The 52,889-nt window shown below is 41.3% G+C and overlaps 5 protein-coding genes across 11 annotated transcripts; 2 read left to right on the forward strand and 3 right to left on the reverse strand.

Annotated features, from left to right (window-relative positions):
• Positions 1-1,316: 1,316 nt before the first annotated feature.
• Positions 1,317-11,436, reverse strand: LOC125989379 (N-terminal EF-hand calcium-binding protein 1). Its single transcript, XM_049755700.2, has 12 exons — positions 11,183-11,436; positions 9,102-9,126; positions 5,440-5,548; positions 5,078-5,103; positions 4,875-4,972; positions 4,500-4,758; positions 4,329-4,408; positions 3,488-3,541; positions 3,109-3,221; positions 2,945-3,022; positions 2,764-2,855; positions 1,317-2,379 (listed from the first exon to the last, which is right to left on the reverse strand). The coding sequence occupies exons 1-12, from the start codon at positions 11,303-11,305 to the stop codon at positions 2,351-2,353; spliced, it is 1,086 nt and encodes a 361-aa protein (XP_049611657.1). The 5' UTR covers positions 11,306-11,436; the 3' UTR covers positions 1,317-2,350.
• A 1,143-nt stretch (positions 11,437-12,579) lies between these two features.
• On the forward strand, positions 12,580-18,820 carry alas2 (aminolevulinate, delta-, synthase 2). Its single transcript, XM_049755695.1, has 10 exons — positions 12,580-12,716; positions 13,919-14,270; positions 14,362-14,457; positions 14,748-14,970; positions 15,096-15,280; positions 15,600-15,779; positions 16,130-16,294; positions 17,182-17,450; positions 17,964-18,126; positions 18,332-18,820. Exons 2-10 carry the CDS (start codon positions 13,940-13,942, stop codon positions 18,493-18,495), a joined length of 1,776 nt encoding a protein of 591 aa, XP_049611652.1. The 5' UTR covers positions 12,580-12,716; positions 13,919-13,939; the 3' UTR covers positions 18,496-18,820.
• Positions 18,821-19,063: 243 nt separating this feature from the next.
• ttc34 (tetratricopeptide repeat domain 34) lies at positions 19,064-29,346 on the reverse strand. Of its 2 annotated transcripts, none has more exons than XM_049755692.2 (8): positions 27,836-29,346; positions 25,072-26,775; positions 24,429-24,654; positions 23,886-24,078; positions 23,657-23,823; positions 21,195-21,468; positions 20,880-21,094; positions 19,064-20,118 (listed from the first exon to the last, which is right to left on the reverse strand). In XM_049755692.2, the coding sequence occupies exons 2-8, from the start codon at positions 26,727-26,729 to the stop codon at positions 19,573-19,575; spliced, it is 3,279 nt and encodes a 1,092-aa protein (XP_049611649.1). In that variant the 5' UTR covers positions 26,730-26,775; positions 27,836-29,346; the 3' UTR covers positions 19,064-19,572. The 2 variants fall into 2 exon arrangements, with proteins under 2 accessions (XP_049611649.1, XP_049611651.1); XM_049755694.1 differs by lacking the exon at positions 27,836-29,346 and adding an exon at positions 27,506-27,829.
• A 1,341-nt stretch (positions 29,347-30,687) lies between these two features.
• On the forward strand, positions 30,688-37,636 carry znf362b (zinc finger protein 362b). Of its 2 annotated transcripts, none has more exons than XM_049753162.2 (9): positions 30,688-30,843; positions 32,661-32,724; positions 32,915-33,134; positions 33,325-33,429; positions 33,663-33,981; positions 34,370-34,594; positions 34,681-34,759; positions 34,854-35,012; positions 35,093-37,636. In XM_049753162.2, the coding sequence occupies exons 2-9, from the start codon at positions 32,662-32,664 to the stop codon at positions 35,207-35,209; spliced, it is 1,287 nt and encodes a 428-aa protein (XP_049609119.1). In that variant the 5' UTR covers positions 30,688-30,843; position 32,661; the 3' UTR covers positions 35,210-37,636. The 2 variants fall into 2 exon arrangements, with proteins under 2 accessions (XP_049609119.1, XP_049609118.1); XM_049753161.2 differs by having other exon boundaries at positions 30,689-30,843; positions 32,888-33,134.
• A 212-nt stretch (positions 37,637-37,848) lies between these two features.
• Positions 37,849-50,387, reverse strand: ccdc30 (coiled-coil domain containing 30). Of its 5 annotated transcripts, XM_049753156.2 has the most exons (27): positions 50,249-50,387; positions 49,461-49,636; positions 48,291-48,473; positions 47,819-47,939; positions 47,318-47,508; positions 46,910-46,984; positions 46,365-46,521; positions 46,127-46,198; positions 45,805-45,920; positions 45,616-45,737; positions 45,352-45,544; positions 45,058-45,156; positions 44,444-44,572; positions 44,210-44,347; positions 43,713-43,891; positions 43,343-43,598; positions 42,862-43,032; positions 42,125-42,334; positions 41,661-41,818; positions 41,441-41,585; positions 40,566-40,687; positions 40,273-40,414; positions 40,016-40,152; positions 39,756-39,873; positions 39,570-39,619; positions 39,253-39,480; positions 37,849-39,081 (listed from the first exon to the last, which is right to left on the reverse strand). In XM_049753156.2, exons 2-26 carry the CDS (start codon positions 49,473-49,475, stop codon positions 39,285-39,287), a joined length of 3,495 nt encoding a protein of 1,164 aa, XP_049609113.1. In that variant the 5' UTR covers positions 49,476-49,636; positions 50,249-50,387; the 3' UTR covers positions 37,849-39,081; positions 39,253-39,284. The 5 variants fall into 5 exon arrangements, with proteins under 5 accessions (XP_049609113.1, XP_049609114.1, XP_049609112.1 ...); XM_049753157.2 differs by having other exon boundaries at positions 37,849-39,480; positions 47,339-47,508; XM_049753155.2 differs by having other exon boundaries at positions 37,849-39,480.
• Positions 50,388-52,889: the final 2,502 nt, after the last annotated feature.

Consider the following 52,889-nt stretch of genomic DNA (forward strand, 5'->3'; position numbering starts at 1 on the left):
CTCGTTAAGTGCACATGCGTGAAAAGATTTAGGTCATTTTCACGTTCTCCAGGAGCTAAAACTTTTCACGCAGCGAGCGATAGATGGAGGAGCGACTTTACGACTCCGTGACATATTTTCCCGTTCACGAACGAGATGAGTCAGTGACGCAACTTCCTGTTCATGACCGGGAGAGAGACTGTTTTCAAAGGATCAGTGTGTAGGTGTTGTATTATAAAATGTGTGAATTACCCGACCCAATTATTATTATTATATATAATTTTAAAAAATTGGGGGGGGTGTATTGTTTGATGTATATGTTGTTCCCACGGAATGTTGTAATATAGAATAAAATGTGTGCGTTGCCGTTGTCGACATTACCGTGTTTACCTGATTGTTTTTTGTCTGGTGTATTGCTTAGTTGTGTGTTATTGAAGTTAAAAAAAAAAAGAGAAAAAAAAAAAGATCAGTGTGGGGGAGGGGGGGACGATTCGTTGAACGATTCGTTTGAACGGATCTTTTGAGTGAACTGATTCTAAAGATTCTGTTCACTTAAAAGAACTGAAATGCACATCACTAGAGCCACCAAAAAACACTGATCTCTGTGACCTGGACTTGGAACGACTCGCAGCTGGCATATGAGCTCGATGGATGAGGTGGAGGACGACTCCAGAACCTAATTCAGACTACTCTCCTCCCACTTTTACTACTGTACTTGTTAATGTCTTGCAAATTGGTCTATATTAGGCTATAGATCCAAATGTTTCCTTTATTTTGTTCATTTCATCTTAAAGTAAAATACCTATCTACGCTTGAGCATATCAACCTCTAAATGTACATCGTGAGAATTGTTTTATGTTTGTTTATTTTCTTCACCCAAATTATTCATAACCTGTGAAATTAGCATTCCTTTTTTCCATTTGTCTTTTAAAAGCAATGTGTCACATTTGACATTATTATTATTATTATTATTACTATTATTATTATTATTATTATTATTATTATTATGAATAACAGTATGCGTGTGGCTTATAAATTTGACCCTTTTAATGCAGTATTTCTATACTGCTGCATTGTCCCAAAAAAAGTAAAATAATTTTTTAAGAAAATGAGAATGAAATTAATGTCTCATTTTCAGATGTCAACAATGTCAAACTCGCTCATTGCAGTTTCCATCATGCCTCGCATTGAGAATGACATCAAGTTGGATTTCAATGACATAAAGTCTGTTTTTTTATTGTTACTTTTTAAATAGCATTTCTTCAAAAACCAGAGTGCATTACTACCACAGAATGCAATTATCTGATTAAAAAAAAATATTAACGTGACCAGTGGAACACTTTGTGCATGTCATTAATTTTATTGCATGCCTGAAAACAAATATAACATATAACACATACCAAATTCACATTATTGCTAAAGGGAAAAAAAGTTGGTGAACAGTCCATGCATTACTTACTCTTCTGTGACGTTTCATGCATGGACCGTGAGAATGTTTGTTTGTCACATTTCATAAGGAGTAACCATGACGCTATACATGAACTTAGTGTATCTTCAACTACGCTACTTACATCTGACCATTGTACATAATGGACTTCTATTCTCTTGCATCATCACACAAAAAACGTCTCGTGTGTGTCTTCTGCCTGCATGGTGTATGCATGTAAAATAGTGTCATTTGACATTCATGTGATTTGGTTTGACTGTTGATATTCTACTTAAAGTGAAATTCTTGTTGAAAATACTTTTACAGTCTAGAATAAATGTACTGTACGTATATTTTTAAACAAATACATGTAGGTCCAGGTTTACTAAAGTGCAAGAGTGGCAGAGTAGTTTAGTTGGACCGTTTTAGTATTACATACTGTATATATCACATTACACAGTTTTCTTATTGAGTCTAGATGAGGGGTTTCTTTATCCCCACCAGCAGAAAGCTGAGAGCTAGTTAAGGAGACATCAGCGCACAACATCACAAGGAGGACAAAAAGAAATTAATTAACGTGTTATTTAATCTTTCTGTTGATATTTGTATTGAGGGGGTGATGAATGAGCTGTTTTTGTTGCATCGACATTTTATCTACTTAAAATATAAGGAGAGATCGGTAGGTATAAGGATCATGCATTTTTTTTTTACTCCTCCCAATTTTCTGTGCCTCGATTAAATCAGGTCTAAGAAAAGTGCCACATCAACATCAGCACTGATGCTGATTGCATCATCAAATATTGCATTAAATTCTATTCAAGTCCTTTTATTCACCTTGAAGCGTATCTCTTCTGGCCATCATGCCTTAATCAGAATTTACAGAAAAGAGCAACAGCAAACAACAATAATAACCCTTTTTTTCATTCGTGCCGAAGCGTTGCGCCGTCAGTTGTTGTTCATAATCCACCAGGAAGCTGAAAACAAAACCATTTTCAATATTTGTCACAATTTAAAATAATCCTCACGTGATCTAATAACATGCATGTCTTTGTCATGCATTCGTCAAAATATACGTATGATCCATGATAATTATCCATGCTGCGTCAGTAGGTGAATGAGGAAGTCAGTAGAAAGCACTTTGAAGGTGGAAAAGCATGATACAAGTGAAAGATCAGGTACCATCCAATTTAACTTAATTGATCCAAAAAATATTTTGTATCTACTACAAAAATCTGCTTTTCTATCAAGTATGCCATTGACATACAGTGACAGGCTGGGCAATTAAATGCTGTTTCACTATGGCAGCGGGTACAGTAAGTAAATGTTATTTATAAGTGTTTGTCATCATTTTAGATTACCTGGAAGGAGGATGGTAGAGACGATCTCTTGCTCCTCCAGTGAGTCAATAATGCAGCGCTGGAACGTTTTACTTATGGGCGACTGCAGGAAGCTATTAGGGAAGACACAAAAGAGACGCATTACCGCCGCACTTTGAAAAGACTCCTTCCTTTTTATTTTATGTGTGGTTTTGCTCTTCACCTCATCCAGGAGAGACGATCCTGCCAAAATTCATACATGATAAAGCATGATCTGTCAGGCAGGTTCTGGACTGAAATGCTTGAGAGAGAAAAAAGAAGGGAGAACGACAAGTGAAAAAGGCTGCGGTGTTAAAGCGAGGTTGGAAAATACACCATGAGACTGACTGTAAGTTGTTTTGCTGTCCGCTGCTGGACTCTGTGTAGATCTTCAGAGCATTCTGGAATCGTTCCACATCACACTCCTTCACTGACATTTGTTTTTGGACCAGGAGGATGTTCTTGATGGGCAGCAAGCAAAACAATCAGATTACCAAATTGACATTTTAAATATCGATTTTTATCGATATTATCGGTTCATTGTTTTTGCCCAATGGCTGGTCAGGTCATAGAACATTCTGTAACATGGGGTCACTATGGCAACAACAGATAGTCTCACTGCCACATCACATGGCAACAATGCTGTAATTGGAAGGTAGGATTAAAACCTATTGTTACTTTTGGCACTGTATGTAAAAAAGTGAGCCAAAAAGACACGCTGACTCACCGATTTATATGTTCCCGCCAGAGTGTCTTCTTTGAGAGGTTCAAGATGTGGACTCTGAAGGTGGGAGCGGAGATAGGTGAGTCATCCACAAGCGGCAGCACTATTATAATTTGCACGACAGCCAGACACAACGCTTTGACCATCACAGATCCAAATGAAAAAAAAAAAAACAACTGTGGTAATTGAAAATAATAATAATAGTAATAATAATCTGCACATGGCAAAAATAAAGAAATGTTACTAAGAGAGCGGTGGCATGTAAGCTAATACAGTATGTGTCTTTGGGTGTTGTTGTGTTCCGTCAGCCAATAAAATGTGCTTGTTGTAAAAATGCTGTTGAAAAAATCTGTTTTCATTGGTTATTTGCCACTTCTAACAGTCAGTGGTCACAGAAGGGGCCATGGCTATATCTAGGGGTCCACCAACAACATTTTAATTGCAAACCGCCAAAATTCTTCAGATAACACGATAAATATTCATTATATGTTCTCTACAGGGAGTGGGGGTGGGGCAGTGACTCCACAGCTCCCCCTCTAGCTCTGCCAGTGCTAACAGTCTATAATGCCTATTATTAGAATGGTTGTGATTAAATTGTGAAATTCTCATAGGACAGACAGAGACTTTTTTCATGCAATTTGTTTAGTGTGTGTCAGTCTGACCGTTCCTGCTGACTTTCCCTGTTGACTTTCCCTGTTTAACTGCTGGGTGGGGCAGAAAACCTATTATTTATTTTTTATGTTTAAGTTGTACTTGACTGTGACCCACAAATTCTGTCTGGCAAAAGTTTGGGGAATTGGCACAGAGTTGACACTAAGCTATCAACAGTACATTCTTTACAAACCTCACACTCCAGCTTGTCTATGAGCTGCTCGAGTTGGTCAACTTGGGATCCCCAGTGGTAGTCGGACTCCACACTGACCCCTGCAAGACACCGTCCACACAGTTCTGAACTTGTATGCATTCCTGTTTGTCACCAGTAATTCAACAGTTTAATGAGGGTGGTGGGCCCTACCTGTGGTCAGCATGCCAGAGTAAGGGTCCGTAGGAGAGAGACACATGTTCTTCTGGATGCGTCGGGCCGGACGTTTGGAGACCCTCTGGATAGGTAGGTCCTCGGGCTTTTTCCCTGACCTTCTGTTTGTGCAGCCTTGGTCATGGACAGCCTCCATGGCGCAGTCTAGTGATGATTGCAGGGACTGCAGTTGGGTGGAGGTCTCCCTGAGCAGGAAGCGCGTCACAAACTGACCCAGCACAGAAGAGCCTTGATACTCCTGCATGGTGGGTGGGGTCAAACATGTTATTATGGTTACATCATCTATTTTACCCCAATGCTTCAGTCCATACAGTACACACATGTCTAATATGCGCAAATATTTAAGTCACCCACCTCTTTAGTTTTATCCATTGCCTTTAAAATAGCCACATTTAATTTCTCAAGCGCAGACAGCACGTTGATGTATTCCCCCACATGGGGACTGAAGTACTCTGGAAAAAGGACGTGTATTTGTAATGTGCTGAGTGATTGGAATAATGCCAACATGCAGACTCAAATGTTATTGTGAGAATTAGAAAGACCACAAAAAATTGCACCTGACAGTTTGTCGATGTCCATGTTGCTATGGGGGAACAGAGAAGGCAAATGCCATTACAATTGAGCTCACTGATATATTAGATCAATTTTTACGCCACAGACAATTTATAGGGTACACCTGCAAAATCGAATAAGATCCAAAATGAATCAATGCTTCACGGTACATCATTTTGTCTCATACCATCTACTAAGTACAGCTCTACTTGAGGCCGTTGTTCATCCGTCGCAAACTTCACATTTGGCTTTAAATGCAAGAAGGGAGGCGTATATGTATCACGGACATAATCTCGATTTAATGAATATTTAAGTGGCAGATGGGCTGCAAAACACACTACAGGTGGCAAAACCAAGAAGAGCTCACTCTGCATTTTGCCTGTCGATGGAGCGATAAAGCTCCTGCATCTGCTCGTCTGTGAGGACACCATCATTGAAGTATGACTGGAACTCCTCCAAGGACAGCTTCCCGTCATCTGAAAGCACATAAGATCATGACAATATCATGAAAAGTTACTTAGTTAACCATGCAGCACAGGTCAATTAGGCTGGAGTGAATAAACACAAAAGGAATATGTAAGAGGCAGCATCTCAGTGGGGTGAGAGCCAATTTGAATCTCACTAGCTGGCTAACTACACACGACAACAAGTTCTCGCTGTCGTATTTCCTGTCTCAGGATGCTTGCTTCTACTAGTAGAATTCTGTCTGCTGGGTCCAAGCACCCAATAAATCATCTGTTAGTTGATCAGCGCAGTTTTGACTTGCTGTCAACAAACAATGCAGACACGATGCTGTTTTGTAAAAAAAAAAAAAAAAAATTGTTTGACTGCCGTGATGTTTATTCCCATGCCAGCATCAACAACAAAAATCCCATCTCTTTTTTAGAAAAGGCATAATATTGAAATTTACTTAAAGAGATAATGGGTTACACTGTAGTATCATAAATGTGAAAAACAATTAAAGGCTTTTTGATCTCTCTACATGAAACAAGTTTTAGAAGTTTTCTTTTTCACTAACCCGATTTTCAATGCACTGACCAGAATGTGTTGACTTTTGAAAAGACAAAGAGTTATATGATTAAAATACCGACACAGCGGTATCATATAACAAATCAAAATAAACAAATCATTTTTCACTTTTTTTTTTTTTTTTTTTTTTTTTAAAAGAGAGTATTCTTAGCTCAAATGGAAGTGCATTCAACAATGGGAGAGCAAACGTGTTCATAGCTTTATCACTTAGTTTTTAATCATGTGTGAGTGACAATCAAAGGTGGTGAGCAGACACAATTCGCATTGCAGACACAAAATGATTTCAAAGCTGTGCAAATGGATAAATAGGCTATTGTGATTTTGAACCCACCATCAAAATTAGAACAAGTTCTATAGTGATGCATAAATGTGAGTCGCATTATGCGACTTTAAATGTGTTTCTTTAATAATGCATGTTTGTTCCTGAAAGCTCAGCTAATTTCAGGAAAAAAAATCATTTCAGTGTGTTTCATTATTGTTTTAATGATAAAAATGGAGACGATAATGGCAAAATCACAAACTGGCTGGTCAACAAATGCTGAAGAGTACTAAAAAATAAATGTGCTGCTATTACCACAAGCCAATGTAGAATCAAAATTATTTCAATGGTGTTTTTTAAGCTACATTTTACACCTACGGTGATTTCAAATGTTCTTTTCCCTCCTAAAAATCTATATTTGTTTCTTTTGCTGCAGGTTTTATTAATTTCAGCAGATTTCATTTCTCTGCCGAAGGTTATGGTTCAAGGTTTGATCTGGACTACGAGTTTTTACTTGGCTCAAGATTGGTCAAAACCCACGCACCACTATTTCATTGTAAAAAAAATGGAATATTTTCATCCTTAATTTCAACCTTGAGCATCTGCTATGTATTCAATGCCGTAAGATGCAGGAGTAAATTGGATGTGACTCATTCTACAGCCTTTCTCCACCATCTGATTTTCACCAAGTTCAATTCTAGGTTGGACAACACTCGGGTAAGCACATTACGCAAGCGCATATCAAAATGGTGGCAGACCAGGCAATACTGACTGTAAGCTGTCCATCTTGCTCCTTGGAGCTACGACACTACAACAATCAGCAGCCTATGAATGCAATTTTATATCAAGTGCTTGTCAGTTATTATCTCCATTCGAGATCAGGATCAGAATATGCAAATTTGATACACACGACATCGTGCCTATTTAAAGAGCCATCATTCAGGAAGTACCAGTACCTCGCAAAAGAGGCAAGAAGATGCATTGAGAGCTGTTCTCGTGATTCATAAACGCCAAATATACTGTAGCTGCAGTCCAAAACATTAATCTTACCAGGCTCAGATAGGCTTTCTAAATGGAATCATAAATGATACAAGGCAGCAATAACTCATAATGATTCCTAGCTGGACAGTCAGGATGTAATAGCAGGTGAGTCATAAACAGGTAGTAAAAAATTACAGGCGGGTCCTCGCTTTACAACATCTTAGAAATTGCAGATGACACGCAATGAACTAGTTTGTGGTTACGAAAGGCTGTACATGTGTGCCCCCCCTTTGATTGTTTGATATATGTGGCCTACACATTTTGTGAGTCCTACCCTTGGTCGAACCATCTTCTACTACTCTTCGGCCCTGAATTGAGACTGAGATCACAATGATAGTTTGGTGACCAAATCTTTTTAACATCCTCACACAATTGTTTGTTACAGTACTGAACAATTAGCTGAAAAATAGTCTGCCAACTATTGTGGGTCTGAAACTTACGATATTCCCGTATCAAATAAATATGCTGGTCAGTCAGATAGAGATGTGAATGATGTCCTGATTTGGTTTTCATCTGCCTGCAGCGATATGCTTGGCAGACGCACAAAGGCTTCCAGTTTGTGTTTTGTATGAAAGGCGCAAATCCCCACTCTCAATATTGCAGTAGGGAAGCAGTGCATTGAGTGTGTTGATACGGCTATCAAAACACCTCCTCATTATGTAGAAAATGTGCACTGCTTCCAGCGAACGATGAGCATCCCACTCAGTGCTGACTGAGGGGGAGGATGCATCTCCATCTCAACTTACCCACAAGCTGCGAAGTGAAGATAGCTTGCACAAACAAGCCACTGCACTCTCTTGTTTGACCTTCCACACAGCAGGGAGCCAACAAAGGCGAGATGAGGAAACAGACTTGAGAAGTCACACAAGTGTAAAATGTATGACAGCTACACAAGTGAAGCCAAAATCCCTTTCCAAAAGAAGACTTCTGTTGTGTTTTTGCACAAGTTTCAGATGCCTGTAATTAATTAAATGAGTATTAACCTTTCTGGTCACTGTTTACTTTTACTCGCGGAATATAATTACATCTTTAATTTCTACTCTACATTTTTGTCAAAAAACGTTTTTCGAGCGGTCTGAGGATGACAACGTGAGAGATGTTGATTGGGGTCTTCGGGAGTCTAATAGTTTTTCTTGTCGGCAGGAAATTTTGAATGTTAAATAGAAAAACTGTTTGCAACTGTTAAAATTGTTGGCAAACATCTAGGCAACTTTGAACGAACTCTTCCAAAAAAAACTGTGTTTGGAGTCACCAGCAAACCTTCGGAAATACAATGACAAGCTCGTTAAAAATTATTGGGCTCGAGGCACCAACGGTTGCTCCACGTTGGCTCTGCTGAGGAATGAGTGGTCATGAAAATGAGTGACAACAAAGGAAACAAGTAATTCTGCTAATTGATGCCACTGAGTTGGGATGTGTCTTTAGCCCAAAAGCAGCATTCTGAATGTAGATGTGTAACAAAATAAGCCCATCCAAATCCCTTTCCCATATAAGGACTCCTTCAAGTCTAAATTATGCAGCTCATCACAACAATCTGGCACTATTAACAGGGGAGTTCTTATGTAACACTACCAACCTCCCGAGAAGACTAAATACATAAAACATTCAACCATTTAGCATTTATTAATGTGATTACATGGAGGTGCGAGTGTGAATAACAAAAACATTTTGCCTTCTGTCATGTGCTTTTTCTTACTCACCATTTTTGTCTGCCCGGCGAAATATCTGCAACAAGAGAAGATAGTATTCAAGATATAGATAAGGAAAACAGAGTAGGATCTAAAAAAATATATACATTCACACAAAGTACACACCCAATGGAATAATGAGAATCTCATCTCAATCACAAACAAATGTACCTCACTTTGAAACTGGGCCTATTTATTCCAACAAGTAGCTGTATTGTTGTATGAATTATAAAAAGGGCATACATGGTTTAATTATACTGCCTGTTACTGTCATTGCTGGCACAGAAAACAATTTTTTTTACAACAGACCTTATTTGTAGTAAAAAAAAAAAAAAAAATACATGCTGCCCCCACTAAATATACAGAGGGTACCATTTTTATGACATTTTTGTTTGTGACGTTGATAACGGTTGTGAAACACCGGTTTTAGCGATGTAAGCACTTTCAGAAGATGTTGGCGTGATACCTGGAGGCTGCGCCATTCTTGTCAGTCCTCTGCAAACCTTCAAAATGTGCCAATGTACCCTTTTAAAGATGCCTATAAGGGAGCCAACAGCAGTTTTCTCTGTCAAATTTCAAAGACGAATGCTCACATGCTCATTTCTCTTTTGTGCTTCAGTCGATGGAGGCGAGATGCTCCCACAGAGCTTACGAAGATCATCTAAAAAGCTTACACACTGACAAAAATAAAAAAAAACTCAGCCACCTCCCCAGAGACACTGAACATGATTTCTGACTCTATTGAAGACAACAAAACCACAGGAGCAAGAAGAGAGAGAGTATAGGCAGCATCGAAGAGGCACGATTTCATCAGCCTGCGGAGAAATGAGTGTGCAATATATTTGTACAGTACCCTAAGCCCCACACTACTGCAAGTCTATTGAAACCAACAACAGGGGTTTCAAGTTGCATGATTGCAAACACAAAGAACTGCCGGACTCTAATGATGAGTTTGTATCTCAAGAAGGACCTAAAGTGTGGTGTATAGAAAGTATGAAGACATATGTGCGTGGCTAAGGGCTTCTCATGTGCTCGTTTGCACTCCCTCTCTAACAAGCACAAACTCAAAAGACACTTTGCCAAAGCCCAACAATCTTAATTTTATATGCCTTTCCAGATAGAGCCAATCAAACCGCATATGCTTGAATTTTGAAAATGAAAAAAATAAAAAGATAATAATTCACAAAAAAAAAAAACACTGGGAAATGGACGGTTTTTATGTAAATGGCCTCAGTGGCACTGCGTCTTAGTGGATAGTACGTCAGCAACAGAGTCCTGAGGTTCGGGGTTTGAATGTCGGTTCTCTGTGCTCTTGACTCGAGTCAGCTGGAATGGGCTCCAGGTCACTCACATCCAAAATGAGGACAAATGCTATACAAAATGAGTGGAAGGGTTTAGTGGGCGGTAGACTAAAACAGGCAAATATTTATGAATACATAAATGACCATACTAACAAGGTTTATGTCAAGAGAGTCGTTTACAAATTAAAAAAACAATTACGTGCTTCTGGGAGGATTTACATTTTAGTGGAAGCTCAAAACGATGCCATTCACTCAATATGGCCGGTCATGTGTTTGTTTTATCTCGAGCATCTCCTCCAGAAATCATCGACAGCCATCAAACCCTCTAAGAAGATTTGAAATGCAGTAATATCAATACATGGGCATTGACATGTTCATATTTTACATCGTAACAAAAAGAACAGGGTGCAAGGCAAGATGAATAATGGAAAGTGGGAGCTTTTTCTTTTTTAACAGAGGCATGAAGGCATGCAGGGCTGAGGCGGTGTTACCTTGAACCAGATTTTAAATTGCCCCCTCAAACACGAGGTATTGTGACCGATGGTGTGACTCTATTTTCACCCTATCCAAAATACGGTGAACGAGCATGCTAAACTCACCGTTCTTATGTAACGGGGCTGCTGTTCATCAGCTCCACATGAATGGAGTCTGACGGATTTGCACCATTCACCATGAGCAGCGGTGACATCTTCTTTTTCCCTTTACATTTTTTACCTATAAATCGTGACCTTGACTACAGCAGTAAGACATGCAATGATGACAAATACATAAATAAGATAAAGGCGCACTTACATCGTGGAAAAGGGATGCGGTGCGGTTGTGGTTATAGTCACACTCCTGCTGCAGCTGTTTGCTGAGGTGTTGCTGCTTGGCAGACTGCAGACACATCGTGATCATCTCTGTACACGCCAGCATCCTCACACCTTGCACCGGATGAAAAGATGGAGAAATGGATAGATGGGGTCGCTGGGTGCTTGATAGGGTGGATGGAGGTCCGCTGTCAGGGTGAGACGGAGCGAGGCTGAGCGTAGACGCATGCGCAGTGCACAGTATAATGAAGTCCGCCTGCAGGAACTTTGAAATAAAGCACCCTCTGCCGATCACGGCATACGCGCACGTTCTGACCGTGACCAGGATCACCTGAGAGTACGGAACAACGATCGGTATCACACTATTTATCGAGACAGGTAGCTTGTCTACCATTTTGGAAAGATGGGCCAGGTCGTAGCTTTGGTATAAAGTAACCAAATAAAAACAGTTCAAATGTGTATGTGCTGGGGATGACAGCTGGGATATGCTCCAGCACAGCCGTGACCAGCAATATGCATAATATATATATATTTTTAAATCAAGTTAAGAGTTGTAGTAATTTAACTAATTATTTACTGAAATACAATTTGTTGTTTGTTGCACCTTTTTCATATAATAAATACAGGATCCAGTTATTTCTTTTTATTTGAATCTACAATAAAACTAACCAATTTTAGGACCATTTACCCCGACAAATATTACAGGACTCAAATATTAATGTTCAGTAAAAGCGATGAGCCATATGTGGCCTCCAGGCCATGTTTACCTTAGATCAGGTAATCTATGGTAATCAAAAATGTTAGGAATACATTCCAGTACGATGCTCTTCTACTTAACTCCAACATTATAATGATCAATCACATCTGATTACTATACATTCACTGTATGTCTTGTTTTGGCTTCGATTGGATTGTACAATTGCAATGAATCTGCTTGTACATTAAAAGAATACGGCTGTAAAATGTTTTCTTTCTGAGAGACGGATTATGTGCAAGTTATTGTGGTTTATTGTTTTATTTCACATCTTTCATTTCTATAAGAGTATGATACAGACGTGTATGTATTTTCTTATTGTTTCTCAGATTCATTTGACTTACAGATCCTGTCAGAGGTCAAATTGTGTGTCTGTACTGTACTGTACAATAGTTTGTGTGTATATCAATAGACAAAATATGCCCTACTCTCACAATCCAACTGTCACAACAATCATGTGCAAATGTGATACACATCTAATACATAAATTGTAAGTGATGAGACATATTAGAAACATTTAGATATATGTGTGTTGATTGCCACCATACACATCATTGCACGACTGCTCAATACACTTTCACTGTCTGTTAATGTGACATGTCGCTACTCTTGGATGTCATCATCTTTACAGCCCACTCCCACCCAGTGACAGTGTGAATGGGTGGGGGCAGAGGTGATTGCTAAATGCACCAATAAATGTGTGGACACTTTTCACCATCTCCATACATCTCTTTTGAAGTTCGTCCTCAGTGCAGGTCAACAGGTGAGTCTTGAATAATTACAAGGTATTGTTTTGTAGTCGTTTTTAGGATTGTAATCTTAAACCCCCCTGTTATCCTATGTGTCATAACAAATGCCAAAAATTGTAAATAAATTACAAATTTGCAGGCCTAGATATTTTTCCCCCCTCCTTTTAATTTTTGGTTTTACTTAGTTTTAGATTACTTAATACAGCATGCTCTATTATATACTTATCGACTGGCAGCAACGCAGGTTGCTAAAGGACAGTGACCATTCTTAATATAAGTAGGAAAAAACATAGAAGCAATAATAAAAATAGAAAGTCTTAATTTAATCATATTTAACTTGGTTGTAGATCTATGTGAAAGCTTTCAAAAGTAGTGTTACTTATGATGATATTATTTTTATGTGATGAGTATAATGTTTTGAAAGCAACATATTTTATAATTTAATTTATAATTTTAATAATACTGCTGTAAGAGAATCATGGACTAATTTATTGCTATTGTGCCACAGTTGCCAGCTAAATTGGCACCAAAAAGAAATACATTTTGACCAACTTTCCTGGAAAGGCATTTCCTATGACAGCCCAATGTCAAGATAAATATCTCACCACAAGAGAAAGCCTACAATCCTAAGAATTACCTTATCTTCAGACCACAGGCCAGGGCAGTTGTCTGAACACATTGCAGATGTATCTATATATTAACTAAAAAAAGAAAAAAAAGAAAATGCATTTAACCTCTGTTGACGATATTACTGATCATTTCCTGTTGTGAGGGTTTTCTGAGATGTGTCAAATATTTTGGTTAGCTGAATTAGTTACATGAAAGATATTAGTAACAGCTCACCTTATGGCATAGTGCAATTCTACCCCCACAAAAGTAAACACATTGTTAAAATACATCTCTGGAGCTGATAACATACAGAATTATAGATGGAAAACTGTGGTCTTGGTGGATTATTTGATACGAGCCTCAGCTGATGACGTCTGTCGTTCAGCACTGAAACGGCTGCAGTGAGAAGATAAGCCCCACCCAGAAGGAGCACCTTCAGCTCACAAAGCGTCACACCTCTTGGCATCAATTATGTTGATAGCAAAGTTTCACTTGTTCCTCACTTTTCACTTGACATTCTCTGCAAAAAGGGGACTTATTCAAAAATTGCAGAAATGGAGTTGATCTTTAACAGTGAAATAAAATGTTGTTATCTACCTTCACTCAGAGCAAGAACAGGTGGCTCAACATGGCTGCCTTCCTTCACCACTGTCCCTTCTTCAAGTGTGCCACCAAACCAGCTTTGAGGAGATCAAGCCCATTGCTCTCTCTGGCCAATCAGTGTCCCATCATTGCACATCAGATCAGTGTCTGCAGGTCAGCTGCCTTGGCGGCCAAGTTGAGCGTCTCTCCTGCCAGTCCTGACTGCCCCCGGCTTCCCACGCTGGAACAAAGGAGGAGATTTGCTCAAACAGCTCCTCAAGTGGCGGAGCCGGCAGTGTCAAAGGCTTGCCCATTCGTCACCTCTCACATCGGGATGGTCCAAGCCAGCCCTGAAGTGCAGGAGGATGTCCGAGAGGGTAGGAAGCAGCAAAAAGCATTGACAAACGTTTGAAAAAATTGCTTGAGTTGATTACATTGAAGTGATGATCCTTTGTGCTACTTTGACAGGTGTGATGATTTCTCTATTGAAGGACTTAAAAGAGTCTATTTTCCCCAAATCACCTCAAGACATCACCATCAGCCACCTCCTCAAAGACAACATGGGTGCGTATGACGACACGAGAGGTGTGGCGCTTGTCAGGTCACCTACCTTTTGAACATCATTGATACCCATGAAAAACTCAATTATGAAGCACAAATGAAGGTGCAGATCATGGAAGTCATCTTCACTTTTACTGTCCACTTGCATTGGGGTCAAGTGGGTGCAGTGACCCACTAGATCCAGAAGTTGATGGGAAAAAAAAGCATCTTTTGAAGCACCTGTTTAAAATGTTTGGCCTTGATAGAGGTATGTGCCAATCTAATACACGCTATACCTGATCTTGCCTTTGCAGTTGGGCCCAGCTTTGATTACGACTACTTCTTCTCTGAGAAGATTGCCGAGAAGAAGAAGGACCACACTTACAGAGTCTTTAAGACTGTAAACCGGAGTGTCGGCTCATATCCTTTCGCTGAGGATTACTCCGTGTCAGCGCGGGAGGGCTCCCAAGTGTCTGTCTGGTGCAGCAACGACTATCTGGGGATGAGTCGTCACCCGCAAGTCCTCAGCACCATCAGGTAAAAGGCAGATGTTCACACAGTGAATATAGAACAGAATCACATTTGGAGCTCTTCCTGTGTAGCAACTACAGCCCACAATATTGCAGCTTTTTAAATTTCATGTGTCATCTTTTGCTCCTCAGTGATGCCCTGTACAAGCATGGTGCGGGAGCAGGGGGAACCAGGAACATCTCAGGAACCAGTAACTTCCATGCAGCTCTGGAGAAGGAGCTGGCTGAGCTCCATCACAAGGACGCCGCCCTGGTCTTCTCTTCCTGCTTTGTGGCAAATGACTCCACCCTCTTCACTTTAGCCAAAATGTTGCCAGGTATAAAACCCTGACACCTACTTTGACAAGAATGCTGCTGATTTTGGATTATATCCCACTTAAGGTGATATGATGATGCCACCAAGTATTGAAATCAGAAATGTCTTTTTCCTTGATTAGTTCCATCCATCCATGGTTGTTTGTCTATGTGTGACTGTGCGGTCCAGGCTGGGTCTCTCACCTAAAGTTAGCTGGTATAATCTCCAGCTCACTTGTGACCCTCAATGGGAAAAGTGACAGAAAATGAATGGATCGCTGAATGGACTGATGGAGTGACAGGTGAAAGCTTTAACAGTGCGTGTTACTGTGCTACTCACAGGCTGCGAAATTTACTCTGATGCTGGGAACCACGCCTCAATGATTCAGGGCATCAGGAACAGCGGATCTAAGCGCTTTATCTTTCGCCACAATGACAGTCGACACCTGGAGGAACTTCTGCAGCGTTCGGACCCAAAGAAGCCCAAAATAGTTGCGTTTGAGACGGTGCATTCAATGGACGGTGAGGCTCGCAAAATGATCTATTCCAGATGCCACTCTATCATTCCATAAAATTACTAAATTCATAGGATGGAGAGATTTGGAGTGTTTAATTTTTTTAATCTTTTGTCATTCATCATTGTGTCTTGTGGGAGGAAATTACCAGGTGCTCCAGCTTTATTTCTTTATCCATTATCTTTATGTAATTTCCATAAAAAGCACATAAACTGTTTCATTAAATAAAGCTATTTTTGCATTGTTAGGATAGGTGTTGTCTCAGGAAACCTTTCATTGATTAACTAGAACCTGTTTAATTGTTTTTAATCATCTCAACTTGGGCATTTGAGTCTTTAATTTCCTGTTTTATTCCAGGCGGCATATGTCCCTTAGAGGAGCTGTGCGATGTGTCTCATCGTTATGGAGCTCTGACATTTGTTGATGAGGTTCACGCCGTCGGCCTGTATGGAGCACATGGAGCCGGAGTGGCCGAGAGGGACAATGTGATGCATAAGATTGATATTGTGTCTGGGACTTTAGGTAAGCGGCTCATGCGGAGATTATCATTTGGACTCATTTTCACTGGCCGCTGAAGTCACACTCACACCCACTTGGCCTAACTGCCACTGTCACTCGTGCCAATTTAGCTGTGTTAACTCACATCTAAGGGCCCGAAGAGGAGGCGTTTGCATCACAGGAATCAGAGAATTATCAGTAGGGTGTTGGCGCTACTGCCGCTGTGGCTCTGCTGATAACATAACATCAGAGGCTGGGTCGACTTTTATGGTAACTTCAAACTTCTAGCTAAAAATGAACTGGCGAAGCCATATTTGGACGTCAAACCACAACAGGATTGAAACGCTTGATTTGAAAGTGTTTGAGTCATAATGACCTCGAGTACAAATACACAATATCATTCCAAGCTCTACTCATGACACAATTGGAAAGTTTTCATAGGTGAGAAAAGTTAAAAATACCGCAAATCATTCAACATAGTATTGTTTGGTTAAAAATGAACTTTATTTGCTATGTAATGAGGTAAAAATAGATGGGCCTGGTCAGTGGCAGATGAGGTAAAAATAGTTCAGATACGTATATAAAACACGAGATATTTATTGCAATTAAAAAGAAATGATTCTCGATTATAATTGTATTATTTATAATATTATTATTAATCAAAGAACTACTTAATAAATAAAATAAATGTTAAATTTATATTTTAAACTATATATTCCATCACTCAAATAACCAACTATTTAATAAGAAAAACATATTTTCAAAAAACTAAAAAACCCATCGGAATCCGTTTAATTTAGAATAAAATAATTTTAATGTAAGAAATGTTACAGCAATCTGCTAATGTTAATGCTCAGTGGGCCTGTATATAAAGAAAAATGTGTCTCCTGGCCTCATCAACACTGTTCCAGGCAAGGCGTACGGCTGTGTCGGAGGCTACATTGCCAGCAGCACCACCCTGGTGGACACAGTGCGATCCTTCGCTGCTGGCTTCATCTTCACCACCGCCCTGCCCCCCATGGTCCTGGCCGGAGCACTGGAGTCCGTGCGGGTCCTGAAGGGCCCTGAGGGGCAGTCCCTGCGCAGAGCCCACCAGAGGAATGTCAAACACATGAAGCAGCTGCTCATGGATAAGGGCCTGCCTGTGGTCCACTGTCCTAGCCACATCATCCCCATACGGGTAAGGAGGTTTGCCAACAAGATGAAGTCAGTAACGTACACTACCGTTCAAAGGTTTGGGTCACTTTGGAATGGCTATATTTTTTTAAAGTAAAATTGCTATTTTTTTCAATGAGGATAACTAATCAGATGTACACTATACAGTGTTAATGTGATAAATAACTCTTCATGCTACAAACATCTGTTTTTTAATGCAATAGCTACATAGTAGGCCCATTCCCAGCAACCATCCCTCTATTGATCAAATGCTTCATTGTGCATTTTGCTCATTGTGTTGGTAGGCTAATGGGTGATTCGAAAACCCTTGAAAAATATTGTGTAATTATGTTTGTTTTAATGGAAAACACTAACTTGTCTGGGTGACCCCAAGTCTTTGAATGGTAGTATATGTCAGAAACCAGCGGTAACATTACACTGTGTAACCTGAATTGCATGAGTGGCGTCAGCCATTCTGATTAAGTTGAGTAGTTCACCAATAGAAGTCCCCTGAGTTTAACTTTCATGCACTCTGCAGGTGGGCAATGCAGAGCTGAACACCAAGGTGTGCGACACCCTGCTGGAGAGACACAACATCTACGTGCAGGCCATCAACTACCCCACAGTGCCTCGCGGAGAGGAGCTGCTGCGCCTGGCTCCGTCTCCTCATCATCAGCCCGCCATGATGGAATACTTTGTGGGTGAGTGTCATGCGCTGAGAAATGTTAGTTTGTCCTTGCAAGGTTGTCATCGCTGTAGCTGTCAACATGTAAGTACAATTTTTGACCTGCTCAATAGTCCATTACTGCATTGAGGTAATTTTCTGTTTGCTGTGTAAGTGACTTATAGTCACAAACCTTCCACAAAGACTGAAAAGCCACATTAACGTGAGAATCACGTTCACAGAGAAACTGGTAGACGTGTGGCAGGAGGTGGGGCTGGAGCTCAGCAACCTCGCAGCTGTTTCCTGCACATTCTGTGACCGCCCGCTGCATTTTGACCTGATGAGTGAATGGGAGAAGTCCTACTTCGGCAACATGGAGCCCGAGTACATCACGGTGTCGGCGTAGAGGACATGGAATTTTACCAGCAACATTAAGCAGCACTAACTTAAATTGGCACGTTTTGCTTTCTATGCACCAAGAAGAATGTAAGTGTTAACCTTCAAACATATCTCAATTTAACATTGTGTAGTTCACTTGTTTCACCTATGACAGCTTGTTGGTTGCCGATATGGATTTGATTAAAATTGTGCCTCCTCTAATTTAAAAGCGTAAACCCTGCACATTGGGCACTTTCTTATCTAGATGTGTAGCTTTGAATTAAACAAGTTGTGTGACTTCTTATTTTGTGATGGGCTTCCACACCTGGAAATAAATCAGTTCAAATATTCAAGGTGTTAATGATTGTCTGCAGTTTGTTCATGCATGATGTAAAAAAAAAAAATGCAGTAAATCTCTCTAATAAGATGTATTTGTCTTTATCATGCTGTCACATTCTTTTTTGTTGTTTTTACAAGACCTTGAATGTTGTTCATATAATGAACTAACATTTGCAGAAGGCACTATGTGCATCTCTAAATGCCGTGGAGATTAGTAGGTGTTCAAATTTACACAATCTTTAGTTATGCATCCAAAGTTGGTTGATTAAATTCAATATTTATTCTTTGATGCTCGCCAACATACACTGCTTGCAAATTACAACAAGACTGCGAACAGAAAGGAGCTAGTTTACAAAAGCACAGTGGTGTCAACTTGGAAATTTGGTTGCTCTATTTAGCAACACCTATGACCACTGTAACAACTAAACTACAGCATTTTAGATTAAAATGACTAGTGAGTTTAATTCCCACTAAGATACAAAACACATTAGGGCGATCATTTTCACATTTTGTTCCATATATGTAACAAAATGTTACATATATGGAACATTTTGTTACAAAACAGGAACCAAGTGTAACAAAAAAGGAACCAAGTGGAAGGCAATCAGCAGGGATGTCAAATTTATGAGATTTCCTAGGGATGTGTATTTGGCTTAATAATGCACTTTTCTAATTTACAGCATAATTTATTCCAAATTGTTTTGCGGAACCCAAACCGCTGTCCCGAAAGATTCTGTACTGAATTAAGAATTGTTTTGTGGACTCACTAGTTGACATTACAAGGGCTAGCCACTTCTCGTTTGACCTTTGCCCTCAGCCGGCGGAGTTCTGCATTGTCGCCGTCTACAACGAGGCCGCATTCGATCAAGGCCCAAGCTTTGCTGAGCTGCTGCTCGCCATAGTGCTGCAGCGCACCCCTCAAAAAGCACTCCCCAACGCGTAGCCTCCCCAGACCTTCGTCCACACATTGGAAGGTCCGCTCCTTGTGGAGCTCAAGGGCCCTGCTGTAGTCCTCCAGAGCGGGTCCTTCTCTGGAACACAGCACCAGGCTGCATCCGCGACGGCACAAGTCTTCTGCCCAGACTTGGGGGTCGTTGGAGCAGCCAACATCGGAACAGCCGTGCCTCTGAATGACTCCATCGAGGTCAGCTACGCTCCGCTCGTGTAAGCCAAGTCGCGCGAGGCAGACTGCCCGCTGCCGAAGATACTGGAGTCTGTGTTTGTCCGCTGCTTGTACTGCCAGCGTCAGGAGAGAAAGAGCCTGATCCCAGCTTCCATCTGAACACGCGCTGCTGGCATCCTGTGCTGCTGCCTGCCGTAGAAATAAGACACAACATCCTGACAACTTTCATGAAGAATAATGTTTAACTTTGACTGACACTATCTGAAATGTTTTTAAAGGTTAAACAGTTCACATCATGTAGTCCTGTGACTATGCAATTTTTTTGTGTGGAGTGTATTTCAGAAATACTCATCTTTTCTGTTGTGGAAATCTGTGTTTTTTACAGTATACCTACTTACTATAATGCCTTTGCATGTGGGAAAGGAGCACTATAGTCACTTCATGACATTCACCCAGCCGGTTCCAGAATCGTGTAAAGAATAGCCATACATGTGAAAAGTCTCCTGCAAGTACTATTTAGTTTAATATATATATCATATCCCTCCCATTTTGAATTGTGCAAAAATATGGAAAATGTTGCAATTTTTTATTGTGTTTTCTTATTATTATTTCAATGAGTGGTAATTGAAATATGTGTGGGTGCCTTAGTGATATGCTGTAGAGTAATAAATTATCAAGCTTGTTTTTATAGCCTTGATTTACAGCTTAGGTTTTGTGGACCTAGAAAAGGTTCAAAATGGTACCTTGGAGTGCAGTAATTCTCCTTACGTGATACAGAAATTGTACCTTGAGGGGAAGAAATAGTCTGCCAATGCCCAACAAGGAACATCAGTTTAACCTTTCGAGTCTGAAAAATGGGTCTTGTACTGGAATTGGTCGAATTCCTTGGATTGAACTATTGAAGAGCCTAAAAGTATTTTGCTTATTATGGATGAATAGAAATAGCGCACCTTTGCTACCTGTTCCCTCTGATTGGATGGGATCAGAGCCAACAAGAGTTCCAGACATGAGGATTCTTTCTCAGCAAGCTTGCAGAGTCTGCGAGCTGCTCTGCAATAATTGTGCCGCCAAGCATCCATTACACCCGCCCTGGCCTTGGCTGAAGGATTTCTTGGCTCCTGGCTGAGCATCTGGCTCAGGTGTACACCTGCCGCCTCCACTTCACCTGAGCCAGATGGATCAATACAGCAAGTATACAAAAATCAGTGCAAAGCTGAGCAGAACATTCCATATTCAATCAGCAAAGATGGGCAAAGTCACACCACCTTTGGCTAAAAGTATGTCAACACAGAGGAGATGCCATCTGGGGCCAGCACAGTTAGTCTTCATCAAAGCAGCGCAGATTACGGAAGCCTCCCTGAGCCGATCCTCGTGGCAAGGGACATTATTGGCAACTAGGACGTCTGACAGGCTGCTCCTGCAGAACTCATGCAGCCAATCACTGACCAGCTTGCGCGCTCTGTCCTTGAGTGACAGAAGGTCTTTGGTGACCTCATCAGTGTTTATCTGCAGTGCTGCCAGAATGTCATGGGTGCATTCCTGCAGTAGGAAGATAGGGTGAAGCTTATATTGCTTGGATTCAAACACATTTTACTGGACATAAGACAGTAAATTAGAAAAATGTGAAAAAATTCATTTATGTCAGTAATTCTAATTACAAAGTGCATGTCATATATCATATAGATATACACAGAGATAAATATTTCATAATTTTGATGATTATAGTGTAGCTCAAAGCTAAAACCCACAGTTCATTTAAGGTCAAGGTTGAGCTCGAGCCTGGTTGAAAGTCAGATAGAAATTGGCTTTCTGAATGTGTTAATGTGTTCAATGAAGCTGAATAATCAATGAGTACATACTATAGAACAGGGGTGGGCAAACTTTTTGACTTGCGGGCCGAATTGGGTTCTAAATTTTGACCGGGGGGCCGAACCAGGAGCAGTTGGATGTAGTGTTTTTGTGAAGTAATATAAACGACCTGTAAAGGTCATTGTATAAAGGATTTGGGCCTTTAGTAGGTAGTAACGCATGGATATTCAAAAAAAGTTTTTTGAAAACAAATGCATTTATTAACAACATTAAAAACAAAAAACATCCCTAAAAAACTGCTATCAGTGATTCTCATAAAATATGACGTCTCCATCACTTCAGTGCTTGCATGTCAGATTAATGAAAGATGTATGTTTATCTTATGAGATCACATCAAACGGCAAACATTCTGACCAAATATATAATCTTGAAGAATCGGTGAAAGCATACATCCAAATAAAGTAATCAAAACGGCAACACTGTGAGGGGTATCTCAAAATCAGAGCAGAGTTTTAACTCACAAACACCTGGTAACAGAGGTGAGGAAACGGGAAACACTTCCTTAAAGTAAGCCTTAAGAACTTTACAGGTTAAGATTAGTCACAAACAGGTGGTGCATCAATGTCCTTGAGCATCCTGCATTGTTTGAAAATGAGAATGGTCGCTAGTTTCAATCCCTGCTATTTGTACAGCTCATATTCAAAATGCATTTTTTTACAACAAACTTGAAAGCCTCCCCTTCATTTTCAGTGGGAACAGTGTTGTTGGTCTCCCTTTTTTTGCTAGTGTGTCATAGTCTGGAGTAAAATTTGTTGTGGCAATTCTTAGGAGAGATCCGAGGTGTTGGTCCGTTTACCTATATCTGTGACGGGTTGATGTTGATGTTCATGTGGCTGAACGTCACGTCGCGTACGTCGAGCCAAATTGGCCACTCTTTTTAAACACTCGGCACTCAGTGTCCACCTTGCTTTTCCTTGGGCGACTCATTTTAATGGAAGGATTCCAGGGCAGGGGAAGGTTTGTGCGTGCGTGGCTTTAGCGTAAAACTGTATCCGAAAGCTCGGCGCGCAAATTACAAGAATGCTGTCGTCACAGCCCACGCTCTAAATTCGGCCCTGAGACAAATAGAGCGCGAGTGCGCCATTTCCGTACTACTGAGTACGTACACGCACTTGTGAGTGTGCACCGAGCTTTCTGACACGGCTTCCGGTAGTAAATGCGCAGGCGAGTGGTTCCCCATCTACTGGGGAAACGCAGTCATTGCAGGCAAAATGACCGAAAAAAAAAAAAAGTTTAATAATACAATTTATTTAGGGTTGGCGGGCCGGATGTGGCCCGCGGGCCGTAGTTTGCCCATACCTGCTATAGAAATAAACATCCATCCATCCATCCATCCATTTTCTGAACCGCTTAGTCCCCACGGGGGTCGCGGGCGTGCTGGAGCCTATCCCAGCCGTCATCAGGCAGTAGGCGGGGGACACCCTGAACTGGTTGCCAGCCAATCGCAGGGCACATAGAGACAGACAACCAATCGCACTCACACTCACACCTAGGGACTTCAATCGGCCTACCAAGCATGTTTTTGGAATGTGGGAGGAAACCGGAGTGCCCGGAGAAAACCCACGCGGGCCCGGGGAGAACATGCAAACTCCACACAGGGAGGGCTGGAGGTGGAATCGAACCCGCACCCTCCTAATTGTGAGGCGGACGTGCTACCCAGTGCGCCACCGAGCCGCCCTAAACATTTTCTGTCATATTGTAATTAATCTGCTCCTTTACATTTGGAGAACAAAAAGTTTGGTATACTTGGCCACTGCACTTATGGTGAGAAATGAATGCAAAAACTGCTTTTAAAGACTTATAATGGAAGAGGGAAGAGGTGTGTCCCATTGTCCATACAGTGATGCCAGAGTTGTACCTTTTGCTGGTTGAGCAGGAGGTACGTGAAGCCTCTTCCGCTGAGTGCTTCAACATGTTTGGGCTGCTCCTTGAGAATGGCACTGAAATCAAAGATGGCTGTCTTTCTTTGGCCGAGCAGAGCGTAGCACCTCCCTCTCTCCAGCAAGGAGTCGGCTGCCCCGCCATCTGGGAACGTTGAAATTACTTAACACACCAGAGTGCCTTTTTTTTTTTTTTTTTTTTTTTACCAGCAATGATGATGGCGATTGAGAGATAGGCCACAGCCTCCCTGATGGCGCTCTCCTCTGTCGTGCATTCCAGAAGGCGTTTGGCAGCAGAGTGGCAGCGCGCCTGTAGCAGTGCCCGGTCCTTTTGCTTCGCAACTGCCAACAAGGGGCGTAGACAACTGGTATCGCCGCATTGAATGAGCTTTTTTAGCAGCTGCAAAAGGGGGAAAGGGGAAATTAAATACAGTCTGCTTTCACGGAAAATTATGGGAAAATGTACGTATTATAAGTATGACTGACTTTGCCACGTGCCATTTCAACAGGGAACACCACTTTGAACAATTTTCTACGTAAGCCCATGGGAATAGAAAGCAATACCATGAATAGCGAAAAACCACAAATACTTGGTAGAACCCGATATTTTGTAACAATGAACTTACCCTAAAGTATAAGAGAATTCAGCTTTGTTTGGACTGCTGCCTCATGTGACACCAATAAATACACGTTGACTAACAAATTACAAAAATATTAGGTGAAAAGAAAACATGTTTCAAGCTTCTCTACCTGATTAGTGTCATAGAGAAAGCCCCTGTGCAGCTGCAGAAGTACGAGTCGGGCCAGGACGGGTGCCCGAGGACTCGTATGCCCGATGGAAAGCAACAACAAGCGATAAGCCTCCTCCACTCGTCCCAGCTGGTACAAGGCGTCTGCTGCTAAGATCTGAGGCCCATCGGTGCCTGGTTGGAGCTCCATGAGCAACATGGCAAGGCAGTGAACACCAGCAGGAGATCTGAATGTCAGACAGGGGGTGCACACTATGATGGATATCAACATTGATTGATGCTCAAAGTGCACTGTAAAAACATACAGTGCAAAGTAACAAAGTACAAATGTGTCTTGGTCTTAGAGTTTTGAGGCATCTGTCTGTATAAATAATAGACATAAATTAGATTTAATAGAATTAAAATAAATAACAATAAGGTGTATTTTTAAAGTTGCCATTAGTTCATTTTGAGGCATTTTGAGTTGGTAGTTCCCAATGTTAGCAAAGATATGGGAATAATATTTTGATAGCATTTAAACCTGAGCCAAGCAAGTGCTTTTTGGAGTGTATTGTTTTAGTAAGAGTGTGAGTATTTTTGCCCCATTTGAACATTAAAACTAATATGCATATGTAGTTTTTGAATGTACGTGAGACCCATTATACCCTGCTCTGTGGTCATCTGGCTTAGATGTAATATCCTGCTGAGCCTGCTGTGAGTAATTTTCACATGTGGCCGACTGACGGCGTCCAGCCTGCTCCAGCATGACCCGGCCCTGCTCCAGAAGCACAGTCAAGAGCAGACCCCGGAGGTTCCACGGCACCAGACAGCGAACGGTCAACGACGTCTCCAGCGGGTGCAACCTGTTGGCCGTCACATAGTCGAGAGCTGTGAGATAGTTGAAGCCCCCGGTCATGCGCAGAAGCCCCCTGCCACAAAGTGCCCGCACACAGCTAGGTGGGTGAGGGGCATTGTGTTCAATCACAGCCTGGAAGTCCTCTAGCGCCCCTTTGTGGTCATCTGTGAGAAGTCGCGCATAGCCACAGAGCACTTGCACAGTGTTCTGATAGCTATTCTGATCTTTGGAAATGGCCAGCTGACTACAAATAGAGAGGGCCTCCTTATGCTCCCCCCTGAGAAGAAGACATTCGGCCAGTCGCACCCGCAGCTCTCGTCCTCCACCGTCAGGCTCCAAATGGCAAAGGGTTCGTAATTGAGCGATCACAGGGTCCAGAAGTTCCACTCCGTCTAGGGACCTCAGGTCGGCTCGGATGAGGACAGTCTCCCGGAAAGCAGAGAGACCCTTTTCAGCCTGCTGTCGAAGATGGTTGCAAGCAGCCCAACCTGTGCCAAGATCAGTGAAGAGCTTTTGGAAGTAAATTCGGGCACAAGCGGGGTGCGCCTCGAAGGCTTGGCCCAAATCCAGACAGGCCTCGGCAACCCGGCCTCCCGCTGAGAGAAAGGCGGCTGCTCGACCGGTTAAGATCCTCGCTCGCCTGTCAGGTGTGTCTTGGATCATTTCCAAGATAGCTGAATACACATCTGCACTGTCGCCAAAGCGGCCTATGAAAAACAAATGTGCCGCCTGGAGCTCCTGCACGTGGCTGTCATCTGGTGAAAGCTCCAAAAGGAACTCCAGCAGTGGAGAAGCAGCCTCAAGATTCAATTGCATACTGTCCTTCTTGGTTGCTTCACATTTGCTGTCCAGCATCAAGGAGGGATGCCAGTGATGCATTTGGTCTGTAACGGCTTGTACTATTTGGGGTATTTGAGCAGCTTGTCTGCTCTTTACCAATTTGACAGTTTCACATTTGTTGCTCTTGTATGTTTTGAGGTAAAGCTTCAGACCCGTCGTTCGGCGAGACTCTGACAACAAGCAGGACAAGGCGCGGGTTATCTCCAGCGCTACATAACAAATGTCCTCTGGATTTGGCTTTTGTTTCCGTTCAAGCAGAGCAGTACAGCGAGCAAAAATCTCCTCACAGCCTTGCCCGCCACTCTGAAGGAGGGACTCCATTTTGAAAACGGTGGCCGTCAAATTATTTGGGCAGAGCGTGGACAGAAAGACAGCTACCAAACCTTTACTGAGAACTTCATCAGGTTGGACCTCCGGGTGGTCGAGCCAACTTTCTAGAATCGAGATGACTCCTTGGAGGTCTGACAATTCCATTTTGCGCATATGGGAAACAGTTGTTCCTGCATGAGTATTGAAAGCTGACATGTAGAGGTAGGTAGCCCGAACCAGTTCACCTGCCTCTAGCAACTTGTCTGCATCCTCACACAGAACTGAAACCTTGATGCCAGGTCTCACCATGGCAGTCATGATTATTGACTACCTCCTCACAATTGCACACCAAGACATAGGTCACCTGCCAACAGAAAAGATAAGATTTAAATGTTGTTGGTCTTACTCATAGAAAACACGACTTGTTATGAAGGGATGAATGTCACAAATAATACCAGGACATAAACGTTTAATACGCAGCTTATTAAAATGTTAGAAAATAGCACTTTATTTAAAAGTAAAATATAACTCAACTGTGCTTAAAAAATGACAAGTAAAAAATGTACTTGATGCAAATAAAAGTTTAAACAGGCTTTATAGACATCTACACCTTCATTGTAACGTTTACATGTTATTTCATATTTTAAACTGTATTTGTATTTGGTTCAGTGATTTGGTTTCTTCACGTACCACAAGTGAGACTCAAACTCGTTTTTCTCGCGGGCCGCATTGTAGTCATTAGCTTCTTTCGGAGGGCCATTATGACAGTCAACCCACATAAATGTATGAGCACCTCATATTATATACCGTAAAAGCTACAAAACAAACTGACAAATAACTCGTTTTCAAATCAGACGAGTAAAAACTGATCAAATATCTAAAAGAAAAGATATTAAAAGTGAAGACAATTTGCAATTCTAGTAATGACACGAATTTGCTGCACAATTTGTCTTCGCGGGCCACATAAAATGATGTGGCGGGCTGTATCTGGCCCCCGGGCCTTGAGTTTGACACCTGTCTAGTGACTAGACTAATGGGTCAAGGAATGTGTAATTAATTCTCTTGGTAATGTGGGATTTGTTTGTACCACCTACCTGTATTTCTTCCCCACGCAACAGTAACTTTCATGCCTAAGAACAGACCGACCAAAACTTGCATAAATCTAGACTCATTCAATGTTCAAATAACACCAAAATCCGAATAAATATGGCCGCTGTGAGATCATGTCTTGCCCCGGACTGTCCGGGGAAAACACTACATTTGCTGTAGGCTACTGTAACGCAATAGCGCTCTGATCTGCGTTGCCAGGACAACTCAACATGGCCGTTGAACAACAAAAGCTACAGATGTTAGCACGGAGACAAACAAAGACATTCAAAACACATCCAATTTCTCCTTCACTCTTCCTTTCTTTCGAGACTTACCAGCGCGTGAGTTGTTGTCCGCGTGAGCGCTGGTCAGGTTGCCATGGTAACCGTACGCGACAACTTTCACACCACCTTTATGGCAATCTGGGTGAAATGATCTCCAACAAACAGGAATTAATACAGGAAAAGTCATTTGCAGATAAACAGAGTCATTTAGAATCTGAAATCGAATTTTAATGCAATGCAATTTTAAGGGTTTGTAATAAATACAACTACAGTAAAAATAACGAGTTTCGCATCTATAATAACACCGATCAATTAACATTTACTTAAAGAGTGCTTTTCATGTATAGATAAGCCGTCTTGTAGAATAATGATACAACATACATCATTATAATCCAAATGTGCATGTCCACAGTCATTCATTCATTGATTCTCTGAACTGCTTATCATCACTACTAGGGTTGAGAGGCAAGGCGAGGGATACCTTGAACTGGTCACCAGCCAATCTCACGGAACAAACACAATCAATAGATTACATTCACAGTCACATTGATAGGGCCCTCTATTCCTTCCGAGCGCAAGTCCCTGTGCAAATGGGCCCATTTGAGTTTTGGCAATTCCGTAGATCGACGTAGCTTGGCACAGGCACAAACGAAGACTAACTGGGCTATTTGGGCCTCAAAAGAAGTGTATATGCCGTACATCCGTGGATACTGACTTCAACAGCACGCAGAGAGCATGCCATGTATAGATGCAGGACATCGGCAAGCTCAAGGTACATTTAAAAGAAATAAGTACAAGAATATCTGAGCCTAACTCTAGTTTGAAACCCTACTTCAAATCAACAACCCTCAGTTGAAACCCTACTAGAAAACCCTGGCACTAGTTTGAAACTCTGACTTTGGTTTGAAACCATGCTTTGAACCCTTAACCCTAGTTTGAATCACTACTGCAAAACCCTAACCCTAGTTTGAAACCCTACTTTGAAAACTTGAGTTTTAAACCCTAAAGCAGAGTTTTAAACCCTACTACAAAACCCCAACCCTAGTTTTAAATCCTATTTTGAAACCCTACCCCTAGGTTGAAAAGCTGACTTTAATTTGAAACAGTACTTCGACACTCAACGGATAACCGTAACACCAAAACCCTACCCAACCCTAAATTAAATTTAAAACCCTACTTTGAAACCCCAATCCTAGTTTGAAACCTTAACCCTAGTTTGAAACCATACTATGAAACCCCCTCGCTAGTTTGAAACCCTATTTTAAAACCCTATCCTTTGATTGAAAGGCTGACTTTAGTTTGAAACTGTACTTCGACACTTAAACAATAAGGCTAAACCAACCCTTGTTTGAAACCTTAACCCTAGTTTTAAACCCATCCATCCATTTTCTGTACCACTTATCCCCACGGGGGCGAAACCCAAACCATACTTTGAAACCTTAACCCAAGGTTGAAAAGTTGACTTGAAACCGTACTATGACACTCAACAATAACCCTAATACTGCAACCTAACCCACAACCCGAACCCTAGTTTGAAACCCTAAACCTTGCTTGAAACCTTATTTCAAAACCCCAACACACACACACACACATATATATATATATATATATATATATATATATATATATATATATATATATATATATATATATATATATATATATATATATATAAAAAAAAAACTTTTGCCTCACCCCCCGTGGGTGGTCTCTTTTTCCCTTCAAGCTCGGGTCCTCTACCAGAGGCCTGGGAGCTTGAGGGTTCTACGCAGTATCTTTGCTGTTCCTAGTACTGCACTTTTCTGGACTGAGATGTCAGATGTTTTTCCTGGGATCTGTTTCAGCCACTCCTCCAGTTTGGGGGTTACTGCCCCTAGTGCTCCAATGACCACAGGTACCACTGAAGTCTTAACTTTCCAGGTCTTCTCCAGCTCTTCTCTGAGCCCTTGATATTTCTCAAGTTTCTCATGTTCCTTTTTCCTAATGTTACCATCATTTGGGATGGCTATGTCAACCACAACGGCTTTCCTCTGCTCTTTGTCCACCACCACAATGTCCGGTTGGTTCGCCATTACCATTCTGTCTGTCTGGATCTGGAAGTCCCAGAGGATCTTGGCTTGGTCATTCTCTACCACCTTTGGAGGTGTTTCCCACTTGGATCTTGGGACTTCCAGTCCATACTCTGCACAGATGTTCCTGTACACTATTCCAGCTACTTGGTTATGGCGCTCCATGTATGCTTTACCTGCCAGAATCTTACACCCTGCAGTTATGTGCTGGATTGTCTCAGGACCTTCTTTGCACAATCTACACCTGGGGTCTTGTCTGGTGTGGTAGATTTGGGCCTCTATTGCTCTGGTGCTCAAGGCCTGTTCTTGTGCAGCCAGGATCAGTGCCTCTGTGCTGTCCTTCAGACCAGCTCTTTCTAGCCATTGGTAGGATTTCTGGATATCAGCTACTTCAGCTATGTTTCGGTGGTACATCCCATGTAGGGGCTTGTCCTCCCATGATGGTCCCTCCAGCACCTCATCTTCTTTTGATGCCCATTGTCTGAGACATTCACTGAGCACGTCATCCGCTCCTAACCATGCATGGAGGGTTCCATCCCAAGTCCAGCACCCTGAGAGATATATATATATATATATATATATATATATATATATATATATATATATATATATATATATATATATATATATATATATTTTTTTTTTTTTTTTTTTGCTAAATCTCAAATAATCTAGTGGTACTAATGCCCTCCCTTGAAAATCACTGACAGACTTAAAACATTCTTATGAGTGAAGTCTATTCTAGTGCTATCAAAGTAGGTCAGAGAGTTATTTAAAAAAAACAAACAAATTATTTTCTCCGACTGCGTGCGCGTCGGTGCGTGTGTGCGTGCTTGCCGCTCCATTGAGGCTGCAGCACTAGTGGCACCCAGAAGTGAACAAAGCGACCCGGAAGCGTTGCCCCGACTGGAGGCAGGCAGAAAGAGCATCCAGCCTTTTTTGTATATGAAAGCTGTGCTCGCAAGACAATACCTGCAGTCAGGACCAAAGGTATTTATTTGTGCATGTATTTTTGTTGTCTTTTCTAATCCAAACGACTGCGCCGTGCACGAAAAAAAAATCAAGCCGCCGTCCTTTACCATTCGTCCAAAAGTTGCAGAATATTAAAAAAACGCACTAAACAAAGTGGGATTTGGAACGTCGCCCTTTCACTGCGTAATCTAGGCGTTGTGTAGAAAAAAGAAAGCTGTTCGTTTATAGACCGTTGTGCTTGCGACCGCATCTTGTCTGTTTCCGCGCTGCTTTTTTTCCCCCTTTTCCCTCCCCCCTCGACAGAGCATGGTTGTTGTAGGAAGTGTCAGTTTTTTTAAGGGGTGGGGAGGCCGGGCTATTCAAAGCTGTGCAAGGGGCCGTAAACAAGCCATCGTGCTAACATGGACGCGACAAACAGTCACACGTTCTCGGCCACAACGCACTCACTACATTTTTTGGGGAGGGGGGAGGGAGAAAAAGACTGCAGAATATGGCGTCCCGCCTTATAAAAATAAGGCTGCCATTTTTGTTTCTCTTTTGTCTGGGAATGTTTTCAGATGGACCGTACGGGTCTGGTAAAAAATAAGGGTTCCGAAAAGCCCCCACATCCGGATGGGTGTTCTGAGGTGATCAAACACCATATGAAGGCAAAGTTGAAAGAAAGAAAAAAAAAAGGTCGACTAACTATTTTCTTTACGGAAATACAAACATCACATCAGAAAGGGCAGATGAAAAGACAAAAACTGTATTTCAAAGCTCACCACTACGGCTCAGCACGCCAGTATTTGTATTTAAATTTAGATTACGTTTAAATGTTTGAACGGCAACTCGGAGTAGCAGTCTGCACACGCACGCAGTTAAACTTCTATTACAGCTTGACGCTTCAATTTGTCACATTTTTAATCTTATGAATAGCCGTGTATAATATTTTCTTTATACAACCAACCAACATTTAACGAAACTGCAAAATTCACTCATATTTTATGTATGGCAGCAACAAACTGTTATTTTTATCATTTAATAATTTATTCATTATTTTCTCGATTAATCAATGACAAAGAAAAAACGATTAAAAACATTTTGATTTCCACCCCTTGGTATCAAAACGCATCTCAAATTGACAGAGCAGAAAATACACGATCATAAATTATGATTCAATTACTACGATGGTTTGTAACATGTCAGAAATAGGCAAAATTGTCGATCATTGTTTTCCCAAATAAAAGTATGTTTATATTTGCCCCAATGCCTTGTCCTTGGAGAAAAATGATTTTCATAAGGACTGTGAATATTTCTGCATAGAGGGTGAAATTCTGAGTTTTTTTTATAACGATGAGTCAATCATTTAAACAATATGAATTAGTATAATAATCAATGAATTGTTGTATTTCTAATTTAATGCTTTGGAATTTTGCACATCTTCTGATCAATGTCTGAACAATGAGGTTCTTCTGATGGTGTGGAAGCTCTTTACAAGACCATGGCTTCTGCTGTAAGATCTGATAACAAATGTCAGTGAAAGCCTTCCTAGAACATCTGAATGTTATGTTGTGGTATTCAGAGAAACTTTAAATGGTGGCAGGTATGAGCTGACCCCTGTGACTTTGAATGTGATTGGATAATTCGGAACACAAACACATTTTTGGGTGTGCACACTTGTGCAACCACATTATCTCAGGTGTTCATTTTTACGTTCCATGTTTACCAGCCATGTTGTTAGTTGAAGCAGCCTAAGAGCTACAGAAGCTGCGTAAAATCAAATCTATTAAAAATATAAATCGTCCTGAGCAATACCTCTCTTATCTTATTGTCTCATTAATTTTTTTGAATTGTAGGATGGCAGAGCCACGATTTAACAACCCTTATTTTTGGCCGCCACCACCATCCATGCCTGGCCAGGTAAGTCAGCCATATCACTTAACTGTGATGTTTCCATCTTCTGTTGTTTGCATGTGTGAATGGTCAGTTCTGACAAAAAGCAACTAAATCAAAGCTCATTTTTGATATCTGATGACAATCATCTGTCAGTTTTCTGTTGAGCATGACCCGTTAACCCTTTCAGCTGGATAACCTGGTGCTCATAAACAAGATCAAGGAGCAACTGATGGCCGAGAAGATTCGACCCCTGCATATGCCGCCTACTTCCACACCTTCCCAGCAACCTTTGCTGTTGCCCACCTCATCCCCCGAGGGCGGCGGCTCCCAGCATGCGATGTCGGTTCCCAAACTACAGTCGCAGCAAGTGCCGGGCCACCACCCGCAGCAGCAGTCGGATATCACTTTGCATGCTCGTTCCGGTTCTGGACCAGGTAGCCAACTTTTCTCATCTCCTGTCATGGTTTAATCATTAATTCCTCACATGGAATTCCATCAGTTTTATCACATCTATTTATACCAATAACCCCCCAATAAAGACAAAAAAAAGTCTGTCGAGACTTGTCTTGCACTTTGTTGGTCAAAGATGTAAGTAACGTTTGGTCTCGCCTTCTTAACTTCCAGATGGAAATATGGACGACAAGTCGGCTGTGAAGGCTAAAGGGTTATGGGAAGACTGGCACATGAGGCAACTAAGCGAGCAGCACGCCCGCGCCAACCATCGCTCAGGTACTGCGGATTTTTATGCCAGGAAAACATACTGACATCCAAGCTGAAATTTGCCTTATCGTGTTGCTTGGTCCTGTGTCAGTATGAGTGCCCACATAGGAGAGACACTTCAGAGAAAGTTGAGGTTGTATTTGGAATGAAAAATAAAAACTACCTTGAGTTACCTGTCAAGTAAATAACACTTCAATGTCATAATAATAATAATAGCAATGTCCTACCTGTTACCTCCATAGGTCTGGCTCCTTCATCCCGACCCGAAAGTCACAGCACCTCCGATGCGCTAACCCCCACAACGCCAACTTCCAGCAGTCAGAACCGCCTGGGTGGCGCCCCTTCAGTCAACATCATCTCTGGGCTGGCTACTGGTCCTGCCATGGACCACATGAAGGTTGGAGGTTTGGCGGGACTGTTGGGCCCGCCACCCAAGGCACCACGGGGACGAAAGAAGATCAAAGCTGAGAACCAGTCGGGTCCTTTGCTGGTAGTCCCCTATCCTATTCTGGCAGACCAAGGCTGCATCACTGTGGCACCCAAAGAGGGCAAAACATACAGGTTGGACATTCAAAGCTGCAGTTTTCTCACCATGTAGAGGTCATTTGCATCCCAATTGACACCTTTCAGAGCGAATCAGATCTCTCTTTTTCTAACACCAAATTGGCCCAACAGCTCTCCAAACACCGTCAAGTGAAGTTTATTTAAGTTGGCTTTTGATAAACAAGAGCGCGCTTCCTCATTGAGGCGTCAACATGTCACTGACCTGACAGGATGAGTGCCTCACGAAGAGGATAGTAAATCAATCGGCATTAATAAGCATGTTTTTGTGGAGCTCACATTTACTGTTGTCTTTGTAATTAAGTTTGAACAAATAGAGGTAGAGGGAGGAAAATGAAACCTAAGACAAAATGACCAATGAGCTGATGCTGGGTCTTTTTGTTAAAAGGTGCAAAGTGTGCCCACTCACCTTCCTGACCAAATCAGAAATGCAGATCCACTCCAAGTCCCACACAGAGGCCAAACCACACAAGTGTCCGCACTGCTCCAAGACATTCGCCAACGCCTCCTACCTGTCCCAGCACCTGCGTATCCATCTGGGCATTAAACCCTACCATTGCTCCTACTGCGAGAACTCTTTCCGCCAGCTCTCACATCTGCAGCAGCACACCAGGTCAGTCAGCTGTCACGGGCCTTTAAAGAGAGCTCACAAGTTGACAATGCAAAGTCAAATAGGAATAATCACTTTCTTTGTCGCAGAATCCACACCGGCGACCGGCCTTATAAATGTGCTCACCCCGGATGTGAAAAGGCATTTACCCAACTGTCCAATCTCCAGGTGGGTTTATTTCTGCCACCCGGTGACACACAATAAGTCTCGGGTCCTGTTGATGGCGACGGCTTTGGGAATGATGACAAATGTGTCTTTCCAGTCTCACCAGAGGCAGCACAATAAAGACAAGCCGTACAAATGTCCCAACTGCTACCGTGCCTACGCCGACTCTGCATCGTTGCAGATCCACTTGTCGGCGCACGCAATCAAAAACGCCAAGGCATACTGTTGTAGCATGTGTGGCCGGGCTTACACCTCAGTAAGTAAACCAAGTGCGCAATAACGAAATGTTACGTCCGTCGCTGTGATTCTCACAATGTATGTTGTCTGTTCTTGCAGGAGACTTACCTTATGAAGCACATGTCCAAACACACAGTGGTGGAACACCTAGTGAGCCACCACTCCCCCGAGAGGACCGAGTCCCCCAGTATCCCCATACGGATCTCCCTTATCTGAGCTGCCTGGCGCCCAGTATCGGTTCTATTAAGCGCCCATATTAGGCGTGAGCTTCACAGGCCCTGCGGTGGCGGTCATCTACATAAGGCTTAAATTAGCATTATGACAGCTGACGTAAGCATTCAGTGCGAGAGTCGGGAACGGGGGCGCCATTTAGTGAATGTACAATACAGCTAATGTGGTCCGGATGATAAGCACGAGGTGGCAAATAATGTCGTGCGTCAGATCTAAGAAGCACTTTCTCGTACGCATCATGTAAACTTTTTCGTAAAGAGTCCTCTCGGGGAGGAGATGATTCTTCATGAATACGGGCTCAGATCAATTGGCCATCAAACATTTCTGTATTTTTTTCTTCCTTCTCCATTAAATGGGATTTCGAGATATACCAGATGATAAATTCCTCTCTGAGAAAAATGATTGATAAAGCTGTACAGTAAAATGTTTGCTGGGTGTGTTCTGGAGACATCCAAAGAGAATCTTAAAGCACTTTTTAGGCCTCGTTGCTATGGCTCAAATTGTTGAAATCATGTTGGTTGGGGAAAATGCGAGAGGGCATTATCTGTGGCAGCTAGGAGCAGTGACCGTGTTTTTTAAAAAAAAAAAAAAACTATTCTCTTCCTGTTGTTTTACTCACATGGTTGTTCAAGAACACGTTTACAGGGTCATCGAAATTTCAAGAGGCAATCGTAGGTGACAATGGAAGCATTCAAAGATTGTATTGTTTTGTTGACGTGAGGATGGAAGGCATAGAGATCCATAAAGGGAAGCAAAGTTCTCAACCCCATTTCAATCCTTCACTCACTTATTTGATGTCACCATGGTGATCACATCACACAATCACAGTAACCTTTTTATAAATGACCATTCCCTCTGCCCTTCTTCCACGCCCTGCAAACTAGTGCCATATGTTGTAAGCCAGTCTTGAATTATTAAGCTTTATTTTACAAGTATGAGCTTCACACGTTACTGGTGCCAGGACTAATCAGCCATACTTGCCACCCCGGCTAAAAACAACATATCTAAACAAAAAAGTATCGACTTAATTTTACTTGAGTAGTGAGCATTAACAAATCATTGGACCAAAATGTGAAGTAACTCCAGCAACTGTACAGCAAGGATTTTGTCAGAAGCTTTATGCATATGTAATGAACTGCAGTATAAACAAACATCCATGATGCTTTAACGGTTTATCTGGAGAGTCTTCATAGCATTTTACTTTTTTCACATGTGATTTTACAGTCTTATTACAAATTTGAATCAATTCTTTATTTCTTCAATTCTACACACATAATGATAAAATTTTGGGAAAAGCTTACCTAAGAAGTAAAGAAGTATTCACAGCCTTTGCTCAGTACATTGTTAACAGACCTTGAGGAGTGATTACAGCTAGTGATGGGAGAATGAAGCTTCATATTTGCTTCATGAACCAGTTGTATTTCTTGACTCCTGAAACTGGCACTCTCTGTTCAATGTTGGACTGAAAGCACACTGACTTACCATTTCTTAAACTCCTTTCTTTATAACCAAAATTTATCTAGAGGAGTCAAAAACTATAATTGGTTCACAAAGCAATGTTGAAGCTTCATTTTTCTGCCCACTAATTACCTCAAGTCGTTTTGACATGATCTATAGGCCTGAAAATACTTGGTGTGCAAATTTGCAATGACAGACTTGAACTGAAGTGAGATTTTTTACACTCTTTTTCAAGAAGGTAACACAAAATGGAAAAAGTGAACTGTGGTGAACATTTTCTATAATGTATTGTATATGCCAAGATTCATGACGCCTTCCGCATTTACGTTTTCTCTCGTAGTATTATTTCAACTGCCCATAGTATTTGTTGTTTCTGTTGTACTTCTGAAGCTCTTGATGGTACTATTAGGGTATGTTGTATCCTTCAAGGCACTAGAGGAAAGGTGCTATAGCAAGGCGTCACGTCCGAGAAGGAACCACGTGAACAATGTACAAAAGTAAACTGTAAACTAAGAAGTCTGAGTCCAGGACTCAAGTAAATCACTGACCTGGGCAACTTTGACATTTACACCAACAACAAACCCTGCCTCTTCAACTTAATTCTCTCTGTCTTTGGAGATAATGGGCAGAATGTTGCTGTTCATTTTTGCTGTACTGTATAACGCGTTACTCATTTATAATATCTATTTTTAAAGGTTTCATAAATAGGTTTTGTTTGGGGAATTACCTTTGTATGTTATTAATCTTTTATATTGTTATTTTACATGTAAGCCTTAACTTGTGTTATCATCCCATCTCCATTATTCTGTATTGTGTTCTGCAGTATTCAGTCCTGTAAACATTGCTTTTTCTTCTTCCCTCCTGCATGGAGCTGTAATCTGTATAACTGTCTAACCTGAGTTTCTCTATGGAAAAATACTGAGTAGATTTATTAAAACATTTTCTTGTCTTGCATTGTGGCTTCATATACGGTTTCTAGACAACTAAATATGCACAACCAAGACTGAAAAGTAACCTATGGGTTAGCAATGTTCAAACTAAAAAAAAAAAAAAAAAGCTTTGTACCTTTATCTTGTTTAATAAAGAGACTGTTTTAAATTCAGCGCAATCTGCTTGTTTTGTCTGAAATGGAGAGTCTACATGTGGAGCAAGATGAAAAAAGCCAGTTTGTGTAAAGTTCTTTATTTATGAAAATAGTTTATAATAAAAACATTGAGTCAAGGTTCTTTTGAATTTTACGCACACTGCTAATTATGAACCTTGACACACAGCAGCAAGACAAAGTCACACTTTGTCATTTTGGCACATTTAAGCCAAAACTGGTTCCTTCTGTACCTATTGTATAAAATAAATGCAACTGGTGATTGTATCAAACAAAGGTCCTACTTAGTGTTCTATTACGAGTAATAATTGTTCTCACAAAGTCTCCTGGGAATGAACAAATCATGCTTGGAGACTCAAGGCAGATGAAAGAAGCAGCATTCATTTTGACGTTTAAAATGATCTCATCATTAATACTGGAGTAGCATGAGCAGTGAAGAGACAGACGCCTGGTATAGTTATCATCCAGCCACAATATTATGACCACTTGCACAATAAATGTTAAATTAATACAACATAATCTGAATGTGTCAACCAAAATAAAACATTACCTATAGCGTGCTATAGGTCTTCTACTCGACAATGCCCACCCTGCATTTTCGACTGCACTGCGACACCCTAGGTACTTGATTTAACCTTGTTTATCCCTAAGCAACTGGTCAAACAAGATAATGACATGATGCACTTTGTCCAAGAGCCCTTATTGATAAAGACTACAAATTAATTGGATTAAACGCCAGCGCTTAGTAAAGGCAAAATATTTGATGTAGCTCCTGTTTTTACCATCATTATACAGTGTAAGTTGGCAGAATGTTGTGGCTGCTTAGTGCATACTATGACATGGATAATCACAGGCAAAAGTGTCTGCAACACTATTATCACTAAATGCATTGGCAAAATTTCACCAAATTACAAATTGTGGTTTAAAAAAAAAAAAAAGGTTAAAATGCAAATTATTCACAACGGCTACATTTCCCTAAATGTAAACATACTGAACTGTTTTGTAAAGTGCTGTTTGAACTCTCAGTCAGGTACTATCATTTCAACATTCACTGGCCAGACATAATTTTGTCCTATCTTTCTCTTGTCATAATCTGCCATTTTTATCCCCTTTTCAATAAATGCAGTGGAAGTCTTCTCTTGGTATATTCTTCTAACTTCTTCTTCTTATTATTATAGTCTTTTGATTAGGAGTGCACTGATCAATCCGTGCTGACTTTGACTTTGATTTCCTTAATTTTGGGGAATCGGCGATCCCTTGAAATAAATCTGATCTTCTCCATCAATCTCATCTCCCTCTGCAGAGGTATGGAAAAAGTCAGCTACTGTCTTCTGCTGTGCGATTACTAATAGGCTTTTCATTTTGCAAAAACAAAATCAGGATCAGCAGGTCAAGCATTGTAAAGATGGGTGATGGGCAAGAAATTGTGATCAGTGAACCCCTACATTTGATTCCACTTATATTTTACCCTTTGTCTTTGCGTCATCAGGTTCTGGTGCCTCATGCGTCATCACTGCTATTTGGACTTCCCAGGATAGCATCAGGAGGGAGCAATGGGGAGACGAGGTTCAGGTAGCCTTGTTCTGATGGCTGCTGCATGGAGACAGATGCTCGCGTGCCTTCCGACGTATGCTGACATTTGGTGCGGGAGATTGCGTCCAATAACTTCCAAGGGTCATAGGGACTGGACGTGAGGCTGGTGAATACAGATGTGAGACAGGGCAGAACGCGTCTCGTGAAAGAAATCATTCAAATCATGCTTTTTCTCTCATGTGACATCCATACCTTAAATTTGAAGTTTGTATGATGCTGTCACAAAAAACTTTCTTGGAATTCTGTTCAAATGACATCATCAATGTGTTAAACTGAGCAGAAGAGGGACACACTGAAAAGCACTGAGCCATGCCTCTTTGATTGGTCACCTTTCATCAATCAGATGTTGAGCTAGAACACTTCGTTTGTGTGCGTTACCTCATTGCTGTTGAAGGACTGGGCATTCCTCAAGGCACGCTCCAAGGAACTGACCTGATTGGACAGCCTTAGAGTTTGATCCTGCAGTCGCCCGTTTTCTGCTTCTAAGACAATGACCCTTGGAGGGACACAATATTCACTGTGTTCATCTACTATGAATACTGATATTCTATTATCACCTAGTTGACTGTTGTCGTTTAAGTGAGGCAAAGTCCTTCTCAATGGCAAGAATGGTAAATATGCACAAGACAGAATGATACCTATGTTGGACAGTGGATGCTGCCCTCATGCCATTGCTGCCCAGTTCCTCCGCCTCACTTATCTTCAGCAAGAGCCTCCTCCTCTCTTCCAGAAGCTTCTCATTTTCCTCCATTACACTATGGATGTTCTCCTTTTCCTGTAAGGTTCAGGGGATTTGTAAAACCCTGTGCAATTCACGAGTCATGCACTTTTGCGCCAGGACATGCATCCAAGTCAGTTACACAAGATGGTGGCATGTGACAGCGTAATAGCTGACCTTGTTCAAGAGACTGGTGGCCAGGGCTAAGTCATTCTCAAGTTTCTGGATGGTGTTGTCCCGCTGTGCAGTGGCTTGGAGAAAGCCCTGCTTGGCTTGATGTAGTTTGCTCTTGTGTCTACTCTGTTTTTCATCGTACTTCCTAGTTGGAGTCGCAATGAAGCTCTTAATATTGCTATCTGACATCTCAGTTAGGCATGTGACTCATGCTATGATCATATTTGGCTGAGACAATGTGTATAATAAAAAAAATATTACGTTGCATTTCATGTTAGAATAACATTTGGGCTCACCTGACGTATGTATTCAATTGCAGGAAAACCTGCTTGAGCTCTCCCTGCATTCTGTCACAATCTAGCTGACTGGCCGCTAGATCATCCTTCAATCTGCGACAAGAGGCTTGATCATCTTTTATCTGAAAGACAAATAAGCTTTGACACAAGTCTCATCTGGACAAAAACATCTCAGGATTCACACTGGGGTGCACACCATACAGTGCAATAAAATAAAACATCAGGGATACCAGCATGGAATTAAAAATAACAGACTGGGGGAAATGAAGAATTAAGATGTAGTAACAATCATAAAAATGTGATAAACATTGCAGTTAAATGATCCTCATAATTTTAAATAACAGTATTTCATGTTGAGAAAAAATCATATTACATTCAAAATTCTTCTAATGAGTGGCTTTAAATGAATCTAAATATAAAATGTCAATTAATACCATAGCAATGTAGGTCAATGGTGCCACAGTATTTTCAGTGATGTTCATCTAAGTTCAAAGCATTGCAATTGCACAAAATATCATTAAAGCTTCCAGGGACAAATTATTGACAAAAGTATTAGAATATTGACTTTCATTCCAACAATGCACATGTAAAAAAGATATATTTTTTGTAAAGGCAATGGTCCACAAAAATTTTTCACACCGCTAATCTGTTTCATGAGACGACATTTTGGGTTATTTACATACACCGACCATATGCCACATTCCAACAAATTTTATTAATTCAACGACAGCGCTGTAAAGTGTCATTTTGTCGGTGTGCATTGTCTTACAACTATAATGAATCAAGTTAGCACCTTAATGTTCTCTGTGCATGATTGGTAATTACGTACTTGTGTGTAATGTCATTTAGTGGTAACAACATACGGCATTCTGTACCTCCTCTCGGGCTTTATTAAGTTCTGCCTCCATCTGTTGTGCTCGGTGGCTGAGCTCGGCATTGGTTCTGGTGAGCGAGGCCTCCTTCAACCTCAGGGAATGTACCTGGGACTGGAGCTCCTCCTCACGCTGCTCTAAGAGCTTCCTGAAAAAGACAAGATAAAGGATGAGGTCAGCTTGAGATTGACGGGGCATTGGGTTGGCCATTCTGATTTAGGACCTTTTGATCTGGTCATCCTGCTGCTGAGCTCTCAAGGAGGTTAAAGTGTCAGACAGATCTTTGCTGTCCCGTTCCAGGCGGCTGCTCTCGCTGGATCGAGCTTCCTCCATGTGCAGCCGGTGTTGTGTCGTCTTGAGCTGTTGCTGCAGCTCCACCACCTGTCAGTACAATCAAATGCAACTGACAAACCGGCGCTACTCACTACCTAAAATATTGTTAAAACCAAACAGAAATAGCTTGTTTGCTGATAATAACCTGTAAAATACATTTTAAAAAGAACTTTTAGACAGCACAGACGTTGACCAAAATCAGCCGGGTGAAACACAACCATCAAGGTTTTTCTAGATTTAGAGACTAAAATGTAATGCGTGCATTGTGTGCATCAGGACAATGACCTTTATTTGTCTTTAATCAAAAAATAGTGGTCAAGCCAAATGCTTAAGTCTCCTCCACTCCCTACTGACCTTTTTGTCAGCAGTAATGACCTTTGCTCTCTCAGCCTGCAGTTCTTCTTGCAGACTTTTGGCGACGCTGCGATTAGCTGAATTGCGTGCCAGCTCCAGCTCCAACTCTCTGATTCTTTGTTGCTGACGTTCTGATGCAGCCATCTGAGTGTGAAGACTCTGCTCCACCTGGGCCAGCTTCGTCTGTGCCTGGTTCAGCTCTGCAGAAATCTAAAAGAGCCAATTTGATTTCCTTGAATGTATCATCACTCCTCCATTGAGAGTTTAAGCCCGGGTACACACGAAGACAGTTGGGCTGTGATTGTCCTGATCTTACACCTTCTTGCCCAAGGATGTCAATTACCCGACAACCTTATGTCCTCTACGATTGTCCTATGAAATTATCCTTACGTCTGAGGTGTGTTAAGAGTGGATTTGTTCTGATAATGGGGCCAAAATTAGGTCAGGGCTGAGAAGCTTAAACAAGAAACCTAGCCAATATTCATCTTAAAAACGTCATGTGTATGGTAAGCAAAACTACTCTTAAATTTTGACTCCGTAAACTGTGGCAAGAATGGAATGTAGCCAATCAAAGAACTGACCAACGAGGAGGCAGCAGAAAATAAAATGTCTTACCCAATGTCTTTTTCTGTATAAAACTTGCATTCAAAATCTTTTAAGATTTGAAAAATTCTTATAAGTGTACCAAGCCTTAGCTAAGAAATACTACACAGCTGTCCAATGAATACAAAACACACCTTGAGTTTTTCATTGTCCAGCAGGGTGTTGTGCCTCTTCAAGTCCAAGTTCTTCTCCTTTTCGTAGCGCAGTTCTCGTTCTGCAGAGGTGAATAGACTTTGTACCCTTTGCAGGTCCTGCTTCAAATGTTTAGCCTCCTCTGCCTTCTGACTCAGGACTATGCCCAGGGACTAATGAGGAGATGGAAAAAAAAAATCATATAAATGCCCGATCTAGATTTTATTAAAGGTAAAATACAAACCCAGCTGAATAAAAAATGAAGAAAGCATTACACCTCTTGCACTGTATTCAGATCATCAAAAACAGCACAAAACATGCTAGAACATGCTAAGGACGTCACTTTAGGGATAAATCTGTTCACGATCTGATATGAATCTTGCATTACAACTACTGTATAAAACATAATTATTATATATAAGTATAAGGCATAGGATTTCTTTTGCACTTAAGGATTTGCCAGAAGAAATTCAATGTAGCTACCTGATCCAAGCGTTTCTCGTTGGTCTTCTCCACTGGATCAAAAACTGACTCTGATTGAAGTGACTTTAGGGGGCCGCAAAGTGTTTTATTATCCAAACAGAGCTGTCCCTGATGCTGCTGGAGCTGCTCTTTGAGGTGCTGTATCTCAAGCTGCAGTTTCACTCTTTCCTCTTCAACCTCCAGCTTCTTCTGGATGCTGTCGCTCACTTTGGCCTGCAGGTCTACCACCTGCCGCTGCTCAGAGGCCATTTCATTCCTGGGCAAGGTAAAAATGTAAGCCAAACAAGAAAGCTTTGCTGAGCCATCCTCTCATGGGCCAGTCATTTCTCTCCTTTCAGCATTTCCAAGCCATACGTGAAATTCCACCGACCTGAGTTTGCTGTGTTCTTTCTGAAGGCTGATTAGTTGGTTGGTCAGCTGTTCAGCCTGCTCCTGCAGCTGGTTCACCTGTATTCTGTTATCCCGGAGGTTCTTTTGGGTGTTATTAGCATCTTTGTGATGCTCCAACTCACTCTGAAGTCGACGGTGAGCTCGCTCCATCTGGGCTAACTGAAACACAAATGGTCATGGCAACATATCTATTTTTAATATTCAATGCATATCCTGATTTGATTGTTTTAGAAGACCCCAGCGTGTACTCTATCATAAAAATTGCAAATTTTATGCATGTCAAATTTAGCATAGAATGATATCTCAGTCCTGCTTTCCATGTGTTGGTTTACAACAAAAATATATTGCAGGAAGACCCAGAAACGAGGTTGTGCTGTGCTCATGCAACCTCCTAACAAGATGGGAATAAAGTTAGTTGGGAGCCTAGCTCATTGTAAATATAGCAACTCTACTATGTGAATAAAACATCTGGTAAACCTTCTCCTCCAGAACTGCCTTTTCCCCCTTGACTTGGTTGAGCCCCTTGATGAGGGTTTTCCCTTGTTGGCACTCAGTCGTGAGACTGTTAACCTCAAGTCTTAGCTTCTTCAGCTCTCTCTCACCAATCTGCAAAGCCTTGATTGGAATGAAAAAAAGTCTTGTTTCCATTTCAATTTTTACACAGTGAGAAACATGCAACACATAAAACGGAGCCATGTAATCTATAATTACCTCTTTGTCTTTTTTTAAGGCAGCCTGAGCAGCACTGAGGTCGAGCTCGAGTTGTTTCCTCCAGTCCTTCTCCTCAGTCAGTCGAGCTTCCAGTAAAGCCATTCTCTCTGGGCCATTGTCCCGTAGGTGCTTCATATACAGCCACAAAGAAGCATTCCGTTTCATTGTAATTAACTTTTCTACACTAAACAATCACATAAAGGTTCATTCAAAGTCATGTCATGATTCAAAATTGACTATCAGTTCGGTGCTGCTTTGCGCGCCAGTTCATTACTTTTTACCCAGATCTTATTGTCACCTCTCCACTGAAATTTGTGGAAGGATGGGACAGAAAAAGTCCCTGTAAAATTTGGGATCCAGGTTTTTTTTTTTTTTTAGGTAACATTGCTCTGCATTTTTGGACACTGAAATTTTTCAGTAAATGATGCCTGCCACTTCTTTCAAAAGTGTCTTGGACATAATAACAACAAACTACCGTTTGTTCTAAGCAAAAAGGGAAGTAAATATTAAAAATAAAAAAAGTAAATGTTTACAGTAAATACAAACCATTCTCATGTATTTACATTATAGTGACATATCTGTTACAATAACTCTTATCACACAGCATTTCTTACCAGCTGCAAGAAGGACTCTGTGCTTTTGACCGCTTCGCCATTCTTTAACAGCTTTTCTTGAGTTTCCTGCTTCTTCAGCTCTCCCTCAAGGTTTTTGATCTGCATGATCAGTTCACACCTATTACTGAGTAGGTGGCCCCAAATGCCAACTTAAACGCTCTCTGAATAAAGGACTCGCGAGACTTGCCCAATGGCAAACTGACAACCTTCTATTATTCTGTCAAAATATTAACAATCACTCCCCTAATATACAGTATTTTGCAGGGAGAGGGAGAGGTTAATGCCGATCATTACCCGTCGATGTAGTCCCTCCAGATCTCCGTCATGGCGAAGCCTCTCCTCCTTGCTGGCATTCTGGGCCTCGCCGAGTAGAGCCTCCAGCTGCTCATTCCTCTCCTCCAATTCCTCCTGCTCCTTGCGTAGCCTTTGGAGTTGACGCTCCAGCTCTCTCACCTGTACTTGTTTGTCCTCGATCGCTGCATGACAGCTGGCATAGAATAGGGTGAGTCAGTATGATACCATTGACGAAAAGAGCATTGTGAAAGACTACACGCTCACCGTTTGTGAGTTGGATCAGAATCTTTGGTTGAAATGCCAGACATGTGCAGCTCACTGCACCTGCCGTTTTGCCTCCCATCCTCTTTTAAGGAAGCATCTTTATTTATGTGCCTTGTTTCCAACTGGACAAACACAATCACACGCTGCTGTTTGGGCTAAATTTGAAAAGACTTATACAATAAAACTAACCTGCACGAGAAGCTTTTTCTTTTCAGACTCTAAAGAGGACACCATCTCCCTGAGACTTTGGTTGTCAACGTCTAGTCTGTCCCTTTCGTCTTTGGCCTGCTGAAGCTTCATCATATCTAAAAAAAAAAAAAAAAAAGACATCCTGTTCATATTACTTAGACTGAAAGCATATTACTTTGCAAACATTCATTACTTAAAAAAATCAAAGAGTAACCAGCCCTCATCAAAGAAAATCTGTTTACAATCTAGTAACACTGAGATGAAATAACGCCCCACGAGAACAAACTGTACAGTGTGAAACAGAAAATGTCCACATTCTCACCGCACTGCTTTAGTTTGTCCACTTCTCTCTTCAGAATGTCTAGTTCTTGGAGTGTTTCCTGAAGCTCAGACCCTGAGATTAAAAACATTGTATTTAAAGTACAAATACACTTTATTTCCTTGCAGATGACTGTAGAGACAAAACAGTTGCAAGCAGAAGCTAAACAGTAGCTGAAGAATCATGACATGTTGACCTGCAAGCCATACATGGAGTATTTAGTGTTCTTAGAGTAACACACCACAGGGGTCTAGGCTGTTGCTTTTGGCCATGTCCAGTTCATTGTTGAGCCTTCGGATTTCCTGATGAGCCATCTCTAGCCTGCTTGACGCCTCCTCCAAGTCACGCTCCAGCCGCCGGCGTTCATTATGCTCACGAGACAGCTCTTCATTGTGTGCCTGTTGACAGGCATTAATGACGGGTTGATCAGAAAGGGGGCTTGTGAGGGGTTAAAGTGGGTGTTGTCAGTGACATGCATTTTGAAGATTGAGTTGAGTTCATCATCGTCACACGTCTGCAAAGTAGTGAGAGCTATCAGAAGACAGGTTGTATTACAATTCACCTGGACAAGTGCAACAACAAACAGCTCTCATGCTGGCAATTGCGACGTGGCCCTGTAGCCCATCAGCTTTCATCACAAGGACGTTAGTGAGGAAAAACATTCCTGTGTTCATGCAGCTGCCAGTAGTAACAAACAATGCCACAGCGAAACCAGCCGCAGAAGATACTGTTGTTTTAAATCATGGCAAAGTTAGTTGAGTTAGGTAGTCTTGAGATGGAACCTACAGGGGTAATATTGTTTTTGTTCTGAGCAGACTTGTGCAGCCCAAACAGCTTCTTCCATGGAGTCTGGGATGAACCCTGCTGAGAGCAAAAACCGGTGTGTGCAGAAACACCCCAGACAATACATTAAGATTAGAAGAGGACAAAAGAAGGCCCGGGAAGTCTTTACACTGGTTTCTTTGACCAGCAGAAGGCAAAAGAGTTTATAATGAAATGGTGACATAATTTCTTCTCTTGACGTCAAGGCTCAATGACTATGGAAATATTTTGACTGTATTCTAAATTGTGCTTTTATTATGCACCATAAAAATAAGATGATGATGAAAATCACATTTTTCGTGCCTGACAATAATAAAAGTCACAAAATATATTGACCAAAAGGAGAGCTTTTAAATAGTGTATGTTCTTCACCTGTATCTGGACATCCCTTACATTGCCAGACAAGCTCTGCCTCTCCAGCCTTCTCTCAGCAGCCTCAAGCCTCTCCAGGAGTGTTGCCCTCTCCACCAGCAGGTAAGCTACCTGCTCACTGGGGCTGCTCAAGCCCATCTCCCCAAGGTCTTCCTGTGCCAACATCTCTGCCATCTCCTTGCTCTGAATCTCTATAAGAGAAGTTTTGTCAAACAAGACGGGGAAATAAGACTCACAGGACAACAGGTATAATTTGCAGACTACTCACAAAAAGTTTGAGCAAAATTTGAAACGTGCTGCAAGTCTCACCGTTCAGCTCATTGTTAGAAAACAGAAAGTTGTGTAAAAAGTACTGAAACACGTAACATGCATTCAAAAGTTTAGTGAGGGTGAAATTCACCCAAACTTTCACCCTGAATATTTTTTGTAAGCAGAGTAAATAGCAGAATACGTTCATACAGTACATTAGCGTGGCGTACAGCAAGGTTGCACTGGACCCACCTTGTTGTTGTCTGATGCGGTGGAGCTCTTTTTGCAGTTGTTCATTGTCTCTTTCATAGTCAGCAGTTATGCACTCACGCTGTTGCAGCAGGCCACGGATATGCTCTACATAACTGTCCACCTAACAAGCAAAAGCACACATTTCAAAAGTAACAAAAACATTAAAAAAAAAAAAAGAAAAGTAAAAAGCAGACCTCTGCCAAGGTTTCTCACCTATTGAAAAAAAATTGTCATTATGTCTTAAAGCGCAAAAGAACAGCAAATAATGAAACAAAACAGCCAATTTAAAAAAACACAAATAACTGATCACAACAACAATAAAACAAACTTAGCGCTGAGTGATCGATAGGCCCTTTCCTCCTGTGGTCTAGGCAGCAATGATTCTGATCTCTCTCACCAGTTTGATTAATTAAGCAATATGAATTGGTTATTGAATGAGTAGGAACATGACAATCTGTACAAAGAGTCTTACCTCCTTCATCTCGTTGGCCTGCTGGGAGCGCAAAGTACACAGCTCTTGGGAGGACTGCTGCAGCGCCGCTTCAGTGTCCAGGAGCCGCCTCCAAAGGTGGCACTGGCGCTCTTCGGGACTAGCCTCCAGAAGCAACCCATCCTGCTGGAGCCGTGCGGATATCTGGTCCAGCTCTGTATGCACCTGAGGACAAAAGACCAAGCACATTTTTCAGGATTCCTTAAAAAATATAACTCTTGACAAAAGCTCATGCAACAACTTCCAGTTGTCGAGTTTGTAAATGCGTGATTTAAATAAAGAGTGAACCCCTGCCGAGTGGTGGTTTGTTATTGACAAATCCATTTTTTTATTTTTTTTTTATTTTTTTTGTGGAACCTCTTTTTAGCTATATGCTGAAAACCTCGCCGAATCAAATTTTGTGTAATCTTTTCACAACACCCTAAAATACTATGTATGCTGGTGTCAATTACTCACGTTTTTTTTTTTGCTATTTGTGACAGGGCTTTATCCCTGGTTCTTAAAAGTACAGTGAAACCTGTACTACGAACGCCTATACTTACCAACATTTCGAGATACGAACCGGGCGAGGGTAGTTAGAAGAGGGTATAGTGAATGTAGAAATTAAGCACTTATTAAAGTGAAAATTAAATTAAAATAAAGAGTCCTGTCAGTGTTGTGGGGAGCTGATGCTGGCTTCATAGAGTACATGGGTGATGACTACAACTTCAGAATGGTGTGCCAACACTAAACACCTGTCGCTGAACTCAATACCGTACTTCACAGGCCGTGTAACTCGAGCTGGCCCCTCATGAGGCCCCAGGAGTGGCCAGTGACATGCAGCATATTGTAACAACCTGTGTATCATGTCTCAGGGGCATGTTGTCTTTAAACACTACATAAATTACGCTATACTACTACAGGAAGGGACTGAATGACACGATAACGTTTACAAGAGCAGCCAAAAGATAACTATAGTGACCAAGGGTACCAGATGTAACCACACAGCCATGCGGATTCTGATATTCTAAAAAGTAGTAAGCAGATGCAATGAGAGGCACAAAAGCCGAATCAGAAGTGTGCATTACAACTGACTGCATGTCATAGAGTGAGAGAAACAAACCGAAGCAGGCTGTTAATAAAAGCAGGCACATCAACAGTTGAAAGGTTTACCTCTTCGTGGTCCATGGTGACACATTAAGTTGTATGGAACAGCATCTGGCAAGGATGGAGCCTGGCTTCTGTGGTTGGAGGGGTGGAGGGGTTCTAGATGATGATTAGTCCTCGTACGTCAGTTGGATGTCATGTGCCAAAGTTATCTTTAAAATTCCTTTTCCGCCTCATCGTTGCTGCAGAGTATACGAAACATAACCTTTATATGGGAAGAAGCGGTCTGAAAATCTGTGATCCTTGTTAAAGAGGACTTGATCCAATGTGAAACCCAAAGCAGAATGAGATTAGTCCGGACAGATCTACTGAGATGCTGAAGTAAGGATTTAAACAGATCCAAGTGATATCTACATAGTGTATTTAAAGTCCTCTACTCATCATTCATTATCCACCTCTTGCAACTAATGTGGGGTTAAGTAGCTTTATTTTCTTAAATTTTCAAAATGTCTGACAAGGAGGAGCAAGGTTTTTTTTCCCAGCAGACTTACACACCACTTGCATTCCTTTTGCCCACGCAAGCTCGGCCAAGATGTGGTTTAGCCCCGAAAGCACATTTTAAAACGCGACATTCCTGTGTTCAGTTTAATCTACTGTGCACCCATTCGGTTATGTGCTAGGCAAATGACAAAGTGAGTTGCAAAGTTTAAATGCTGCGCTAACGCTAATCCAGCTAACGCTAGTCAGACTCTCCTCTGAAGTCAAGCTGGTGACCACCGTGGTAACAGAACACTTGGAAAATAAACGCAACACTTCGGAGCTGTGTCTTGAGGGCTGTGAAATATTTTACTCACCATTCAGCGACAACTAACTTAAGCAAACGGGTAACGTTGTGCGTGCTAAAACGAAGCGAAGTGAACTGGCTTCCACGAGCACCTAGGCAACGGAGCGTACCATTTTGTAGGAGGGGGACAAGCATCCGTCTGGTTTGGGTGATTTCAAACACTGCCAACCATAACCCAAGCCAGAAACCATCCCGAAAAACCCAACCCTGGTTATCGGGACAACTCTATTTAAACCCTTCTTTTTCAAAACTCTTTGTAGAAAGCCTAATACTGTCTTGAATGCTGACTTTAAAACACTTAACATTCCATGAAACCCTAACACCAGTTTTGAACCACTCATTTGAAGCCTTAACCCTTGTTTAAAACCTTAACATTGGCTTGAAACCATGATTTGAAATCTTACAAATCTTAACTCAGGCTTGAAACCCTAACATTGAAATTCAAAACCCTAACTCTGACTTCAAACGCTACTTTGAAACCCGAACCCTAGTCACAATCTAAATTCTAATATTTGTTACATTACTTAAAGAGTTACATTTATTATCTCTCTGTGCATTGTATTCTCTCTGTGTCCTGGTTAAACTGTTTCCAGTTCATGTATATGGATGTTAGATTATTGTTTTATTTATTGTATTATTTTGGTCAATAAAATTCCCATTTCTATGTAAAGCCTGCCAATCAAATCTGCACACAGCCTTCTAAACCAGTAGTTCTGGTTCATCTAAATTAAACCTGTGATTTCCAAGCAGAGTACTGTCACGCGAGTGTTCAGTGAGGTTAAACTGAGGACACACTCAATACACATACCAAAGTGAAGTTTGTAAGCATCGCCACCAGAGGAAGACAAATAGACAAAACAGCATCGTGGTATACTGTGCAATTAATATTCTTTAGGTAGACAATTTCAACAGTGGGTGTGTGCAACGTTGAGGCTGTAGTGTACAGTTGTATCATTTGTTTCTTTTCCTTCTGTAGCATTTCGATGTAATCTTTTGGGTCTATTTAGACACATTTTTCACGTTTTATGAGATGCTGTACTTCAATTGACCTTGTTGCAGCTGCTATGTGGTAGCTACGTAATAAAGTTAAACCCATGCTGTTGGCAGAGTTACCATCTAGCAGCAGGGACTTGTGTGAAACCCTTACAATTGCACCGAACTTGTTGGATAAAAATAAAGAACGTCACTCAGCTCTGTTAACATACCACTCATTGCAACTACTAGTGCTGCGCTCGGGAGGGCTTTTTATTTAATACGCCCACATAGCTAGGTGTTTTCACTTAACACCGCTGTCTTCACTGGACGATCAATCAACAATTTAGGTCATACCAAGAAATAATAAATACAATTAATCAAAACATAAAATAGAAACAACATATAATTGAGAGCATAATTTAGTCAAAGTCAGCTTTATTGTCAATTTCTTCACATGCCAAAGACACACAAAGAAACCGAAATTTCGTTCCCCGCTATCCCACGGTGACAAGACATGGCACACAATAGACAATCAAGTAAAACAACAGCGTGCTGAATAAATAACGAATAAATAACACAACAAATAAATAAGAGGAGCAAAAAGGAGCAAGTGAGCGTACAGCAGACATTCCAGAAAATAGCGCAAAAGTGCAGCACGCTACGTAGAAGGGGGTAGCGAGTTCAGGGTCCTAACACGTTTTGCATGGTTCTGTTCTCCTGCGTCATGTGACCAAGGTGCACAGCATACTCACGTCATGCACAAATGTGCGTTTCAAAGTGTCACAACCACAGATGGGTTAAAAAATAACATTAAAAAAATAAAAATAATAAAATAAAATAAAAAAGACTAAACTTTTTGTGCATCTTTTATAATTTGAGTATTTTAAAGTTGATTTAACTTCTATAATATTTTTATTCTAATGTTACTATATTTTTAGTGTATTATACAGCTCAGTGGACTAGTAGTAGAGTGTCCGCCTTGAGACTGGAAGGTTGTGGGTTCAAACCACAGCCGGGTCATACCAAAGACTATAAAAATGGGACCCATTGCCTCCCTGCTTGGCACTCAGCATTAAGGGTTGGAATTGGGGGCTTAGATCACCAAACGACTCACGAGCGCGGCACCGCTGCTGCTCACTGCTCCCCTCTCCCCCAGGGGATGGATCAAAATCACATGGGGATGGGTTAAATGCAGAGGACAAATTTCACCACACCCAGATGTGTGTGTGACGATGATCATTGGGACTTTTGTTCATTCGTTATCATTTTATGTAGTAAATACTTCTATGAAATAAATATCGTATTTAATGTAATGTAGCTTGTTATTTTATTTTTATTATTTTTTGATTGATGTTGCACCTCACTTTCTTAATAATGTGCTCTAAAATTCAAATGAAAGTTTGTAGATTTTTTCTTTTCTTTTCTTTTTTAGAAACCACCACACAGGAGTAACAACAACTTATCAGAGATATCAAGCATGGCTGACAAGGTGTGATTCCTTTTTTGGTGTGCGCTTTCAGGCACATGCTGGTCACCTTCAAACAGCAGCAGCCTGACACTGACCTGTTAGGTTGGGTATCGGGAGCTATTATAGAATATTATTCACCTTTGGAAAATAAAACTAATGCCCAGGACCCTAGAGACCTCAGGCAGCTGAAAAGATTCAGAAGCAATGC

The sequence above is a fragment of the Syngnathus scovelli genome, chromosome 2 (assembly GCF_024217435.2).
Source record: "Syngnathus scovelli strain Florida chromosome 2, RoL_Ssco_1.2, whole genome shotgun sequence".
Lineage (NCBI taxonomy): Eukaryota > Metazoa > Chordata > Actinopteri > Syngnathiformes > Syngnathidae > Syngnathus > Syngnathus scovelli.

Coding starts and splice junctions, on each gene's coding strand:
- ttc34 (XM_049755692.2), bottom strand. CDS start 26,729: ATGACTGCCATGGTGAGACCTGGCATCAAGGTTTCAGTTCTGTGTGAG. Junction 24,655..25,071: donor CCAGATGACCACAGAGCAGG/GTATAATGGGTC, acceptor TCTGACATTCAG/ATCTCCTGCTGGTGTTCACT. Junction 20,119..20,879: donor AGAGGGAACAGGTAGCAAAG/GTGCGCTATTTC, acceptor TTTCTACGGCAG/GCAGCAGCACAGGATGCCAG.
- alas2 (XM_049755695.1), top strand. CDS start 13,940: ATGGCTGCCTTCCTTCACCACTGTCCCTTCTTCAAGTGTGCCACCAAA. Junction 14,971..15,095: donor CAAGTCCTCAGCACCATCAG/GTAAAAGGCAGA, acceptor TTTGCTCCTCAG/TGATGCCCTGTACAAGCATG. Junction 15,281..15,599: donor TTTAGCCAAAATGTTGCCAG/GTATAAAACCCT, acceptor TGCTACTCACAG/GCTGCGAAATTTACTCTGAT.
- znf362b (XM_049753161.2), top strand. CDS start 32,662: ATGGCAGAGCCACGATTTAACAACCCTTATTTTTGGCCGCCACCACCA. Junction 32,725..32,887: donor CACCATCCATGCCTGGCCAG/GTAAGTCAGCCA, acceptor TAACCCTTTCAG/CTGGATAACCTGGTGCTCAT. Junction 33,430..33,662: donor CCGCGCCAACCATCGCTCAG/GTACTGCGGATT, acceptor TTACCTCCATAG/GTCTGGCTCCTTCATCCCGA.
- LOC125989379 (XM_049755700.2), bottom strand. CDS start 11,305: ATGCTGGCGTGTACAGAGATGATCACGATGTGTCTGCAGTCTGCCAAG. Junction 5,549..9,101: donor TCGCCGGGCAGACAAAAATG/GTGAGTAAGAAA, acceptor ATGTGCTTTCAG/ATGACGGGAAGCTGTCCTTG. Junction 2,856..2,944: donor GATCGTCTCTCCTGGATGAG/GTGAAGAGCAAA, acceptor CTTCCCTAATAG/CTTCCTGCAGTCGCCCATAA.
- ccdc30 (XM_049753156.2), bottom strand. Junction 43,892..44,209: donor AGGCAGTTCTGGAGGAGAAG/GTTTACCAGATG, acceptor TTTGTGTTTCAG/TTAGCCCAGATGGAGCGAGC. Junction 39,874..40,015: donor GCATCCACTGTCCAACATAG/GTATCATTCTGT, acceptor TGTCCCTCCAAG/GGTCATTGTCTTAGAAGCAG.